At 48.8% G+C, this 72,089-nt stretch overlaps 1 protein-coding gene across 1 annotated transcript; it reads right to left on the bottom strand.

The window, feature by feature from the left end:
- Nucleotides 1-363: 363 nt before the first annotated feature.
- LOC120914631 (proline-rich extensin-like protein EPR1) lies at nucleotides 364-15,131 on the bottom strand. The gene is made up of 2 exons (XM_040325316.1): nucleotides 15,041-15,131; nucleotides 364-1,214 (listed from the first exon to the last, which is right to left on the bottom strand). Exons 1-2 carry the CDS (start codon nucleotides 15,129-15,131, stop codon nucleotides 364-366), a joined length of 942 nt encoding a protein of 313 aa, XP_040181250.1.
- Between the last annotated feature and the right edge of the window lie 56,958 nt (nucleotides 15,132-72,089).

Genomic DNA, 72,089 nt, shown 5'->3' on the forward strand with positions numbered 1-72,089 from the left:
GATGGATTGTTAAGTGCTCAGGATTGTGAAATGATTGAAGGAACAGTTTTTTGGTTTTTGGTAAATAATCTGAAAGTGGAGATTTCGGTAAACAGGTGAAAAGATCGGGACGTTTCACCTTCAGACTCGGAACAAAGAGACCTCTTAACCTCTATTGTCTTGGGTGCCCATTAGTCTCTTTCTATTGAGATAACCCGGATAAATTAGGATGGAGAGGCATGACCCAGCAAGGAATGCCCCGGCTGGATGGAATGTCACCTCTTGGCCGGAATGGTCACCTTCTGTGACATCACAGTTCAGTCATTGCCTCCTCAATACTTATAAGTGAAATTTAATCACAGAACAGAAGTGATCTATTATATTTCATCTGAAGTAGTTGATAAGTGGTGGTCGTATGTTTGGTGGTTGTCGTATGTTCGGTGGTGGTCGTATGTTGGGTGACAGTTGTACGCTGGGGGATGGTCGTACGTTGGGTGGTGGTCGTATGTTGGGTGATGGTTGTACGTTGGGTGGTGGTCGTATGTTGGGTGGTGTTCTTATGTTGGGGGGTGGTCCTACGTTGGGTGATGGTTGTACGCTGGGGAATGGTCGTACGTTGGGTGGTGGTCGTACGTTGAGTGATGGTTGTACGTTGGGTGGTGGTCGTACGTTGGGTGGTGGTCGTATGTTGAGTGATGGTGGTACGTTGGGTGGTGGTGGTATGTTGGGTGGGGGTCGTACGTTGAGTGATGGTTGTACGTTGGGTGGTGGTCGTACGTTGGGTGGTGGTCGTATGTTGAGTGATGGTGGTACGTTGGGTGATGGTTGTACGTTGGGTGGTGGTCGTACGTTGAGTGATGGTCGTATGTTGAGTGGTGGTCCTACGTTGGGTGGTGGTCCTACGTTGGATGATGGTTGTACGTTGGGTGATGGTTGTACGTTGGGTGGTGGTCGTATGTTGGGTGGTGGTCGTACGTTGGGTGGTGGTCGTATGTTGGGTGATGGTCGTATGTTGGGTGGTGGTCGTATGTTGGGTGGTGGTCGTACGTTGGGTGGTGGTCGTACATTGGGTGATGGTCGTACGTTGGGTGACGGTTGTACGTTGGGTGACGGTTGTACGTTGGGTGATGTTTCTACGTTGGGTGGTGGTCGTACGTTGGGTGGTGGTCGTATGTTGGGTGGTGGTCCTACGTTGGGTGATGGTTGTACGTTGAGTGTCTCTCTTTTGATGGCTCCTGGGAAGGAATTACCACATTATAGAGCTGTTAAAGTGGCCACATAGTCTGAACTCTACCCGGATCGAGTTGCAGCCCAATTTCATGCTAATAAAGAGAACATGGAAAACTCTGGGAAAATAAAACCTCTCTTAGATAAATCAGAGCGTCCAATCCAACGCAGCCTGCACCACACAATGACAGATCATCAGTATCTTTAACATTATTACACAACAGTTTGGAAAATGTATGTACACCCCCAAAAGCCGACCCTTAAACCAAATCGTATTCAGTTAATAGTAGTAGTCTAGAAATAATTGAAATACAATGTAGAAATATATATTTGATTTAACATTTTGTCAACATTTTTCCTTTTTTTTTGCAATGTAAAATTTTTAAAATAACATTTTTACATTTTACATTTTGTCAAAAAGTTAAATCAAATATTCATTTCCACATCATTTTTCAATTATTTGTAGCCTACCTACATCTATTAATCTGAATGACCTTGAATGTTTGTAAAGATTCGCACACATTTACTACCTCAAAATCTGTGTCACGTAATTCACAATGGTCTGTGAGCAGCCAACCGCCACGTCGCACATTTCACCGAGCCTGCCTTCTGCACTGCAGGATGATGAAGGATGGAGTATGAGAAGGCGGAGTCAGGAATCGCTGCTTGCAGGCAGCAAGGTACCATGGGACATGTAGTCTTTGGAAATTGAGAAGAAGCTGCAAAGCCTCTAGGGAATCTGGGGAGCTGTGGAAAGAGACGGCCGGCAGACAGGCAGCGACCACAACATAAAGGGGGGTTTTCAAGTAAGCTTATATTTGATTGTGAATATATAACTATTGTTTGCATTGCTATTACAAATGCATAGATTTGATTTAAGATCCATAAAAAGTCCTTACTTTAAAATTGTGATACAAAACAATTTTGTTACAGAGTCAGGAGGAAGTAGAGAGAAGACGTTGCTGTAAGTGGCAGCAGAGGAGCCAGTATGGAGCCATATTGCACATTGATTGGTGGGATACATCGAGGCAGTATCAGCACGGGTGCACGGGGGCGCTGCCCCCCAAAGCTAGTCACAAAAAGAAAAAAAAGGTCCTTTAAAAAAAAAGTCCTTTAAATGCACTGTGTAGGGGCACCAGACACAGTGCTCTATGGGCAGCGTGACATCTAAGCAATCACGTGATTGCAGTTGAGACGCTTAATTTGTCTGGTTTTCTGAGGGCTTGTGGCGCAAAGCAATGCGCCGCAACACTCCCTTATTGGTCATTCCCTGTTGTGTGGTTTTCCTATTGACACCGCCGTAGGTCATGGGCGGTGCTTTCCTCTGAGCTGCAGCGTCACTTCCGTTTTCTCTGTGCCAGTGGGAAACCAGAAGTGACGCGGCGGCTCAGTGGATGGAAACGCACGGCCCAAGCGGCGCTTTCTTTCATCCCTTGGCCGATTGGTAGGTTCTGAGAGCGTTGCCTGGCCTGAGGAGTCTGGATTTCAGCTGAAAAAATCAGATGGTGGGGTCAGAATTTGGCTCATGGATCCATCCTGCCTTGTATCACTGATTCAGGCTGGTGGTGGTCTGAAGGTGTGGGGGATATTTTCTTGACACACTTTGGGCCCCCCCATGGATTAAATGCGAAGGCCTACCTGAGTATTGTTTGTGACCATGTCCATCCCTTTATGACCACAGTGTCCCCATCTTCTGATGGCTCCTTCCAGCAGGATAATAAACCACTGGACAATAAGGTCACTGTTCTCCAATGGCCTTCACACTCACCACATCTCATCCAAAAGAGACCCTTTGGGATGTGGTGGAAACGGGAGATTGGCATCATTGGTGTGCAGCCAACAAATCTGCAGCAACTGTGTGATGTTATCAGGTCACTATGAAGCAAAATCTCTGAGGAACATTTCCAACACCTTGTTGTATCTATTCCACCAAGAATGAAGGCCAAAGGGGGTCCAACCTGCTACTATCAAGGGGGACCTAATAAAGGGGGTCCATTCAGCTACTAGCAAGGTGGACCTAATAAAGGGGGTCCAACCCACTACTAGCAAGGAGGACATAATAAAGGGGGTCCAACCCGCTACCAGCAAGGAGGACCTAATAAAGGGGGTCCAACCCGCTACTAGCAAGGGGGTCCAACCTGCTACTAGCAAGGGGGACCTAATAAAGGGGGTCCAACCCGCTACTAGCAAGTTGGACCTAATAAAGGGGGTCCAACCCGCTACTGGCAAGGGGGGCCTAATAAAGGGGGTCCAACCTGCTACTAGCAAGGTGGACCTAATAAGGGGGGTCCAACACACTATTAGCAAGGAGGACCTAATAAAGGGGTTCAACCCGCTACTAGCAAGGAGGACCTAATAAAGGGGGTTCAACCCACTACTAGCAAGGGGTACCTAATAAAAGGGGTCCAACCCGCTATTATCAAGGAGGACCTAATAAGGGGGGCCCAACCCGCTACTAGCAAGGAGGACCTAATAAAGGGGGTCCAACCCGCTACTAGCAAGGTGGACCTAATAAAGGTGGTCCAACCCACTACTAGCAAGGAGGACCTAATAAGGGGGGCCCAACCCGCTACTAGCAAGGAGGACCTAATAAAGGGGAACCAACCCAGTACTAGCAAGGGGGACCTAATAAAGGGGGTCTAACCCGCTACTATCAAGGTGGATCTAATAAAAGGGGTCCAACCCACTACTAGCAAGGTGGACCTAATAAAGGGGGTCCAACCCGCTACTAGCAAGGAGGACCTAATAAAGGGGGTCCAACCGGCTACTAGCAAGGTGGACCCAATAAAGGGGGTCCAACCCGCTACTAGCAAGGGGGATTTAATAAAGGGGGTCAAACCTGCTACTAGCAAGGTGGACCTAATAAAGGGGGTCCAACCCGCTACTAGCAAGGGGGACCTAATAAAGGGGGTCCAACCTGCTACTAGCAAGGTGGACCTAACAAAGGGGGTCCAACCTGCTACTAGCAAGGTGGACCTAATAAAGGGGGTCCAACCCGCTTCTAGCAAGGTGGAACTAATAAAGTGGCCGGTGAGAGCATGTTGCATATTTGAATATAGCGTTCTATGTGATCTTTATATGCGCTGCACTATATATTTTTCCAAATAATGCATACAATGTATCAAGATATTGTGCCGGTTGCTTTCAAACATGACATCTTTACTTTGGGCTCTTGGTGTGGTTTCCTTTTTTGGTTTAAATAAATAAATTGTTGGTGGACCAAGGTCCTCCTGGGACAACCAGAGGTTCATGAGATTGGGTGGACCCCCTCGTGTCACATTTAGTTACCTCCTTTAATTCCACTTTTAATATCCAATGGAAAGCTAGCCAAAGTTCATTTCACTTTTTCCTCAAGGAAAATTCACACCATTTCCAGCCGAAGGAGGACAGCTTGCCCCATTTTTTTTGGACTGGCAAGTTGTAAACTTTTAAGAAGAAAAAAAAGACAATTAACTTTAAAAGAGTCGCTGACCCTCAACGCCTGAGATGTCACAACTAACAACAACGTTCCCAAATTCCTAGCGGGGTAACAGAGCATTTCATTTCAAGGAATGTCTGACCCTCTGGCGATAACAGAATCCGAGACCCTCCAAAAGTCTAGGCCGGGACAATGGGACTGTTCCCAGGCCGATAAAACCCAAGTCACCGGAAGGGACAGATGTGGGACGGGAGGGGGGCACCGCAAAACATCTTTATGTCACCCAAGTTCTCAGCCAAAGACAAGACACAATATCAGAGGTGTAACTAAAACCATTGTCACGTCTCAACCAAAACCCCTTCAGACACCCAAGTAAGCGCCTAAGGTTCAAATTTGTATTAGGATTGGATACGTCACAGATTATTCTCCCATAAGGGAGAAAAACAGATCAAAAAGAACAGAGAAGACACAGGAAACAAACAGAAATGCCTTTGTTTTGGTCTCTCCAAACTTTCTAAACAAAGGGTCAGTTTACTGACGTACAGATAGTGTCCCATCATTGGTGTCAGTGGAAGGAATAGTGTCCCATCATTGGTGTCAGTGGGAGGAATAGTGTCCCATCATTGGTGTCAGTGGGAGGAATAGTGCCCCATCATTGGTGTCAGTGAGAGGAATAGTGTCCCATCATTGGTATCAGAGGGAGGAATAGTGTCCCATCATTGGTGTCAGTGGGAGGAATAGTGTCCCATCATTGGTGTCAGTGGGAGGAATAGTGTCCCATCATTGGTGTCAGTGGGAGGAATAGTGTCCCATCATTGGTGTCAGTGGGAGGAATAGTGTCCCATCATTGGTGTCAGTGGGAGGAATAGTGTCCCATCATAGGTGTCAGTGGGAGGAAAGGTGTCCCATCATTGGTATCAGTGGGAGGAATAGTGTCCCATCATTGGTGTCAGTGGGAGAAATAGTGTCCCATCGTTGGTGTCAGTGGGAGGAATAGTGTCCCATCATAGGTGTCAGTGGGAGGAAAGGTGTCCCATCATTGGTATCAGTGGGAGGAATAGTGTCCCATCATTGGTGTCAGTGGGAGAAATAGTGTCCCATCGTTGGTATCAGTGGGAGGAATAGTGTCCCATCATTGGTGTCAGTGGGAGAAATAGTGTCCCATCGTTGATATCAGTGGGAGGAATAGTGTTTCTTTGCTGAATATATGGGGCTGTCTCTTTGCTGGATTGGGCTGTCTCTTTTTGCTCAGGTTGGATCAGGTTTCTTTTTGTATATTAAGCTGTTAGGTTGTTAAAATAAAAGTGGGTGCCCCGAAGGACTCAGTGGGATGGCCAGTGGGTGGATTTGGTGGAACGGCCATGTTGGTGGTCAGGCCAGGAGAGGGGGAGGGGGTTCCCAGGCTTAAAGCTGTGTGAGGGGGGCCCCTAAAATGTATGATGGCAGCCCAGTATACAGTATATAAGGTCACCATAACATTTAATCGATGCTGAAATGTTTATTATAGGAGTGTAAATCATTATTGTTATTTCTGATGCAGGGGGGGAGGGGGGAGTTGAGTTTTTATAAGACTGAAGCCAGGGCTGACTTTAGATGGTCACCTCAGATTTGGAAGTTCTTCGGAGCTCTTAGCTTACACCAAAGAAGAAACCGATCCAGCTACAAAACCCGATCACTGGCACCGGCTTTTGCCAGACTCGGGGAGAATGTCACATCTAATTCACCGAAATATAAATATTCGACTTTTTCCCGTTTTCCCAGAAGCCGGGTTCTCCCACCTGGGGAGTAGAGGAATGGAGCGTTGCCACAACCAATTGCCTGCTGCAACCTGTATTCGCTCACAGACTTTGTCAGCTCCTCGCTGTCAAAACACAAAGGTCAAAGAAGCACAACCTACGCCGCGACCTCGCCCTACAAACACAACGTTCGGCACTTGTGTGTCAATTACCACATCTCCAGAATTCTCCTGATCGTGCCGGAGATCATTTTAGTCCTGGAGTAGAGTAGAGGGGAGGGCGGGGGGGGTCAACATTGGGCACACAGAGGCCGTGGTGTAGCTGCCATCGCCTGGAGCAGGGCAAGTATTGTGCCCCCGGGCCTATATTAAGGTAGGGGCCTATATTAAGGTAGGGGCCTATATTAAGGTAGGGGGCCTATATTAAGGTAGGGGCCTATATTAAGGTAGGGTCCTATATTAAGGTAGGGACCTATATTAAGGTAGGGACCTATATTAAGGTAGGGGCCTATATTAAGGTAGGGGCCTATATTAAGGTAGGGTCCTATATTAAGGTAGGGACCTATATTAAGGCAGGGGCCTATATTAAGGTAGGGGGCTATATTAAGGAAGGGGTCTATATTAAGGTAGGGAGCCTATATTATAGAGCTCCAGGAGGCCCCTACTATTCTGGTCTTCCACGGGTTACTGAAGACTTGGATTTTCACCCAAGCTTTTCCTGGGTAGACTCTCTCTCTTTCACCCTTTCTGCCGCTCTGTGCTGCTATCTCTCAACTCAACTCAATTAATATTAAGGTAGGGGCTTATATTAAGGTAGGGACCTATATTAAGGTAGGGGGCCTATATTAAGGCAGGGTCCTAAATTAAGGTAGGGACTTATATTAAGGTAGGGACCTATATTAAGGTAGGGGCCTATATTAAGGTAGGGACCTATATTAAGGTAGGGGCCTATATAAAGGTAGGGAGCCTATATTAAGGTAGGGGCCTATATTAAGGAAGGGGCCTATATTAAGGTAGGGGGCTTATATTAAGGTAGGGACCTATATTAAGGTAGGGTCCTATATTAAGGTAGGGACCTATATTAAGGAAGGGGGCCTATATTAAGGTAGGGGGCCTATATTAAGGTAGGGGCCTATATTAAGGTAGGGTCCTATATTAAGGAAGGGTCCTATATTAAAGTAGGGTCCTATATTAAGGTAGGGACCTATATTAAGGTAGGGGCTTATATTAAGGTAGGGGGCCTATATTAAGGTAGGGGCCTATATTAAGGTAGGGGGGCTTATATTAAGGTAGGGGCCTATATTAAGGTAGGGACCTATATTAAGGAAGGGGGCTTATTTTAAAGTAGGGGCCTATATTAAGGTAGGGGGCTAATATTAAGGTAGGGGGCTTATATTAAGGTAGGGGGCCTATATTAAGGTAAGGACCTATATTAAGGTAGGGGGCTTATATTAAAGTAGGGGCTTATATTAAGGTAGGGGCCTATATTAAGGTAGGGGCTTATATTAAGGTAGGGGCCTATATTAAGGTAGGGGCTTATATTAAGGTATGGGCCTATATTAAGGTAGGGGCCTATATTATGGTAGGGGCCTATATTAAGGTAGGGGGCTTATATTAAGGTAGGGGGCTTATATTAAGGTAGGGGGCTATATTATGGTAGGGGCCTGGAGCTACAGCTACACCTACCTTAATCTGGCCCCGGTGGGCACACAAGTACAGAATCGTACAGCCAGTCACTTCTAAGGCCAACCTGCAGCTCCCCAGGCACGTCATATTTTAAACCTAAAAATTTTAAGAAATAGTAGCTGGCCGGTATTTTCAACTTCACATATCTAATTACATTCTCTTTTAAAAATTCTTAAATTGGCTTTCACAAGTTGAAAAGCAGCAAAAATAAATAAATGGAGACTTTGAATCACTTTTCAACCTTTTTATCAGCAGGCCCTTCAATCTATTTAATCTGGTTTAAAAAAAATAAAAATAAAAGGTTCAATGTTTTTTAATTTCCTTTCAATTTTACTTGCGGCCTCGTTATCTCTGGAAAGGATGATGGGAGATTGTGCGCAGGAAGTATGAGATTTCTGATAGTTTTAGGTAAACACATCTTATTGTGGAAGGAGAGATACGGCTCGTACCGGGCCAAGGTTATATCCAATATACCAAACAGAGGCCGACCTCTCCGAAACGCTCGGCCCAGAATATCTATTCCTCGGGACACGGCTGAGAAAATTATTGTTACAGATATTATCAGTATTAAATTTCCGGCCTTAGCCGACCTTTCTATATTAAAGGGAATTAAAGCGTTCAATCATTGCAGATCGGCGCTTCTTGCTTATATTGCCATTTATTTTAGTAGAACACCACCGGGCCCAGCTCCATGGTTCCAGTACTGTGGCATTATGGGAAAGATCCCGGAATTAGCAGTCATGCCATCTCAGTAGCTTTATTGTCCTGCGTGATAGTTCGTGTGACTACAACAAGGTACTAAGAAAGGCAGCATTGAACTCTATTAGAGTCTTGAGGCACCCCAGTTTACAACAACGAAAATGGTCCATCAATCACATCAAAGGTCTCCTCGTCACATCAGTGGTCCCCGAACATATCAAAACCCCCCTCCTCATCAGAGGCCCCCCCTCATAACTTTAGAACCCTCATTACATCTGAGGTCTCTCCATCACATCAAGGGTCCCCCCAACTCATCATAGCCCCTCTATAACTTTAGAGGCCACCCCATTACATTAGAGGTCCCCGCAGCCCATAAGATCCTCCTCTTCACATCAGATCCCCCTTCATGTCAAAGGCCGTCCCATTATGTTTGAGGTCCATGGATCACGTTAAAGGTCTCCTCATCACATTAGAGGTCCCCCAAACATGTCTGTGGTCCCTCCATCACATCAAAGGTCCCCCATCTCATCAGAGCCCTCCTCATGTCAGAGCTCTCCCCCCCTTCACTTTAGATGTCCCCCCATAACTTTAGAGGCCTCCCCGTTACATTAGAGGTCCCCGTAGCCCATCAGATCCCCCTTCATGTCAAAGGCCGTCCCATTATGTTAGAGGACCATGGGTCACGTTAAAGGTCTCCTCATCACATTAGAGGTCCCCCAAACATATCAAAACCCCCCTTCACATAAAAAGCCCCCCCCCATAGATTTAGGACCCTCATCACGTCTGAGGTCCCTCCATCACATCAAAGGTCCCCCATCTCATCGGATCCCCCTCTTCACATCACATCCCCCTTCATGTCAAAGGCCATTCGATTATGTTAGAGGACCAAGGATCACGTTAAAGGTCGCCTCATTACATCAGAGGTCCCCCAAATATATGTAAACCCCTCTTCACGTCAGAGACTCCCCCATAACTTTAGAACCCTCATCACGTCTGAGGTCTCTTCATCACATCAAGGGTCCCCCTATCTCATCACAGCCCTCTTCTTGTCAGACCCCCCCCTTCATGTCAGAGGCTCTATCACTTTAGAGGCCTCCACACCACATTAGAGGTCCCCCCAGCTCATAAGGTCCTCCTCTTCACATCAGATCCCCCTTTATGTCAAAGGCAATCCCATTATGTTAGAGGACCATCGATCACGTTAAAGGTCCCCCCATCTCATCAGAGCCCTCCTCATGTCAGAGCTCTCCAACCCTTCACGTCAGATATCCCCCTATAACTTTAGAGGCCTCCCCATTACATTAGAGGTCCCCGTAGCCTATCAGATCCCCCTCTTCACATCAGATCCCCCTTCATGTCAAAGGCCATCCCATTCTGTTAGAGGACCATCGATCACGTTAAAGGTCTCCTCATCACATCAGAGGTCCCCAAACCCATAAAACCCCCCTTCACGTCACATCAAATCATGTCTGTGGTCCCTCCATCACATCAAAGGTTCCCCATCTCATCAAAGCCCCCATTCGTGTCAGAGGCCCCCCCCCATTATATTATATGTCCCCCCCGGCATATCAGATTCCTGTCTTCACATCAGATTCCCCCTCTGTTCCCCACGTCTGTTCCCATAGTTTGTAGACTCTATAACATGAAGCAAAATACATATTGGCCTACATTTATAAAAACAATTTTTTTTTTTTTTAAACTTTGATATCTTTTATAGCAGAAAGTAAAACATATTGTTTTCTAATTCTGAATTCTGAAAACAATAATTTCTAAAGGATTAGCCACAGTAATCCAATCTTACAAAATTCCAGTTTTAATATAGTCTTGAAAGAATAAAAATAAAACAAACAACAGATATCAGAAAAAGTATTTTTTGATTTAAAAAAAAAAATTTCAGTATGATTATTTTTTAAATCTAACACCTGTTAATTATTATCCTATGAATTGTGTTGAGTTTAAACACTCTGAAAATAATAATTTCGTAAGGATTAACCACAATAATCCAATCTTAAAAAATCCAGTTTTAATATAGTCTTGGAAGACAAGAAAAACAACAAAAAAAAAGATATTAGGAAAATTATTTTTTTGATTTAAAAAATATTGTTTGTATGATTATTGTTTTAAATCTAACACGTGTTAATTTCATCTTATTTTTAGTGACTTTGAATTGTGTTTAATTTAAACATTCTAAAAAATATTTATTTCTAAAGCATTAACCACAGTAATCCAGTATTTATAATTCCAGATTTAATATAGTCCTGGAAGACAAAAAAAAAAGAAAAAGAAAAGAAAAACAACAGATATCTTAAAAAAAGTTTTTTTATGATTTAAAAAATAATCTTGGTATGATTATATTTGATATCTAACGTGTTAATTATTATCCTATTTTTTAGTAACTTTGAATTGTGTGGAGTTTAAAGAATTCTGAAAATAATAATTTCTAAAGGTTTAACCACAGTAATTCAATCTTAAAAATTCCAGTTTTAATATAGTCTTGAAAGAATAAAAAATAAAATAAACAACAGATATCAGAAAAAGTATTTTTTGATTAAAAAAAAAAAAAAATCTCAGTATGATTATTTTTTTAAATCTAACACCTGTTAATTATTATCCTATGAATTGTGTTGAGTTTAAACACTCTGAAAATACTAATTTCGTAAGGATTAACCACAATAATCCAATCTTAAAAAATCCAGTTTTAATATAGTCTTGGAAGACAAGAAAAAAAACAAAAAACAACAGATATCAGAAAAAGTATTTTTTATTTAATAATTGCATTATGATTTTTTTTTTTTTTTAAATCTAACACGTGTTAATTATTATCCTATTTTTAGTAGCTTTGAATTGTGTTGAGTTTTAACATTCTGAAAATAATAATATCTAAAGGATTAACCATAGTAATCCGATATTTAAAATATATATTAATATTTAAGAGTTTTAATATAGTCTTGGAAGACAAGAAAAACTATTTTTTATTTAATACTTTAATTAAAATTTTATTTTTAAATCCAACACCTGTTAATTATTATCCTATGAATTGTGTTGAGTTTAAACATTCTGAAAATAATAATATCTAAAGGATTAACCAAAGTAATACGATATTTAAAATATATATTAATATTTAAGGCCCAGATTCTGAAAGGGCTTACGACGGCGCAACGCCATGTGCGCCGTCGTAAGTCCAAATCTGGGCCGTCGTATCTATGCGACTGATTCTTAGAATCAGTTACGCATAGATAACCATTAGATCCGACAGGCGTAAGGCTCTTACGCTGTCGGATCTTAAATGCAATTTTTTTTTCGCGGCTAGGTGTCGCCTCCATCGTTTTCCCGGTCGAGTATGCAAAATACACGAATTCCCGAATGTACGCGCGGTTGACGCAGTGAAGTTACGACGTTTACGTTAGATTTGCGACGCGTAAAGTTGCTCCTGGGTATATGAGGCGCAGTCAATGTTAAGTATGGCCGTCGTTCCCGCATCGAAATTAAAAAATTTACGTTGTTTGCGTAAGTCGTCCGTGAATAGGGCTGGACGCCATTTACGTTCAAGTCGAAACCAATGACGTCCTTGCGACGTCATTTAGCGCAATGCACGTCAGGAAATTTTAGGGACGGCGCATGCGCAGTACGTTCGGCGCGGGAACGCGCCTAATTTAAATGATCAACGCCCCCTACCCGGATCATTTGAATTAGGCGGGCTTGCGCCGGGGAATCTACGATACGCCGCCGCAACTTTACAGGCAAGTGCTTTGTGAATCAAGCACCTGCCCGTAAAACTTGCGGCGGCGTAACGTAAATGAGATACGTTACGCCGCCGCAGAGATGCGGCGATCTACGAGAATCTGCCCCTAAGTGTTTTAATATAGTCTTGGAAGACAAGAAAAGAAAAAGGGGGGGGAAACAAAAACAACAGAAAAAGTATTTTATGAGATCAGAATTGGGGGAAAAGAGGCCATTCGATCCGATAGGAGGGCGTCCTCCATGTGTGTGGCGGACAATGAGATAAAAATATATTGGGGAAGGGGGATTCCACGTCTGAGATGATAATTGAGCAATGATAAGGTGAGTAGCGGGGAATTAGACCATAGAGATGGCAATTAGAGCGAAAGTTACACCCAATAAATGTTTCAGTTATTTACAGCGTCAGACCTTGTGACCCCAATAATCGGATCCTTGTTTATCCAGTCTGAAGCCATTTTCGATGTTTTTCTAAGTCTGAGCTCTCGGTCCTCCTTGACTTGTCTCTCTCTCTCTCTCTCTCTCGGCGGTTGGAAGAAAGGGAAGGCCACATTGGGTTTGTTGCCTGTCAAGACGCCTTGAGGTTTTGCAGGGTCAATCTCCTTAACCCGGCCGTGCCACTTCAAATGGAACGAGACGTTTCATGGCAGTCACTCTACATGTTATAAGTCCAAACAAGACCCCCCCCCTCCAAGGGGCAATCAAAGGGGGGGCCTGGCTGTAGACAGATCTGCGTCTTGTCTTCTTCGGGGGGTGAAGTGATCGGTGTGTGAAATTCGGGAATAGAATTCCTGGTTTATGTTCTGTGAGAAACTTTCCCGGAAAAAAAAAAGAAACATTTTGAAACTTTAGAATCCATGAAACATTTCGGGTGTTTTGTGTCGAAAAACTCCTGGGGTTGGGAAAGGACTTTTCGGGAGGAGAATTAAAGCCGAACTCCGGGAGTTATTTGTGTCGCATACGTATATGCTCAAGCTCGGGGCTGCTGTTAGAAATCATGGGGTCCTGTACAGCCTGCCTGACTGGGCCCCCCAACCCCGCCTAAACCCCACCGACCCCCCCTGGGGTGCAGTGAAACAGTGACACTGACTTTACCCCCCCTACACCCCAAAAATTAAATAAAAAGTCCCACTTGCTTGATCTGATAGGGCCCAAGGAAATGTAGTTGAAGGTACAAACAAACGGCAACTGCCCCAACCTATATCCTGGCCTTAACAGCAAGGAGCACATGGAAAGGCGACTCATGTCAAATCAAAACAAATAAAAATTCCCTGCTCAACTTACCAGCAGGCATGTACTGGCCATTGGGACTAACGGGAGTTTCCCGGTAGGCCGATTGCTCAGTGGGCCGGTTTCAGTGACAGCCAGTGGCATCACTTGGGGGTGGCTTTAGGGGCTATAACCCCAAATCTGGGGCTCATATCCCAGAGTCCCAGGGGTTCCCAACCACAGGGCCACCACCCACTACAGGGCTGTGGCCCCTCTGCAGACATGCGACAGGCAGCGCGGGAGAGCCGAAGATCGGAGAGGCAGCATGGAAGAGACGGGAGAGCAGAGAGATGACATCATCTCTCACCACCTGTCCTGCATCACCGCTGTTCCACCCTCACTGTGCAGTCGTGGACAGCAGAGAGATTACATCATATCTCATTGCCCGCCCTCTCTCTGGTGACTCTGATGTAAGGAGCGGCTCTCTGGGGACTCTGAGGTAAGGAGGGTCTCTCTGAGGGCCCTGATGTAAGTGGGGGGCTCTCTGGGGACCCTGATGTAAGTGGGGGGGGCTCTCTAGGGATCGTGATGTAAGTGGGGGGCTCTCTGAGGGCCCTGATGTAAGGGGGAGGCTCTCTGGGGACCCTGATGTAAAAGGGGGCTCTTTGGGGACCCTGATGTAAAAGGGGGCTCTCTGGGGACCCTGATGTAAAAGGGGGCTCTCTGATGTAAGTGGGGAGCTCTCTGGGGACCCTGATGTAAAAGGGGGGCTCTCTGGGGACCCTGATGTAAAAGGGGGGCTCTCTGGGGGCCCTGATGTAATGGGGGGGTCTTTGGGGACCCTGATGTAAGGGGTAAGCTCCAAATGTGGTCCAAATCATTTGGAAGAATGGTCAAACATTCCCATAGACACCCTCCTAAACCTTGTGGACGGACTTCCCAGAAGAGGTGAAGCTGTTATAGCTGCAAAGGGGCGGGGCCAACTCAATATTGAACCCCATTTACGCTACGCCGCCATAACTTAGGAGGCAAAAGCTTTGTGAATACAGCACTTGCCTCTCTGACTTACGGCGGCGTAGCGTAAATACGATACGCTACGCCGCCTGAAAGATGCGCCGCCCTACCTGAAAACAGCTATAAGACTGGGAAGCCATTAAAGTTCATGTAAAGGCCGGTGTCCCAATACTTTTGACAATATAGTGTAAGTGTCATGGAGTTCATATACCTAACGCCCTTTTCATGTCTTTATTTTGCAATGTTCCTCACTTAGCCCCCTGCCCCCCCCCCCCTTCAATAGATGTGTTGTTGGGTATTTCCGATCTCAGGAAATTAGAACGTTCGTCTATTACCGAGACATCTGCCGCTGTAGAAAGTCACCACAGGTATTGGACGAGAGGAGAGACGGGGTAATCCATCGACCACGGAGTCCCGCTCAGTCATCGCCTGGGACGGCGTTCATCTTGCGTCATGGAGGTGACGCAACTCTGCTAATTCCGGAGAATTCCGTAATTTCTACACACAGCCACGCCGGGAACGTGAGTGCGTGGGGGGGGGGGGCGTTCTGCGTCTTCACATCTGTCAGGAGATCTCTATTGCTGTGTAGAATAAAATAGTGTATAAAAAAATACCTAAAACCTCTCTAACCCCTTCAATACCGGGCACTCCCCTCCCCCTTCCTGCCCAGGACAAGTTCAGCTTTCAGCGCTTTTTTGGAAGCGCCTGATTAGAGCCGTAGTGTCAGCAATTGATGGGCACAGTAGGTCAGCGCCATCTGTATAGCATCATGGGCCCCTGGGCAAAGTAATGCTCTGGGGGCCCCCACAATGGAGACAATTTTGGGGCATTGTGGGCTCAAGGACCAGCTTGCTTTGAGGAAAGTGCAGGGTGCCCCCATGCAGCTGGGGCCCCTGGGCAGTGCCCAGGTGTGCCCTCTCATTAAGACAGCCCTGCAGTTGGTGCGTTTGATGGCACAGTGGCTGCGTTTGATGGCACAGTCAGTGGCTGCGTTTGATGGGCACAGTGGCTGCGTTTGATGGGCACAGTGGCTGCATTTGATGGGCACAGTGGCTGTGTTTGATGAGCACAGTGGCTGTGTTTGATGGCATAGTGGCGGCAATTGATGGGCACACTGGCTGTGTTTGATGGGCACAGTGGCTGCGTTTGATGGCCACAGTGGCTGCAAATGATAGGCACAGTGGCTGTGTTTGATGGGAACAGTGGCTGTGTTTGATGGGCACAGTGGCTGCGTTTGATGGGCACAGCAGCTGCCACTGCTGAGGACGGAGATTCCCCGACCCCTTTCTATGCAGCCAAGCAGCGGGGGGAATCTGCGCATGCATATGTATCTACATATATAAATCATAAAGGTCTAATTAAAAGATAAAATATTATCATGTGTAGGAGGGGCCAGAGACAGCAAATAACAATCACATTAAAGTTCAGTGTTACCATCCAGCATTTATAAATCATATATATATATTTTTCTCTGAATATTTTATTTATTTAGCACCTCCCCCCCCCCCCCCCCAGATCTCCTCAGTTTATGGGACTCTCAGGACCTGGACGGAGCCGGGAGGACATAAGGAAGCCGTGGATGAGATTTAATATTTATACAGCTTGTCCGATCTCCCGCTGTGTGACGGAATGGTGGGATCGGAGGGGGGTCAGCGGCTTCTGAATGTACAACCCCCCCTTCCCCCCCCAACTGATAGATTCTCACTTCCTTATAAATGGTCAGATACAGATACAATTAATCGTCGGTATCTATCACAACAAGAAATCGATCTGAAGAAAATTAGACCGCAAATGAGGGAAATTTTCAACATTTTGTCCATTGTCACTAGGAACAGAAAGTAATGTGCCACCAAATATTTTCCTGTTGTCACCAGAACTAAAAACAGAGGAGGAATCTTCCAATGGGGACACCTGTTCCAGTAACAACCGTCTCAGACTAGATCTAGATATGTGCAGTTCATCTCGTTCCCAATTGAGGTGTGTGACCTACCTGACACACATACACTGACCTACATACACTGACCTACCTGACATACATACACTGACCTACCTGACCTACATACACTGACCTACCTGACATACACTGACCTACCTGACCTACATACACTGACCTACCTGACATACACTGACCTACATACACTGACCTACCTGACCTACATACACTGACCTACATACACTGACCTACCTGACATACACTGACCTACATACACTGACCTACCTGACCTACATACACTGACCTACCTGACATACACTGACCTACATACACTGACCTACCTGACATACACTGACCTACATACACTGACCTACCTGACCTACATACACTGACCTACATACACTGACCTACCTGACATACACTGACCTACCTGACCTACATACACTGACCTACCTGACCTACATACACTGACCTACCTGACCTACATACACTGACCTACATACACTGACCTACCTTACCTACATACACTGACCTACATACACTGACCTACCTGACACACACTGACCTACATACACTGACCTACCTGACATACACCGACCTACCTGACATACACTGACCTACCTGACATACACTGACCTACCTGACATACATACACTGATCTACCTGACCAGGAGACAGACTTCATGTGTCCTGCAGCTCAGCCGCATTGGACCACTGGGATGTCCAGAAGGCGGGACCTGCTATGTCACTCGGCCGCGGTCGGCGGCGCTCGGGATCAGATCGGCCCCCACTTAGTGGCGGCGCTCGAGGCTAACGATGCAACGGTTGTTGCCTGAGACCCGGGGCTTTTCGGGGGACCCATTCGGGGCTCAAGCCCCTCAGCCCCCCCCCCCTCCCGACGCCACTGGTTCTTGGTCAACATGCTTTCAATATACATTCCAGGTAACCAAAGGGGTGCAAATAAGAGACGTTCATTGCTATGTTGCACATAACACTTTAAACTGGAAATCTTCCAGACCAGCATCATCTTTAGGATATTTCGGATCATACGGCGCAATGGAGACGCATTAAAAGGATCACTCTGCTCCCAAACATCAGACAAGTCTGCAACTGAAGAGGAATTGAAACCAGAGACAGCCAAGCGATTAGCATTATTAGTAGGAGCTCCTCAACAGTGGTGTCACTAGGGTTGGTGTCACCCGGTGCGGTAAAACATGGTGTCACCCCCCCCTCTGTCTAGGTTGCCCAGCACCAAGCAGGCAGCGCACGGGCACAGGGCGCACCCCAAACCAGCCCCTGTTAATGATAGTATAGGGCAGTATAGTGGCAGGTTAGGGTAGTATAGAGTGGTATAGTGGCAAGTTGGTGTAGTGGGGTGGTATAGGACAGGTTAAGGTGGTATAGGGCATGTTGGGGTGATATAGGGTAGTTTGGGGTGGTATAGGGCAAGTTAGGGTGGCATTGGGCAGGTTGGGGTAATATAGGGCAAGTTAGGGTGGTACAGGGCAGGTTGGGGTGGAATAGTGCAAGTTAGGGTGGCATAGGGCAAGTTAGGATGGCATGAGAAAGGTTGGCGTGGTACAGGGCAATTTAGGGTGGCATTGGGCAGGTTGGGGTGGTATAGGGCAAGTTATGGTGGCATAGGGCAGATTGGGGTGGTACAGGGCAAGTTGGGATGGCATGGGAAAGTTTGGGGTGGTACAGGGCAGGCTGGGGTGGTACAGGGCAGGCTGTGGTGGCACAGGGCAGGCTGGGTGGTACAGGGCAGGCTGGGGTGGTACAGGGCTGTTTGGGGGGGGTACAGGGCAGGCTGGGGTGGTACAGGGCAGGCTGGGGTGGTACAGGGCAAGCTGGGGTGGTACAGGGCAGGCTGGGTGATACAGGTCAGGCTGGGGTGGTACAGGGCAGGCTGGGGTGGCACAGAGCAGGCTGGGGTGGTACAGTGCAGGCTGGGGTGGTACAGGGCAAGCTGGGTGATACAGGTCAGGCTGGGGTGGTACAGGGCAGGCTGGGGTGGCACAGAGCAGGCTGGGGTGGTACAGGGCAGGCTGGGTGATACAGGTCAGGCTGGGGTGGTACAGGGCAGGCTGGGGTGGCACAGAGCAGGCTGGGGTGGTACAGGGCAGGCTGGGGTGGTACAGGGCAAGTTGGGGTGGTACAGGGCAGGCTGGGTGATACAGGTCAGGCTGGGGTGGTACAGGGCAGGCTGGGGTGGCACAGAGCAGGCTGGGCATGTCAGCAAAAAAAAACGGGATGTGTCACCCCTCTAGCGGGTGTCACCCGGTGCGGACCGCACCCCCCTAGCAATGCCTCTGCTCCTCAATGGCTGCCTACAAATGTCTCTCAGTACAAACGGCCTTCAATGAGATGAACCGTCGGATTCGAGATCCAGATGTGTTGAGGAATCTAAAAGCCTCGCTGAAGAAGAACTTCATCCATCGATCATCTCACCTCGAGTGCCAATCGATGATATGGACAGGCAGCGTGTCCAGGTGGGTTTTATGGGCCACATTGGTGATCAGGAAGTGGACAAGACAAGGTCAACTAGATACAAGGTGGCCAGAGCCCCGATCGTAATCAATCACCCCCGGGTCACATCCCCCCCCCTCCCCCGACGTTCTGTATCATCCAAAGATTCACAACTAAATCACGTTATTGTGTCTTGTGTCCAATCCATTGACACCGAGGTCACCCAACCCCCGAAGAATCAAACTTTACAAAGCAAAGGAAGTGATCAATTCCTACAAAACATCGGTTGCATTTTTAAGACGTTTGGAAATGTAAGATTTTAAAATATGTTACATGATTTTAACCGCTTCAGCCCCAGACCATTATGCAGCGAAAGGACCTGGCCACTTTTTTGCGATTTGGCGCTGCGTCGCTTTAACTGACAACTGCGCGGTCGTGCGACGTGGCTCCCAAACAAAAGTGACGTCCTTTCTCCCCCCCACAACTAGAGCTTTCTTTTGGTGGTATTTAATCACCTCTGCAGTTTTTATTTTTTGCGCTATAAACAAAAATACGACAAAGCGACAATTTTGAAAAAAATATATACCGTATTTATCGGCGTATAACGCGCACTTTTTTCCCCTTAAGATCAGGGGAAAATCGTGGGTGCGCGTTATATCCCCGCTGTCTCTGAGCGCCGCCGACAAAGACCGAGCCGAGTGTACTGTGCACTCGGATAGGCCCGCAGCCACGCAAGAGAAGCCGAGAGGAGCCGAACACACCGGAAATCCGGCTCTGCACAGCTCGACCGAGGCGCCAAACTCAAACACCCCGGCAGATGGACGCGACGGACACTGACAAGGCTGGACGGACCGGCAGACGCACGCAACGGACACCGACAAGGCTGGACGGACCCCGCGCAAGGCCGCAGACGGACGCCGGACAAGACAGCAGACGGACACCGACAAGGCTGGACGGACCCCGCGCAAGGCCGCAGACGGACGCCGGACAAGACAGCAGACGGACACCGACAAAGCTGGACGGACCCCGCGCAAAGGCTGTAGACGGACGCCGGACAAGGCCGTCGATGGACGCCGGACAAGGCCGTCGATGGACGCCGACAGCACACGGACACCGACAAGGCTGAGCATCCAAAATGTTCTTCCCTTCTAAGCTTGGGGTGCGCGTTATACGCCGGCGCGCGGTATACCCCGATAAATACAGTAAATATTTTGTACTTTTTGCTACAATAAATATCCCCATTTTTTTTAAAAAAGCTAATTTTTTCCTCAGTTTAGGCCGATACGTATTCTTCCACATATTTTTGGTAAAAAAAAAAATCGCATAAGCGTTTATTGATTGGATTGCGCAAAAGTTATAGCGTCTACAAAATAGGTGATCGTTTTATGGCATTTTTATTCATATTTATTAATAATATAAATATTTTTATTTTTACTAGTAATAACGGCAATCAGCTGTTTTTTTCATGACTGCGACAATACGGCGGACACATCGGACACTTTTGACGCCATTTTGGGACCCTTGTCATTTACACAGCGATCAGTGCTATAAAAATGCACTGATTGCTGTAAAAATTACACTGGCAGTGAAGGGGTTAACCTGTAGGGGGGCGCTGAATGGATTAAGTGTGTCCTAGGGATGTGTTCTAACTGTAGGGGGGATGGGCTACGTGTGACACGACACCGATCACTGCTCCCAATCACAGGGAGCTGTGATCAGTGTCCCGTCACTAGGCAGAATGGGGAAATGCCTTGTTAAGCATTTCCCCGTTCTTCCTCTCCGTGAGACGATCGCGGGACACCCGGCGGACATCGAGTCTGCGGGGATGCGCACTCTAGGAGCTTACGACGCGCCCACAATGCCGCGCCTTAAAGAGGAAGTAAACCCTCTCTAAAAAAATTTAAATAAAAAAAAAACACCCTGCAAGACAAAGGCATAATGAGCTAGTATGAGATTGAGATTGAAGACTGAAGCCCCCGCAGCGGTCCTCGGTCACCTACTCTGTCGCCGCCATGATATGAGGAGTGACTTCCGGGTATTGCGGCTCTGGCGCTGTTACAGGCCGGAGCAGCGATGGCGTCACTCCCGCGCATGCACGCGGGTGCCGCCACTAACGGCATGATCGCCATTAGAAGCGGTGTGCTCGGTGAGCCTGCGCCCGACATCTACGGCGCATGCGCCGTAGACACCGGTGCCGCTGTTTCTGCAAATATCTCCTAAACCTTTTCGGTTTGGGAGATATTTGTTGCACCTACAGGTAAGCTTTAATCAGGGGAGGGCTGGGCCAGGGGGCAGGGTGGCAATTACCTCCAGCTGCCCGCTGCAATTTTTTTTATTCTGGTCTAGGAAGTTGGGCCGGGGGCATGGCCATGGCGGCCGACCACTAGCTGATGCATTCCGGGAGTTTTAGTACACGCTCAAGCTCCCGGCGGCTGGAAAACAGAGCAGCGCAGAGGAAACTACAACTCCCGGAGACCGGATTCTTGGAAGCAGGGTATGCCAGGGAGTCGGGACGCAGGGCTGGGTGCTGGCTGCAACTTGACCCCAGAACCAGGAGCATTACCCCCCCCCAGGAGGCCGTGGCGTGCAGGGACCTGCTGAGATCACTGTGGTGAGAGACCGTGACACCCATAGCTGACCCCCCAATGTAACCTGCCCCAGTGATCAGGCTGCATTAATGGCACTGGAGTTGGCTGCACTGGTGAGGCTGCATTGAAAAACCAGATGGGCCATGGATGGTGAGCTGATTCGGTGGTTCAATGGGCCAATTGACTGAACCTTCTCCCCAGGCCTAAGGCGGACAACCCTCCCCTGGCCGTAATCTAGGTTTACCTGTAGGTTAAAGTGGTCTATAAGGGTTTACAAGCACTTTAAAGGGTACGGTACAGGCACGTTAATATGCCCAGCCGTGCCATTCCGCCGACGTCTATCGGCGTGAGTGAGCCGGTCAGCAAGTGGTTAAGCCACCATTGTCCCCTGCAAAAAGTCCGTTCCGCTAGCCAATAGTGCTCCTCTCTTGGGTTGATAATTGTCCAGAGTCGTTGAACCCCCTTTTTATTGGCCTCAGCTGTCACTGGACACAGCTCCTGGGCGGGGGGGAGCCCCATTACGTTGACCTTGACCTCACAAACACGACTTTTATGAAAGGCCATCCAACGCCGACGCTAAAGAAGAGAAGCGAGGATCTGAGACGTAAATGAATTGACCTGAAGACCATTGGGAAGGAAAAAAAGATATGGGTTGCCTCCGGGAGGGGTGTATGGGAAATAAAGGGCGTGGGGGGGGGGGAGGGGAGCCCCATTGCGTTGACCTTGACCTCACAAACACGACTTTTATGAAAGGCCATCCAACGCCGACGCTAAAGAAGAGAAGCGAGGATCTGAGACGTAAATGAATTGACCTGAAGACCATTGGGAAGGAAAAAAAGATATGGGTTGCCTCCGGGAGGGGTGCATGGGAAATAAAGGGCGTGGGGGGGGGGAGCCCCATTGCGTTGACCTTGACCTCACAAACACGACTTTTATGAAAGGCCATCCAACGCCGACACTAAAGAAGAGAAGCGAGGATCTGAGGCGTAAATGAATTTACCTGAAGACCACTGGGAAGGAAAAAAAGATATGGGTCGCCTCCGTGAGGGGTGTATGGGTAGGAAACGGCGTGGGGGGGGTGTGTACCCCTAAATTCTGAGATCTGCCTTACAGTTCTATTTATTTTAGATAATGAACCAACCATCTCCGGTTGTGACTGCGTTGGCTTGAACCGTGTAATCAATTAGGTTTCAGTTGTCCAAGTTAAGGGCCGATTGTCTTTGGCTGATGAGAATACATTGTGATACATTGTTGTGAAGTTTCCATGCAAATGAGTTGATGATGTCAGAATACATTGACTAACGACTATGAATGATCCTTCCCGGCTCATTCCGGCTCTCCCCATCCACTCCCGACAAATCATTTCCTTCATTAGTCTCTGATTGACTTCCATTGTGCAATTCTTCATCCTCATAATAATCTCCCCCTTGTAATGACCCGAGGAGGAAACAAAGGGCCAATCGTAAACCCCCGGGCACCGTATTGTGCCGGGTGGAGGGAGGCGTTCTATGTCCTCATCCGATACATCACACATTTCCTCCTCAATCCTCCTGTGTCTGAGGATTCAACCGAATCAATGCTAAAAGGATCTGAAAACGCTTTGTTCCAAAAAACGGATCCGATCCGTAGATTGGAACCAAAAATTGCCAAATATTACTAAATATCTACTATGGATATAACCGGTGAAATTTTTTCGAGAAATTTTTGCCAATTTAGAAAAAGGTTTTCAGTTTTTTTTTCCGTCAACAATTTTGCCGATATCTTGCGACCAGGGCAGTCATCAGACATTTTGGGGCCCCTTACACAGCTTCTGGCCTGGCCACCCCCCCCCAGGCCTGACTGCCGACATTCCCCAGGGCCTTGTCCCCTTCACAGCCCCCTTCCTTGCAATCCGGTCCTCTTTACTTCCCACCCTTCTTTACACCTCCAACCCTTTCACAGCCCCCCTTCTTTGCACCTCAGTCCCCTTCACAGCCCCCCCTTATTTCCACCTCTGTCCCCTTCACACCCCACCCCCCTCTTTGCACCTCGGTCTCTTTCACAGCCCCCCTTTTTTGCACCTCAGTCCCCTTCCTTGCACCTCCATCCCTTTCACAGCCCCCCCTTCTTTGCACATCCATCCCCTACTCAGCCCCCCTTCTTTGCACCTCCATCCCCTTCACATCCCCCTTTCTTTGCACCTTCATAGCCCCTTCTTTGCACATCTGTCCCCTTCTCAGCCCCCCCTTCTTTGCACCTCCATCCCCTTCACATCCCCCCTTTCTTTGCACCTTCATAGCCCCCCTTCTTTGCACATCTGTCCCCTTCTCTGCACCTCCATCTCCTTCACAGCCCCCCTTCTTTGCACATCCACCTTCTTCTCAGCACCCCTTTTTTGCACATCCGCCCCCTTCTTTGCACCTTCATCCCTTTCACAGCCCCCCTTCTTTGCACATAGATCCCCTTCACAGCCCCCCCTTCTTTGCACCTCAGTCCACTTCAGCCCCCCACCTCTTCGATCTCCGGCCCCCTTTCAACCCCCCCTCTTTGCACCTCCATCCCCTACACAGCCCCCCTTCTTTGCACATCCATCCCCTTCTCAGCCCCCCTTCTTTGCACCTCCATCCCCTTCACAGCCCCCCTTCTTTGCACATCCATCCCCTTCTCAGCCCCCCTTCTTTGCACCTCAGTCCACTTCAAAGCCCTCCTCTTTGATCCCGGCCCCTTTTCAACCCCCCCTCTTTGCACCTCCATCCCCTACCGAGCCCCCCTTCTTTGCACATCCATCCCCTTCTCAGCCCCCCCTTCTTTGCACCTCCATCCCCTACACAGCCCCCTTTCTTTGCACATCCATCCCCTTCTCAGCCCCCCCTTCTTTGCACCTCTATCCCCTTCTCAGCCCCCTCTTCTTTGCACCTCAGTTCCCTTCAAATCCCCCTCTCTTTGCACCTCAGTCCCCTTCACAGACCCCCCTTCTTTGCACCTCCTTCATCCATCCACGCCGTCCACTGTAACAAAGCCCCGCCTCCTCATCACGGACGAGGGGGAGGCGGGTCTTTGTTACAGTGGGCGGCGCAGACTGATACAGCCCTGCTGAGAATCATCTAAAGGGGGCAATGTACAGCGTAATCAGGTGCAAATCCCTTCCCTCCTCATCAAGACTGACACCGCTGACGGTGACACAGCGGGAGAGGAGACCCTCACTCGAGTATAAGCCAAGGGGGGGGGGGGCTTTTTCAGCATAAAAAAATGTGCTGAAAAACTCGGCTTATACTCGAGTGTATACGGTAGGTGACTTCTGAAGGCAATTGGTTCCACTAGATTTTAGTTAGGGGTAAAGGGGGCTGAATACAAATGCCCCCCCCCCCAACAATTTTCACATATTTATTTGTATAATTTTCCTTCCACTTCCCAATTACGGGACACCTTGTGTTGTGTCTCTCACATAAAATCCCAAATAAATACATTTACGTTTTTTGGGTGTAACATGAGAAAATGTGGGAAATTTCAAGGGGTATGAATACTTTTTCAAGGCATGATATTTATGTCTTCCCTCAAACTTCTGTAATTATTTTTGTACCTTTTATGCCTTTATTTGATGGGTTATCTTCCCCTCTGCTCTGTATTACTGTCTGGATACTTGAAGAGCAATCCTGCTTGCTAAAATAAATATTCCATGCGGGGGCCCCCTGCGCCTCTTCTTGGCAGATGCCGGGCGTTGTCCCGGTGGCCTCGGTGTATTGTAGAGCCTGCCAGCTGCTGATACAGTAATCTGAAGAGGTACAAGCAGTTCAAAGGACCCTGGGCTGGCTGTCAGGAGCTGGCGGCGAGCTGTCATCGCGCTCTGTGGCATGCCATGGCTGTGTCAGGTCTCTGAGCCGTACAGAGAGAAGGTCATCTACAAGGTCCAAACCCCTCCGCGGCCTACATCTGCAATCCTATTTAGAGGTGAGATAGGCTTGATTGAGTGATCATCGTCACCTCCGACGTGACCCAGGAAATGCCTAACGCCCCTAAGTCACATGTGATAAATGCACGACAAGCGTGTATGCATTTACAGTGTATCTCTCCTTTAACCACTTCAGCCCCTGAAGGTTTACCCCCCCGTCATAACCGGGCCATGTTTTGCCAAACATCATTGCGTTGCTTTAAGACCCCTTTCACACTGAAGTGTTTTTTTCCAGCGTTTTAGCATTAAAAATAGCGCTATTAAAACTCTTATAAAACGCTCTCCATGCATCTTAATAGACCCTTTCACACTGAGTCCTGCAAGCAGCATCTTTGGAGCAGCTTTTGGGCGCTGAAAACAAAAACGCTCCAAAAAACGCTCTTCTCCATTGAAATGAATTGAAAGCGCTGTAAAAACGCCTTACCGTTTCACACTTAGGCGTTGCACTGGCGGGGCGTTGAGAAAAGTCCTGCAAGCAGCATCTTTGGAGAAGCTTTTGGGCGCTGAAAAAAAACGCTCCAAAAACGTTCCTCTCCATTGAAATGAATTGAAATAATGCTTAAAAAAGGCTGGAATAACGCTCAAATAATGCTTGAAAAACGCTCGAATAATGCCTGGAAAACGCTGTAATAACGCTCGAATAACGAGCAAATAACGATCGAATAACGCTCGAAAAACGCAGGAATAACCCTGGAATAAAGCTCGAAAAACCCTGGAATAACGCTCGAATAACGGTGGAATAAGGCTGGAATAACACTCAATTTTTTTTTAACGAATTTCGACAAATGGAAACATCCAAATTAACGAAAACCCGTTTAATCACATGTCCACCGCCCGCCGTCAAATGACGGCGGGAGGAAGACCTTCTTGTTTTGGGCGGACCTCATTTGACATTGCGCATTCACAAGCCACTAGGGGGCGCGCGAGCCGCCGCGTCACCGCCGTCGGGCACCCACAATTGCCCAGTAGCTGAGCAGGACCGTGGATCTGGGTGTGTAAACACCCAGATCCACGTCCTATCAGGGAGAGGTGACCGATGGTGTGTCACTTGTACATAGGGACACCCATCGGTCACCTCCCCCAGTCGGTCCCCTCCCCCCACAGTAAAATCACTCCCAAGGAGGAAAACAGAGATCAGTGTTTCTGCTTAACAGGTAGATGGAGGAGTCCCATGGCTGGTATCACAGGTGAGTGGATGGAGAAGTTCCAGGGCTGGAATCACAGGTGAGTGGATGGAGGAGTCCCAGGGCTAGTATCACAGGTGAGCGGATGGGGAGGTCCCAGGGCTGGTATTGGAGAAGTCCCAGGACTGGTGTTACAGGTGAGTGGCTAGATGAGTCCCAGGGCTGGTATCACAGGTGAGTGGTTGGAGGAGTCCCAGGGCTGGTATCACAGGTGAGTGGATGGAGGAGTCCCAGGGCTGGTATCACAGGTGAGTGGATGGAGGAGTCACAGGGCTTGTACCACATGTAAGTGGATGGAGAAGTCCCAGGGCTGGTATCACAGGTGAGTGGATGGGGGAGTCCTAGGGCTGGTATCACAGGTGAGTGGATGGATGAGTCCCAGGGCTGCTATCACAGGTGAGTGAATGGATGAGTCCCAGGGCTGGTATCACAGGTGAGTGGCTGGAGGAGTCCCAGGGCTGGTATCACAGGTGAGTGGCTGGAGGAGTCCCAGGGCTGGTATCACAGGTGAGTGGATGGAGGAGTCCCAGGGCTGGTTTCACAGGTGAGTGGATGGAGGAGTCCTAGGGCTGGTATCACAGGTGAGTGGATGGAGGAGTCCCAGGGCTGGTTTCACAGGTGAGTGGATGGAGGAGTCCTAGGGCTGGTATCACAGGTGAGTGGATGGGGGAGTCCTAGGGCTGGTATCACAGGTGAGTGGATGGATGAGTCCCAGGGCTACTATCACAGGTGAGTGAATAGATGAGTCCCAGGGCTGGTACCGCAGGTGAGTGGATGGAGGAGTTCCAGGGCTGGTATCACAGGTGAGTGGATGGATGAGTCCCAGGGCTGGTAGCGCAGGTGAGTGGCTGGAGGAGTCCCAGGGCTGGTTTCACAGGTGAGTGGCTGGTAGATAGGAATTTTATGTAGTAAATACATTTTTATTTTGTGTTTTCTTTTATATTTTCATGAAATAAAGAAACCCCTGAATGTCGGGTATTGATGGTGGGGAATGTCATTAATCCGGGGATTCCATAGAACATTCCATAGAACACCTGCAGCTCGGGTCCGTATTCCTCGTATTATCCTCCATGGAGAAGCTCCCAGTTTCGGGATATTTTTAGCTCTTGGAATTTGTATTCCTTGGTTCCTCTTCCTTTTGTCAGGCTGAAGGTCTCCTGCGTCTTGTAGGCCCCTCGTGTTTCCTCTGACAGCTGCGTCTTGGTCACAGGTCCGAGCGTCTCCTGGTGTATAACGTACGGGATGTATCCTTCCTGGACATGTTGTTCATGGAGGCCCATCACTATTGTGCTTGATGGAAGCCTCCGCATTGATCTCTAGATCATATCTGTGCTGTGTACCTACAGTGCCTTGAAAAAGTATTCATACCCCTCTATATACAGTTCCTTGAAAAAGTATTCATACTTTTTCAGCACCTGACCGGCCCACCGGGAAAATCCTGGAAGTTCTGTTGGCCAGTACATGCCTCGCATTTACTCTGATACCCCAAACTAAAATCTAGTGGAACCAATTGCCTTCGGAAGTCACCAAATTTAGTAAATAGAGTCCCACCTGTGTGTCATTTCATCTCAGGATAAATACAGCTGTTCTGTGAAGCCCTCAGAGGTTTGCTGGACAACCTTAGTGAACAAAACAGCATCATGAAGGCCGAGGAACACACCAGACAGGTCAGGGATAAAGTTGTGGGGAAGTATAAAGCAGGATTAGGTTATAGAAAAAAAAATCTCCCAAGCTTTGAAGATCTCACGGAGCTTCTGTTCAATCCATCATCGGAAAATGGAAAGAGTACGGCACAACCGCAAACCTACCAAGACACGGCCGTCCACCTAAACTGACCGGGCTGGGCAAGGAGAGCCTTCATCAGAGAAGCAGCCGAGAGGCCCATGGTAACTCTGGAGGAGCTGCGCAGCTCAGGGGGGGGGGGAGAATCTGTCCACAGGACAACTATTAGTGGTCTCTCCACAAATCTGCCCTTTATGGAAGAGAAGAAAGACATCGGAGAAAGAAAGACATAAGAAGTCCTGTTTGCAGTTTGTGAGAAGCCATGTGGGGGAGGGGACACAGCAAACACGTGGAAGAAGGGGCTCTGGTCACATGACACCAAAATTCAACTTTTTGGCCTAAAAGGGGGAAAAAACTGGTCAGAGTTGATGGGAAGATGGATGGAGACAAATACAGGACAATCTTAGAAAAAAACCTGCAAAAGACTTGAGACCTGGGGGGGGGGGGAGGGGGGGTTCACCTTCCAGCAGGACAACGACCCTAAAGTACAGCCAGAGCTACAATGGAATGGATTAGATCAAAGCCTATTCATGTGTTAGAATGGCCCAGTCACAGTCCAGACCTAAATCCCATTGAGAATCTGTGGCAAGACATGAAAATTGCTGATCACAGACGCTCTCCATCCAATCTGACAGAGCTTGAGATATTTTACAAAGAAGAATGGGCAGAAATGTTCCTCTCTAGATTTGCAAAGCTGGTAGAGACCCCCCCAAAAAGACTTGTAGAGAAAGGGTGTTCTACAAAGTATTGACTCCGGGGGGCGCCATACAAATGCCCCTCCCCCACACACTTTTCACAGATTTATTTGTATAGTTTTCCTTCCACTTCACAATTATGTGACACTTTGTGTCTCTCACATAAAATCCCAATAAAATACATTTACGTTTTTTGGGGTGTAACATGAGAAAATGTGGGGAATTTCAAGGGGTATGAATACTTTTTCAAGGACTGCAGGAAACGGTTAAAAAGGGTTTAAAAAAACAATGTTTTTTTTTCTGTATAAATGGACACACTATTTTGGGAAATAGGAACGGTAGCACAGGTACTTTTCCCATGGTAATATTTAAATAATTTAAATATTTTAAATTCATTTTTAATTAAATTTTTCAATGAATAATTTCTTTAATTAACTTTTTTTAATTAATATTTTTTTTTAATAAATGTTTTTTAATTAATGTTTTTTAATTAACCTTTTTTTAAATGAATAATTTCTTTAATTAACTTTTTTTAATTGACTTTTTTAATTAATATTTAAAAATAAATATTTTTAATTCACTGTAAATAATTTCCTTCAATCCAATGTCTGAAATGAGCAAATGAGTTACGGAGGCGAAGTAGATGGCGGCTAAAAATACGCAAAGTGTAACAATGTATCGTATTTATGTACAGCGAGGATCTCGCTAAGTGCAGGATGTTCACATCAACAGTCCTTTCTGATAGCCGAGGAGCCGAGCCAAATCACAATGTCAACAGAGTGCCCGGCAAAACACCACCTTGTAGAACGCCGATGGACAATCGGTATCACGTCAGCGCAGATCTGAGTTCTCACGAGACACTCGCCCTGAGAACTCCGCTAGGAGTCAAGTCCCATCATTGGTGTCAGTGGGAGGAATATTGTCCCATCATTGGTATCAGTGGGAGAAATAGTGTCCCATCATTGGTGTCAGTGGAAGGAATAGTGTCCCATCATTGGTGTCAGTGGGAGGAATAGTGTCCCATCACTGGTGTCAGTGGGAGGAATAGTGTCCCATCATTGGTGTCAGTGGGAGGAATAGTTTCCCATCATTGGTGTCAGTGGGAGGAACAGTGTCCCATCATTGGTGTCAGTGGGAGGAATAGTGTCCCATCATTGGTGTCAGTGGGAGGAATAGTGTCCCATCATTGGTGTCAGTGGGAGGAATAGTGTCCCATCATTGGTGTCAGTGGGAGGAATAGTGTCCCATCACTGGTGTCAGTGGGAGGAATAGTGTCCCATCATTGGTGTCAGTGGGAGGAATAGTTTCCCATCATTGGTATCAGTGGGAGGAATAGTGTCCCATCATTGGTGTCAGTGGGAGGAATAGTGTCCCATCATTGGTGTCAGTGGGAGGAATAGTGTCCCATCATTGGTATCAGTGGGAGGAATAGTGTCCCATCATTGGTGTCAGTGGGAGGAATAGTGTCCCATCATTGGTGTCAGTGGGAGGAATAATGTCCCATCATTGGTGTCAGTGGAAGGAATAGTGTCCCATCATCGGTGTCAGTGGCAGGAATAGTGTCCCATCATTGGTGTCAGTGGGAGGAACAGTGTCCCACCATTGGTGTCAGTGGGAGGAATAGTTTCCCATCATTGGTGTCGGTGGGAGGAATAGCGCCCCATTATTGGTGTCGGTGGGAGGAATAGTGTCCCATCATTGGTGTCAGTGGGAGGAATAGTGTCCCATCATTGGTGTCAGTGGAAGGAATAGTGTCCCATCATTGGTGTCAGTGGGAGGAATAGTGTCCCATCACTGGTGTCAGTGGGAGGAATAGTGTCCCATCATTGGTGTCAGTGGGGCTAAAGTACGACAATCCATGAATACTTCATCTCATCGGTGAACGACGACCGGCCTTCGCGGTGCAGATAAACACAGAGCGAGTAAACAGCGTCACGGAGGAAGTCGCCCGTCCTCATTGTGACCGCTCCCGGCCATTAATAGAATTGTATTTTCCTGTTGACCGTCATTACAATTTAAATGGAAAAAAACAACAAACAAAATATTTGTGACGGTCCGTCATGCTTCTCGTCAACAAGCGCAGGAAGCGGCGAAACGCAACGTCTCCGAGGAACGAAGATATGCGGCTTTTTCTTTTTTATTGCCGGGTCCCCCGATACGTTTATAATACGTCATGCAGGAACGAGACGCACCGCACCGCGTATGGAGGAAATCCTCGCGTGATCGCAGCGCTGAGGAATTCATCAAAATACATTCAGATCAGGTGATTGCGCTAAAAAAAAACAAGAAAAGCGCACCGGACGGTTTATTTTGTGTTTATTGAGTTCTGTTGTTTATTTAAACTCCGAGCAACAGGAAAAAAAATGAATCGGTGTCCCGGAAATTCTGCAGCTGTGCGAAGAACAAAAAAGATGAAGTCCAGACGGAGAAAATATAAAAAAGACACAAATTATTGAAGGTATTATTAAATATGTTTCATAGGCTGCTTCATTTTTATTTTATTTTATTGGAAATCAGTGCCGGTACCTGAAGCAGTACTTAGTATCAGCCACCTGCATTCCCTGTACAGCAGGCCTGGAATGTGGGAGGTAAAATCAGTACACGTACTGACAAGGAGCATGCTGATAGGAGGAGAGAGCGGAGTGACGAAGAGATCATCACAGTGGTGTGTCTATGATTGTCTGGGCTCATAGGAGGTGGGTTAAATCATTCAACCTGGAGAAGAGCCAATGACTGATGGTGCAGAAAGATTTGGAGGCCAGCCCTGGCATCTGGAGCAGTGGCGGATCTAGGGGGGGCAACGGGGAAATTGCCCCCCCTCAAGAAATAAGTTGCTGGTGAGTGAGTGGGCAGGTGAGAGAGCGGGTGGCCAAGAGAGAGGGCGGCTCCGCAGGCGGCTGGATGGGTGAGAGAGAGGGGGGCTCCGCAGGCAGGCAGCTGGGCGGGTGAGCGAGCAGGCGGCTCCTCGGGTGGGTGAGAGCAGGCGTGATGGGCGGGTGAGAGAGCAGGCGTTCCGGGCAGCTGGGTGGGTGAGAGAGCAGGCGGTTCTGCAGGCGGGTGAGGGAGCAGGCGTGCCAGGCAGCTGGGTGGGTGAGAGAGCAGGCGGTTCCGCAGGCGGGTGAGGGAGCAGGCGTGCCAGGCCGGTGGGTGGCTCTGTGGGCAGGCGGCTAGGCGGGTGAGAGAGAGGGGGGCTCCGCAGGCAGGCAGCTGGGTGGGTGAGCGAGCAGGCGGCTCCTCGGGTGGGTGAGAGCAGGCGTGATGGGCAGCTGAGAGAGCAGGCGACTCCACGGGCGGGTGGGAGAGCAGGCGTGCCGGCAGCTGGGAGCGGGTGAGAGAAAGGGCGGCTCCGCGGGCAGGCAGCTGGGCAGGTGAGAGAGCGGGTGGCTCCACGGGCGGGTGAGCGGCTCGGCAAGAGGGTGAGAGAACAGGGGCGGCTCTGCAGGTGGTTTCGCGGGCGAGTGGCAGGGCGGGTGAGAGAGCAGGCGTGCCGGGAAGCTGGGTAGCTCGGCGAGCGGGCGGCTCTGCGGGTGGGTGGCTAGGTGGGTGAAGGAGCAGGCGTGCCGGACAGCTGGGCGGGTGAGAGAGCAGGCAACACCACAGGAGAGATCAGGCGTGCCAGGCAACTGGGTAGGTGAGAGAGCAGGCGACTCCGTGGGCGGGTGAGAGACTGGGCAGGCCGGGCAGCTGAGTGGCTCGGCAAGCGGGTGAGAGAGCAGGTGGCTCCGTGGGCGGGCGGCTAGGCGGGTGAGAGAGTAGGTGTGCCGGGCAGCTGAGCAGCTCAGTGGGTGAGAGGGCGGCTGGCCAATCAGCGAGTAGGCAGCCGCAGGCAGCAGAGAGACTACATCATCTCTCTGATGCCTGACTCTGGGACACAACAAGAGACAATTGGCAACGAGTGGCAGGTGACGTGGCGGGTGACATGGCAGGTGACGTGGCGGGTGACGTGGCGGGTGACACACTCGGGGGCCTCCCACTGATTCGGCATTATGGTGAGTTGAACCATTTCATTATATATTACAATGTAATAATAGAAATAATGCGCTTCAATCATCCTGACACCATGACAACCATTTTCCCCGATAAATTGCCCACAAAAAAACGTATTTTCTGGCAGTGCCCCTCCCCCGAGACAAGAATGAGTAAAGAATGTATTTCTTAAATCTTCCAGTAGAGGGGTTTTCAAAAACAACAACCAGACACGACACCAACTAATCATTTGTGGGGCTTCAGCTCCATTCTTTTCTGTCTGTGAGAAGGTGACAGGTTCAGTATGAGGACACGTCGCCCCCCATCCCCCCCCCCCCCCTGTGCTCCAAGCAACCTGAAGATTAAAAGGGAGTATTCCATCTGCTGGGGTCACACCGAATCACCGAGCGTCACAAATCAAATCCCCCGACACCCTCCATAGATCTCTCCTACAAATGTGCTTTCCTATTCCAAGACAGGATTTCTGCATGTCAAAGGGAAATTATCACTAAATATTTATTTTACTTTTTGTTGTTTTTGTTTACAATATTTGTTTCAGTTTTCTTTAAACATCTTTTCTTTTCTTCTTAATTTTTTCTTTCTTTCTTTTCCTGACCTTCTTCTTTCATGCTTTCTGTCTACCTTTCTTTCTTTCCTTCTCTCTCTCACCCCTCTCTTCTCGCTCTCTCCCCCTCTTCTCTCTCTCTCTCCCTTTCTCCCCCTTCTCCCTCTCTCTCCCCCCTCTTCTCTCTCTCACCTCTCTCTCCCCCCTCTCTCTCTCCCACTCTCTCACCTCTCTCTCCTCTCTCTCACCCTTTCTCCCCCTCTCTCTCTCCCCCCTCTCTCTCTTTTTTTCTCTGATTTTTTTTCATTGTTTCTGCTTGTCCTTTATTTTCTTTCTTTCTCTTAGTCAGTGCGGCTGGTGCTCACATTTTTTTGGGGGTGCAAACTAAAAAAAACTGTGCCATCAAACTCAGCTACTGTGCCATCAAATGCCACCACTGTGCCCATCAAGCACAGCCACTGTGCTTATCAAATTCTGCCACTGTGCCTATCAAACACAGCAACTGTACCCATCAATTGTTGCCAGTGTGCCCATCAATTGCTGCTACTGTGCCCATCAATTACTGCCAGTGTTCCCATCAATTGGCGCTACTGTGCCCATCAATTGCGGCCAGCGTGCCTATCAATTGCTGCCAGTGTGCTCATTGATCGCCGCTACTGTGCCCCATCAAATGTTGCCAGGGTGCCCATCAATTGCTGCCAGTGTGCTCAGTGATCGCCGCTACTGTGCCCCATCAAATTTTGCCCGTGTGCTCATCAATTGCCGCTATTGAGCCCCATCAAATGCTGGCCGGAACTTACCTGTCTCGCAGCGGGGTCCTGCACGTCCTCCATGTCTTCTTCCGTCCTCTCTCAGGCGTCCAATCACAGCGCCTGACGTTTCAGTCAATCAGGTGACAGGTAACAGACCCGGGAACCTGATTGGCTGGGAGGCGGTTCAGTGTTAGCAAAGCGAATTCCTTCGCTTTGCTAACACAATGCTGAAGGAATAGCGAATGCCCAGCATGGCGCCGGCTGTTCACCTTTTTCAGGCGCCCGAAAAGGGTCCGGAAACCTAAATAGGGGGCGGCAGCGGCGACCATAGAGAGATGCATGCAGTGCATGAATCTCTCTATGGGGATAGAGCGGTGCCAGGAGAGAGGGGGCGGTGCCCATGCGCCCCTTATGGATGCACCTCCACTGCTCTTAGTTACATAGTTAGGTTGAAAAAAGACCTTCCAGTCCAACCATAAAAAATAAAATAAAAATAAAAAAATCCTAAAAATATATATATTTATATATATATATAAAAAGCGATCTCCTATTCTTTCTTTCTTTATCTTTCTCTATTTCTCTTTCTTTTTCTCTTTCTTTAACTCATTCTTTTTTCCCTTTCTCTCTCTTCTTCCTTTCTTTATTTTTCTCCCTCTCTTTCTTTTTCTCTCTTCTTCCTTTCTTTATCTTTCTCCCTCTCTTTTTCTCTCTTTTTTTCTCTTTCTTCCAATTTTTTCTTTCTTTATCTTTCTTTTTGTCACTCTATTTCTCTTTCTTTCTTTCATTCTTTCTCTCATCTTTTTTTCCTTTCCCTCTCTTCTTCCTATCTTTCGTTCTTTCTTTTTCTCCCTCTATCTCTCTTTCTTTAACGAATTCTTTCTCTCTTCTTTTTTCCCTTTCTCTCTCTCTTCTTCCTTTCTTTATCTTTATTTTCTCCCTCTACCTCTCTTTCTCTCGTCCTCTTTCTTTCTCTCTTTATCTCATTCTTTCTCTCTTTTTTTCTCTTACTCTCTCGTCTTTCTTTCTTTATCTCCCTCTATCTCTCTTTCTTTTTATCTTTATCTCCCTTTCTTTCCTTCGCTCTTTCTTTATCTCATTCTTTATCTCTTCTTTTTTTCTCTCTTCTTCGTTTCTTTCGTTCTTTCTTTCTTACTTTCTTTTGTTCTGTCTTTCTTTATCTTTCTTTTTCTCCCATTATCTCTCTTTCTTCTTTAGTTCTTTCTCTCTCTTTCTTTATCTCAATCTGTCTCTCTTTTTTTTCTCTTTCTCTCTCTTCTTTCTTTTGTGTTTGCTTTCTTTAACTTTCTTTTTCTCCCTCTATCTCTATTAGTTTCTTTCTTTTTCTCTTTCTTTATCTCATTCTTCCTCTCTTCTTTTTTCTCTTTCTCTCTCTTCTTTCTTTCGGTTTTTCTTTCTTTATCTTTCTTTTTGTCCCTCTATTTCTCTTTCTTTCTCTCATCTTTTTTCCCTTTCCCTCTCTTCTTCCTATCTTTCGTTCTTTCTTTCTCTCCCTCTATCTCTCTTTCTTTATTTTTCTCTCTTTCTTTAACTCATTCTTTCTCTCTTCTTTTTTCCCTTTCTCTCTCTTCTTCCTTTCTTTCTTTAGTTTTTTCTTTCTTTATCTTTACTTTCTCCCTCTACCTCTCTTTCTTTCTCTCTTTCTTTCTCTCATTCTTTCTCTCTTTTTTTCTCTTACTCTCTCTTCTTTCTTTCTTTATCTTTCTCCCTCTATCTCTCTATCTTTTTCTCTCTTTCTTTCTCTCTTTCTTTATCTCATTCTTTCTCTTCTTTTTTTCTCTCTTCTTCCTTTCTTTTGTTCTGTCTGTCTTTCTTTATCTTTCTTTTTCTCCCATTATCTCTCTTTCTCTCTTTCTTTATCTCATTCTTTCTCTCTTTTTTTCTCTTTCTCTCTCTTCTTTCTTTTGTTTTTACTTTCTTTATCTTTCTTTTTCTCCCTCTATCTCTCTTAGTTTCTTTCTTTTTCTCCCTTTCTTTCTTTATCTCATTCTTTCTCTCTTCTTTTTTCCCTTTCTCTCTCTTCTTTCTTTCGTTCCTTCTTTCTCCTTTTCTCCCTCTACCTCTCTTTCTTTTTTTCCTCTTTCTCTCTCTACTTTCTTTCGTTTTTTCTTTCTTTCTTTCTCTTTCTTTATCTCATTATTTCTCTCCTTCTCTTTCTTTCTTTATCTCATTCTTTCTCTCCTTTTTTTCTCTTTCTCTCTCTCCTTTCTTTTGATTTTTCTTTGTTTTTTTCTTTCTTTCTCAGTGGAAAAAAAAAAGACTCAATTCCTGCTGTTTGTTCATTATATTATATCCTGAAATAACCAAAGTCTGTAAAAATATGACGTTCCATTTAATATGTTTTGTAACAATATAAGATGACATTTAGAAACAAGGGTTGTCTGTGTTGTTGCAGAGAGACCTCGCAGGGTGAGATGAGGAGTTCCTATAATATGTGACACAGGATTAGTCTAATAGAACTTGACAGCTACAAGGAACTCCGGAGTGATGAACCCGCCGGGCCGCCCAGTTCCCTGCCGAGCCGACAACCCGTTCCAGGCTGTAATGTCTTCCTCGCTCAGCGCTCCTTCTTCCTGCTGTCTCTATGTACTTGGACCTTCGGCGCTGGAATTTCCTCCAAACTATTACTTTCTGAGAGCGTCGTCCGGACACCTGGGCTGATTTCTAGAAATCGAACGGCGAGGCGTCGCAGGAATGTTAAGTGTGTCATAAGAAGGCAATTTAATAGCGTGACGCGGCGAAACGCAAACATTCTCCGTGTAATATTTCCCAGATTTACACCAAACCCTCCCAATGTCTTTAACCACTTGCTTACTGGGCACATATACCCAGAGGCGTTGCTAGGGGGGTGCGGTCCACACCGGGTGACACCCGCTAGAGGGGTGACACCATCCCGTTTTTTTTTTTAGCTGACATGCCCAGCCTGCCCTGAGCAATCCCAGCCTGCCCTGTACCACCCCAGCCTGCTCTGTGCCACCCCAGTCTGCCCTGTATCACCCAGCCTGCCCTGTACCACCCCAGCCTGCCCTGTACCCCCCCCAAACAGCCCTTTACCACCCCAGCCTGCCCTGTACCACCCCAGCCTGCCCTGTATCACCAAGCCTGCCCTGTGCCACCACAGCCTGCCCTGTACCACCCCAAACTTTCCCATGCCACCCCAACTTGCCCTGTGCCACCCTAACTTGCCCTGTACCACCCCAATCTGCCCTATCCCACCATAACTTGCCCTATACCACCCCAACCTGCCCCCATGCCATCCCAACTTGCACTATACCACCCCAACCTGCCCTGTACCACCCTAACTTGCCCTATACCACCCAACCTGCCATATGCAACCCTAACTTGCCCTATACCACCCCAAACTACCCTATATCACCCCAACATGCCCTATACCACCTTAACCTGTCCTATACCACCCCACTACACCAACCTGCCACTATACCACTCTATACTACCCTAACCTGCCACTATACTGCCCTATACTATCATTTACAGGGGCTGGTTTGGGGTGCGCCCCGTGCCCGTGCGCTGCCTGCTTGGTGCTGGGCAGCCTAGACAGAGGGGGGGTGACACCATGTTTTAACGCACCGGGTGACACCAACCCTAGTGACGCCACTGCATATACCCCCTTCCTGCCCAGGCGAAATTTCAGCTTCGAGCACTGCGTCGCTTTAACTGACAATTGTATAAACTTTTTGTATTACTTTTTAAGCTTTTTGTATTTGGGGTTGTGAGCCGAGAGTAAAGCCGACTTTACAGTTTCATTAAAAAGTTCCACTTCATGCCCCTGATGACATTTTTAACTACCACTCTAAAATAGAAAAAAAAGGGGGGATTTTTTCCTAAAAATTCTGGTTCTATCTGGTAAAATACCAAGAATCTCCTAAGCTGTCCTGGAGCCTCGCGGTCGCCGGAATGAGGGACCCGATCGGTTTGGAATCCCGTAGACCCCCAATTGTTGCGCTTATTTTTAGCAGAGAAAACAAAAATCCGGCAAGTTTTTTTATAGAAACGCCTCGCCACAAACATAAAATAAACACCTTGCGCTCGTGTTATTCGCCCCCGGCGACTCGTAAAGTGCTGCTATGGGATTAACCACATCGCCAGGTTTACACGGGTTCGCTGCTGCTATTTTACACGCCGCCCACACTGGCACCTCTCCGGGGTTAAATGTACTTAATCTGGCGGATTCCCATTCCAAACAAACTCTTCCAGGCTGGCTGAGCGCCCAGAGCCGCCCGGGCTACTGCAACCCCTAAATTATGATAACAAATTCAGTCTGGACAGCGAAACACGCTCCCCCCACCTACAATATACATTCTATTCTGTACAATGGAGAGACCAAAGTCTCTCGTCTGCTTTACACCAGATAGTAGAGACTTTTTATAATTGCAGAAAATACAAGGCTAAATTTACCGCTAGTTAGGCAAAGGGACGGTGTATATCGGCCATTATCAACCTTTTTACCCCCCCCCCCCAGTGTCCGGGTGCTGAATCCTGTGGCAGAGGATTCCGGACCAAATATTTTACTTAGAGTCCAATGATTTGGAAGGGTGTCCCGACACTTTTGGCAATATAGGCCTTGTACACACGACCAGACATGTCCGATGAAAACGGTCCGCGGACCGTTTTCATCGGACATGTCTGCTGGGAGGTTTTGGTCTGATGTGTGTACACACCATCATAACCAAAATCCCAGCGGACAGAGAACACGGTGACGTAGACGACACCGACGTTCTCTGACACGGAAGGTCAATGCTTCCACGCATGCGTCAAATCAATTCGACGCATGCGCGGGATTTCGGGCCGCTGGTTATACGTCATAACCAGCGGACATGTCCGATGAGTCGTTCTGACCATCGGACATGTCCGACGGACATGGTTCCAGCGGACAAGTTTCTTAGCATGCTAAGAAACTTTTGTCCGCTGGAAACCTGTCCGCTAGTCCAGGAATCCGGTCCGCTAGGCCGTACACACGGTCAGACATTTCCGCGGAAACTGGTCCGCGGACCAGTTTCAGCAGACATGTTCGGTCGTGTGTACTAGGCCTAACATTGGTTGCCAGCGGGAACAATGTCACCCTTACATTGGTGGCCAGTAGGAACAATGTCACCCTTACATTGGTGGCCAGTAGGAACAATGTCACCCTTACATTGGTGATCAGTGGGAACAATGTCACCCTTACATTGGTGGCCAGTAGGAACAATGTCACCCTTACATTGGTGGCCAGTAGGAACAATGTCACCCTTACATTGGTGGCCACTAGGAACAATGTCACCCTTACATTGGTGGCCAGTAGGAACAATGTCACCCTTACATTGGTGGCCAGTAGGAACAATGTCACCCTTACATTGGTGGCCAGTGGGAAGAATTTCCCCCCCCCTAATTGGTGGCCAGTGGGAACAATGTCACCATTACATTGGTGGCCAGTGGGAACAATGTCACCCTTACATTGGTGGCCGGTGGGAACAATGTCACCTTTACATTGGTGGCCAGTGGGAACAATGTCACCCTTACATTGGTGGCCAGTAGGAACAATGTCACCCTTACATTGGTGGCCAGTAGGAACAATGTCACCCTTACATTGGTGGCCAGTAGGAACAATGTCACCCTTACATTGGTGGCCAGTAGGAACAATGTCACCCTTACATTGGTGGCCAGTAGGAACAATGTCACCCTTACATTGGTGGCCAGTGGGAAGAATTTTCCCCCCCTAATTGGTGGCCAGTGGGAACAATGTCACCATTACATTGGTGGCCAGTGGGAACAATGTCACCATTACATTGGTGGCCAGTGGGAACAATGTCACCCTTACATTGGTGGCCAGTAGGAACAATGTCACCTTACATTGGTGACCAGTAGGAACAATGATTACCGATACCTTTTTAATGTCATGTGACAGGGGCACATGTGTCAGTTATTTTATAGAATTCATTTTTTATATTATTTTTTAGAATTTATTTTTTTGTTATTTTTTTAGTTTCTTTTTACTATGCTTTCCTTTTAGGGGGGGGCATGTTAGTGTGTTTTTTATTTACATTTTTATTATTTTTTCCAATTAATTTTTTTATTATTTATTGCAATTTTTTTTTTTTTTTTTTGTACTCAGTCTTTTTTAAGACCGTGTACAAGTACTGATACTTTATTTCAAGTACTTGCCGATACCAATACCGTTTTAATGTCATGTGACAGTGGCACATGTGTCAGTTACTTTTTTACAATTTATTTTTTTAATTATTTTTTATCGGCCCTGTTGGGGGCCTTTGGTGAGATATCAGGGGTCACTGACTTCTCCCCCTTGAGACAGAGAAAGGGACTGAGGATAGAGATTCCCCAGTCCCTTTCTCAGCAGCACTGGAAATGAATGGAGAGGAGACAGCGAGATATCGGAATCACAGGTTACGATGTTTCAGTTATCACCGACTCTTTAAATTCGCAAAAGGAAGGAGCTCCGCTCTCCATCCTGACAGATCGAGGACAGAGGGGGCGGAGGAGGACACGGAGCAGAACATTGGGGGACACGGAGCACAGAGCATGGAGGGGGACACGGAGCATGGAGGGGGACATGGAGCATGGAGCACAGAGGGGGACACGGAGCATGGAGGGGGACACGGAGCACGGAGGGGGACATGGAGCATGGATGGGGACACGGAGCACTGAGGGGGACACGGAGCATGGAGGGGGACACGGAGCATGGAGGGGGACATGGAGCACTGAGGGGGACATGGAGCATGGAGGGGGACACGGAGCACAGAGGGGGACATGGAGCACTGAGGGGGACATCTTTCCAGATATGAGCTGTGGGGGGGGGTCAGCAGGAAGAAGAGGAACAGCAGTACACTGATATTCCCAGAGATGAGCTGTGGGGGGGGGGCGTGTCAGCAGGAAGCAGAGGAACAGCAGTACACTGATCTTCCCAGAGATGAGCTGTGGGGGGGCGTGTCAGCAGGAAACAGAGGAACAGCAGTACACTGATCTTCCCAGAGATGAACTGTGGGGGGGGGCGTGTCAGCAAGAAGCAGAGGAACAGCAGTACACTGATCTTCCCAGAGATGAGCTGTAGGGGGGCATGTCAGCAGGAAGCAGAGGAACAGCAGTACACTGATATTCCCAGAGATGAGCTGTGGGGGGGTGTGTCAGCAGGAAGCAGAGGAACAGCAGTACACTGATCTTCCCATAGATGAGCTGTGGGGGGGGGGGGGGCAGAGGAGGCAGGCTGTGGTCCAAAATAGAATGCAAAGAAGCAAACTGACCACGCCGGGGATGGATGTGCTTCCATGCCCTGGCATGGGCAGACTGAAACAGCGGGACTGGCAGGATCACCGTTTATGTACCCAGGTGAGGTTTGTCTGGAAGTCATGCCATGTACCCAGGTGATGTTTGTCTGGAAGTCATGCCATGTACCCAGGTGAGGTTTGTCTGGAAGTCATGCCATGTACCCAGGTGAGGTTTGTCTGGAAGTCATGCCATGTACCCAGGTGAGGTTTGTCTGGAAGTACGGAGAAGTAGACGGTATTTCCAGGAATTGTCCATCGGTGGAGAGGTGAGCCCAGAACACGTCTTTGTCCTCCGGGGTTCTCTCAATCACTGCCCATGTCTTCCCCTCCGTCCGTCCCATACGTGTGAAGTGCTTGTAGATGGAGGGCAGAGGAAGAGGGATTAGGGGGCACAATGATCACATTGTAACAAAGACTGGCCCATTCTTTCATCTCCAATGGACACTTAATGGGTCATTTGTTTCGAGTTTACTGACAAGCCCGGCTATGTAACTTGTCTCTCCAGCTGTGATACGACCATCAATATCCTTCTGCCTTTCTCTCTGTTGGGCTTTGTGATGGAAAGTACTTTTTATTTCAAACATTGCAGCACACTGGCCAATGAATGCCCATGCAGCACCGGGGCCCTCGGTTCAGCTCCCCCCCTGGGTTCTAATTCTATTGTATTTGTGGGTTTAATAAAAAAACAATCAAGAAACATATTGTGTAATTGGTTCCTGCCTAAACTGAGTACAGCCCCCCCTTGCCCCCAAACAGGGGCTACTATGTCAATGTCGTCTTTGGCTGGGCTGTAGTCGGATCGGACCAATTGTGTCGTTTTTTGCCTGGTTTTTCCCTAAGCTTAAGGTGCTTGGCTAAGATTGCAGAGTGAGATAAACACTGGCTGCAGCTGCCCTCTGTAGCTGCTGCCTTGCGGCGCTGAACTAGTTACCTGCTACATCAGCCAAAGGAGGGAGCTGCTGAGCAGGAAGAGTTCAGCGTCCAGATTTGGTCAGCACTGCACTGTGGGAACTGTAGTCCAGGGGAGAAAGACATTACTGCGGGGGTCTCAAACTGGAGGCCCTCCTCCAGCTGTTGCGAAAATACAAGTCCCATGAGGCATTGCAAGGCTGACAGTTACAAGCATGACTCCCACAGGCAAAGGCATGATGGGAAGCTGGCTCTGATAGACACTTCCAAAAACCAACCAACTGCTGTTATTCAGATGGCCGGCGCTCACCAGGGGGCCGACTATCTCAATAGAGGGCGACAGCGGTGCCAATACATAGATTCATGAAATGCATGAATCTATGTATTGTTGACTTTCAGTGGCGGTGCAGGAGAGAGAGGGGGCGGCACTCCTGCACCCACTATGGACACACCACCACTGCATGATGGGACTTGAAGTTTTCGCAACAGCTGGTGGGCTGCCAGTTTGAGACCCCTGCAGTAACGTCTCTCTCCCCTGGACTACAGTTCCCACAGTGCAGTGCTGCCTGACTCTGAACTCTTCCTGCTCAGCAGCTCCCTCCTCTGGCTGATATAGCTGGTAACCAGTTCAGCGCCTCAGGCCAGCAGCTACAGAGTGCAGCTACAGCCAGTGTTTCTCTCACTCTACCAGTGGCGGCTGGTGCTCAAATTTTTTTGTGGGGGGCAAACAAACGAAAAAAAAAAACCATCAATTGCAGCCTCACTGTGCCTATCAAACGCAGCTACTGTGCCCATCAATTGCCACCACTGTGCCCATCAATTGTCGCCACTGTGCCATGCCATCAAACGCAGACACTGTGCCATCAATTGCCACCACTGTGCCCATCAAACGCAGCCACTGTGCCCATCAATTGCCACCACTGTGCCCATCAAAGCAGCCACTGTGCCCATCAATTGTCGCCACTGTGCTCATCAATTGTCGCCACTGTGCCATGCCATCAAAAGCAGCCACTGTGCCCATCAATTGTCGCCGCTGTGCCCATCAATTGTCGCCACTGTGCCATGCCATCAAACGCAGCCACTGTGCCTATCAATTGTCACCACTGTGCCCATCAATTGTCGCCACTGTGCCATTCCATCAAACGCAGCCACTGTGCCCATCAATTGTCGCCACTGTGCCATGCCATCAAACGCAGCCACTGTGCCATCAAGTGTGGCCACTGTGCCCATCAATTGTCAATTGTCGCCACTGTGCCCATCAGTTGTTGTTTTTTCCATCATGGGGACGTGAGTGGGAGGCCCCATGTCAAGGGTGAGGGTGAGAGTTATGGTTAGGGTGAGGGTTAGGGTCAGGGTTTCCCATTGAAGAATACGGCTAGGACCCCCCCACAACCACCGGCCAGGGTTGTGGGGAAGAGGCTCTTGCCCTTGAATTATTTTTCCCATCATGGGGGCATGAGTGGGGGGCCCCATGTCATGTCAGGCCTCACAAAGCCTAGAGCCGCCTCTGAAAACAAGAGAAGATACATTTTCTTTTCTTTTCAGGAGTTCATCTTATAAAGAAGTTCAGTATAAAGCGTAGATAATATGTGGAGGACGCCAGGAGATCGTCCATTAATCCTCCTCTGTCCGGGATGTTGGATAAAAGGAAATTTAGTGCGGAGTTGAGGGTCGTCCGGTGTAGACCAGCGCGGTAATAAACGGGCCGTGCTCTCGGCATTCGCTGACACATGAAATCGCCGCTGTCCAGGAACTGAACAGTCGGGATGCGGACCGGTATCTAACTCCATGTAAATGAGATATTTGGGGAATCCTCTAACGAGATAACTCTGATTTATTCCCTTCTTAGGGCCTTCGTCTTACAAGGTTCTTCTACCAAGAAAGACAATAACTCCAACAAAAAGGAAAAATCCTGACCCGGAATATATCACTAAATGTATAAAATTGCACATTTCATGAGAATCGGAAGGTCGGCCCAAACAAAAGTGATATATTAGTTATTGGTGGAGAATGCGGGCAGACTCAGTCTAGTTATATAGTGCGGATTCTCTAATAGTGAAATCTCCTGACTCTGCGCCTGTCCACCTGAGAGTCTGGGGGTGTGACTGTCCACTTTTGTGCGCTCTCAGCTTTTCCTGTTACATCCTCAATAACATAAAATACGGTGGAACCTCGGATTGCGAGTAACGCGGGTTAACGAGCGTTTCGCAATACAAGCAATTTTTTTTTTCTTTAAATCCTGACTCATTCTGTGAGTGTTGTCCCCCAAAACGAGCAGGAGTCAAGCCTCTGCGGTGCGGGGGCGCCCGTAGCCATTCAGAAATACGCGTAAATACTCGGAAATACTCAGTCCCCGAGTCTTTTCCGTGGGTTTCCGAATGCAGCAGAATGGTCTCCAAGTATTTCTGAGTCTCTCCAGCGCTCCCCCCTCCACCACCCACCTTCGGTATTGCATGCCATAGAAGTCAATGTGTAAACAAATTACGTTAATTTCCATTGACTTCTATGGGGAAACTCGCTTTGATATGCGAGTGCTTTGGATTACAAGCGTTTTCCTGGAACGCATTATGCTCGTAATCCAAGTTTCTACTGTATATAAAAAAAAGTGCAGCAGGGATGGTAGGAACCCCTCATAACGGGCACAGCGGGTGTACAGACCCGGGAACTCAGCACAGGGATGGTGGGAACCCCTCATAATGGGCACAGCGGGTGTACAGACCCGGGAACTCAGCACAGGGATAGTGGGAACCCCTCATAATGGGCACAGCGGGTGTACAGACCCGGGAACTCAGCACAGGGATGGTGGGAACCCCTCTTAATGGGCACAGCGGGTGTATATATAGACCCGGGAACTCAGTACAGGGATGGTGGGAACCCCTCATAAAGGGCACAGTTTGGGGTGGAATGACCCTTTTAGATAGTTAAGGGTACACTGACACGTTTAGACAGTTTTGAGTGGACTGTGCCTTATACACAGTTTAGGACTGATTGACCCTTTTGACATTTTCAGTTGGACTGTCCCTTTTAGACAGTTTTAGGTGGACTGACCCGTTTAGACAGTTTAGGAGGTGGACTGACTCTTTTAGACAGTTTTGGGTGGACTGACCCCTTTAGACAGTTTAGGGGGTGGACTGGCCCGTTTAGACAGTTTTGGGTGGACTGACCCTTTTAGACAGTTTTGGGTGGACTGACCCGTTTAGACAGTTTTGGGTGGACTGACCCTTTTAGACAGTTTTGGGTGGACTGACCCGTTTAGACAGTTTTGGGTGGACTGACCCGTTTAGACAGTTTTGGGTGGACTGACCCTTTTAGACAGCTTCATTTAGACTGGCCATTTTAGACAGTTTGGGGTGGACTGTCCCGTTTAGACAGTTTTGGGTGGACTGACCAGTTTAGACAGTTTTGGGTGGACTGACCCGTTTAGACAGTTTTGGGTGGACTGACCTGTTTAGACAGTTTTGGGTGGACTGACCCTTTTAGACAGTTTTGGGTGGACTGACCCGTTTAGACAGTTTTGGGTGGACTGACCCTTTTAGACAGTTTTGGGTGGACTGACCCTTTTAGACAGTTTTGGGTGGACTGTCCCTTTTAGACAGTTTAGGAGGTGGACTGACTCTTTTAGACAGTTTTGGGTGGACTGACCCCTTTAGACAGTTTAGGGGGTGGACTGGCCCGTTTAGACAGTTTCGTTAGGACTGACCCTTTTAGACAGTTTAGTTAGGACTGACCCCTTTAGAGAGTTTTGGGTGGACTGACCCTTTTAGAGAGTTTTGGGTGGACTGTCCCTTTAAGACAGTTTAGGGTGGACTGACCCGTTTAGACAGTTTAGGGTGGACTGTCCCGTTTAGACAGTTTTGGGTGGACTGACCCGTTTAGACAGTTTTGGGTGGACTGTCCCGTTTAGACAGTTTTGGGTGAACTGTCCCGTTTAGACAGTTTTGGGTGGACTGTCCCGTTTAGACAGCTTCATTTAGACTGGCCATTTTAGACAGTTTGGGGTGGACTGTCCCGTTTAGACAGTTTTGGGTGGACTGACCCATTTAGACAGTTTTGGGTGGACTGACCCTTTTAGACAGTTTTGGATGGACTGACCCGTTTAGACAGTTTTGGGTGGACTGACCCTTTTAGACAGTTTTGGGTGGACTGACCCGTTTAGACAGTTTTGGGTGGACTGACCCTTTTAGACAGTTTTGGGTGGACTGACCCGTTTAGACAGTTTTGGGTGGACTGACCCGTTTAGACAGTTTTGGGTGGACTGACCCTTTTAGACAGCTTCATTTAGACTGGCCATTTTAGACAGTTTGGGGTGGACTGTCCCGTTTAGACAGTTTTGGGTGGACTGACCAGTTTAGACAGTTTTGGGTGGACTGACCCGTTTAGACAGTTTTGGGTGGACTGACCCTTTTAGACAGTTTTGGGTGGACTGACCCGTTTAGACAGTTTTGGGTGGACTGACCCTTTTAGACAGTTTTGGGTGGACTGACCCTTTTAGACAGTTTTGGGTGGACTGACCCGTTTAGACAGTTTTGGGTGGACTGACCCTTTTAGACAGTTTTGGGTGGACTGACCCGTTTAGACAGTTTTGGGTGGACTGACCCTTTTAGACAGTTTTGGGTGGACTGACCCTTTTAGACAGTTTTGGGTGGACTGACCCGTTTAGACAGTTTTGGGTGGACTGACCCGTTTAGACAGTTTTGGGTGGACTGACCCTTTTAGACAGCTTCATTTAGACTGGCCATTTTAGACAGTTTGGGGTGGACTGTCCCGTTTAGACAGTTTTGGGTGGACTGACCAGTTTAGACAGTTTTGGGTGGACTGACCTGTTTAGACAGTTTTGGATGGACTGACCCTTTTAGACAGTTTTGGGTGGACTGACCCGTTTAGACAGTTTTGGGTGGACTGACCCTTTTAGACAGTTTTGGGTTTCACAATCTACCCAGAACTATCTAAAAAGGTCAGTCTGCCCAAAACGATCGAAATGGGTCAGTCCCCCCCCCCCCTAAAACGTCTAAAAGGGACAGTCTCTTTTAGAAAAGCTTGGGTTGGACTTTCTCTTTTAGAAAAGCTTGGGTTGGACTGTCTCTTTTAGACAGCTTCATTTAGACTGGCCATTTTAGACAGTTTGGGGTGGACTGTCCCGTTTAGACAGTTTTGGGTGGACTGACCAGTTTAGACAGTTTTGGGTGGACTGACCCGTTTAGACAGTTTTGGGTGGACTGACCTGTTTAGACAGTTTTGGGTGGACTGACCCTTTTAGACAGTTTTGGGTGGACTGACCCGTTTAGACAGTTTTGGGTGGACTGACCCTTTTAGACAGTTTTGGGTGGACTGACCCTTTTAGACAGTTTTGGGTGGACTGTCCCTTTTAGACAGTTTAGGAGGTGGACTGACTCTTTTAGACAGTTTTGGGTGGACTGACCCCTTTAGACAGTTTAGGGGGTGGACTGGCCCGTTTAGACAGTTTCGTTAGGACTGACCCTTTTAGACAGTTTAGTTAGGACTGACCCCTTTAGAGAGTTTTGGGTGGACTGACCCTTTTAGAGAGTTTTGGGTGGACTGTCCCTTTAAGACAGTTTAGGGTGGACTGACCCGTTTAGACAGTTTAGGGTGGACTGTCCCGTTTAGACAGTTTTGGGTGGACTGACCCGTTTAGACAGTTTTGGGTGGACTGTCCCGTTTAGACAGTTTTGGGTGAACTGTCCCGTTTAGACAGTTTTGGGTGGACTGTCCCGTTTAGACAGCTTCATTTAGACTGGCCATTTTAGACAGTTTGGGGTGGACTGTCCCGTTTAGACAGTTTTGGGTGGACTGACCCATTTAGACAGTTTTGGGTGGACTGACCCTTTTAGACAGTTTTGGATGGACTGACCCGTTTAGACAGTTTTGGGTGGACTGACCCTTTTAGACAGTTTTGGGTGGACTGACCCGTTTAGACAGTTTTGGGTGGACTGACCCTTTTAGACAGTTTTGGGTGGACTGACCCGTTTAGACAGTTTTGGGTGGACTGACCCTTTTAGACAGCTTCATTTAGACTGGCCATTTTAGACAGTTTGGGGTGGACTGTCCCGTTTAGACAGTTTTGGGTGGACTGACCAGTTTAGACAGTTTTGGGTGGACTGACCCGTTTAGACAGTTTTGGGTGGACTGACCCTTTTAGACAGCTTCATTTAGACTGGCCATTTTAGACAGTTTGGGGTGGACTGTCCCGTTTAGACAGTTTTGGGTGGACTGACCAGTTTAGACAGTTTTGGGTGGACTGACCCGTTTAGACAGTTTTGGGTGGACTGACCCGTTTAGACAGTTTTGGGTGGACTGACCCGTTTAGACAGTTTTGGGTGGACTGACCCTTTTAGACAGTTTTGGGTGGACTGACCCGTTTAGACAGTTTTGGGTGGACTGACCCTTTTAGACAGTTTTGGGTGGACTGACCCGTTTAGACAGTTTTGGGTGGACTGACCCTTTTAGACAGTTTTGGGTGGACTGACCCTTTTAGACAGTTTTGGGTGGACTGACCCGTTTAGACAGTTTTGGGTGGACTGACCCGTTTAGACAGTTTTGGGTGGACTGACCCTTTTAGACAGCTTCATTTAGACTGGCCATTTTAGACAGTTTGGGGTGGACTGTCCCGTTTAGACAGTTTTGGGTGGACTGACCAGTTTAGACAGTTTTGGGTGGACTGACCTGTTTAGACAGTTTTGGGTGGACTGACCCTTTTAGACAGTTTTGGGTGGACTGACCCGTTTAGACAGTTTTGGGTGGACTGACCCTTTTAGACAGTTTTGGGTTTCACAATCTACCCAGAACTATCTAAAAAGGTCAGTCTGCCCAAAACGATCGAAATGGGTCAGTCCCCCCCCCCCCCTAAAACGTCTAAAAGGGACAGTCTCTTTTAGAAAAGCTTGGGTTGGACTTTCTCTTTTAGAAAAGCTTGGGTTGGACTGTCTCTTTTAGAAAAGCTTGGGTTGGACTGTCTCTTTTAGAAAAGCTTGGGTTGGACTGTCTCTTTTAGAAAAGCTTGGGTTGGACTGTCTCTTTTAGAAAAGCTTGGGTTGGACTGTCTCTTTTAGAAAAGCTTGGGTTGGACTGTCTCTTTTAGAAAAGTTTGGGTTGGACTGTCTCTTTTAGACTGGATCCATGAAAGTCAAATGATAATAAGAAGTATATAAGTGAGATCTTTGGTTTGGCTCCTCCCCCGGGGGCGTTGGTCTCACACTCGGCTCTCTCTCTCCTTTGTTGGGGATTTTAGAAGAATTCGGGATTTCCGGATCTCTGGGAAAACTTAGGATTGTCCTCCCGGATAATTCTCACATCGAGTTGATGGAATTAAATAAATGTCTTAATCCCTCTCTGGCCTTTTGGGGAACTCGGTGAGATTTCTCAGACGCTGGCGTCCAATCACGGGGGACTGCGGCGTTTTCGGTGCGAGGAATTCACACTGATTGTTAATTAAAGTCGATTTTGATCGTTATCACTGAACCCAAACCTCTTCTCCAGACGGAACGCCTTCAGTAGTATATGGAACGTTATTCTTTTCTGCCACTAGATGTCCTCATTGCCAGCATCATTCATCCCATTTCCTCTGAGCCCAGGTCACCCTGGATCCGCCCCCAAGCTTGTGACTGGACAGTGGAAGGAGAGGCAGCATCATCATCACTCTGCTTTCTCCTCCTATGAGCATATGAACTGACTCCCTCCTTGTATTGCCAGCCAGCTGTACACGGTCCACCCAAAAAGGTCTAAAAGGGACAGTCCACCCAAAACTGTCTAAAAGGGACAGTCCACCCAAAACTGTCTAAAAGGGACACTCCACCCAAAACTGTCTAAAAGGGACACTCCACCCAATACTGTCTAAAAGGGACACTCCACCCAATACTGTCTAAAAGGGACACTCCACCCAATACTGTCTAAAAGGGACACTCCACCCAATACTGTCTAAAAGGGACACTCCACCCAATACTGTCTAAAAGACACAGTCCAGCCAAAACTGTCTAAAAGACACAGTCCACCCAAAACTGTCTAAAAGACACAGTCCACCCAATACTGTCTAAAAGACACAGTCCACCCAAAACTGTCTAAAAGGGTCAGTCCACCCAAAACTGTCTAAAAGGGACACTCCACCCAATACTGTCTAAAAGGGACACTCCACCCAAAACTGTCTAAAAGAGACACTCCACCCAAAACTGTCTAAAAGGGACACTCCACCCAAAACTGTATAAAAGAGACACTCCACCCAAAACTGTCTAAAATACACAGTCCACCCAAAACTGTCTAAACAGGTCAGTCCACCCAAAACTGTCTAAAATGGCCAGTTCAAATGAAGCTGTCTAAAAGGGACAGTCCACCCGAAAATGTCTAAAAGGAACAGTCCACCAAAAACTGTCTAAAAGGGACAGTCCACCCAAAACCATCTAAATGAGACAGTCCATCCAAAACTACAAAAAAGGTTCAATCCACCCAAAACTGTCTAAAAGGGACAGTCTACTCTTAACTGTCTAAAATGGTGATTCCACCCAAAACTGTCTAAAAGGGACAGTCCATCCAAAACTGTCTAAAAGGGTCTGTCCACCCGAAACTGTCTAAAGGGGACAGTCCACCCAAAACCATCCAAAAGGGAGAGTCTACCCAAAACTGTCTAAATGGCACAGTCCACCCAAAACTGTCTATAAGGGTCTGTCCACCCGAAACTGTCTAAAAGAGACAGTCCATCCAAAACTGTCTAAAAGGGTCTGTCCACCCGAAACTGTCTAAAAGAGACAGTCCATCGAAAACTGTCTAAAATGGATGGTCCAACCAATACTGTTGAAAAGGGACAGTCCACCCAAACCATCTAAAAGAGTCAGTCCACCCACAACAGTCTAAATGGGACAGTCCACCAAAAACTGTACAAAAGTGACAGTCCACCCAGAACTGTCTAAAAGTTACAGTCCACCAAAAACTGTCTAAAAGGGTCAGTCCACCCAGAACTGTCTAAAAGGGTCAGTCTAAATCTGCTAGTACATTTAACACCCCCCCCCCCCAGACTGACAATGCTGCTGTCTGCTGTGCCTCCTGTTTTCCTTCATCCAGAGTGGGAGCAGCGCTCTAATACAGAAGGTGTGTTACTGGCGAAAACAGAGGGGAAAGAAGCCAAAGAAAAAGAAAACGAAGACAGCCGCCACATCCAATGATTGGTAAGGTGCGATATAATCACATTTCTGGTTTTATAAAAGACACTCGCGCTCTATGAACACAGTGGGGGTGGGGGGGGGGAATTAGTAGAGAAGGTCTTTTCCTGTGGAATATTTTGGCACTACATTCGATCTTTTCCCGGCAGGCGGCTACAAAGTATCCAGATAATCGTCATCAATATCGATGGAGGAAATCCCGTATCCTCCCGCCATAGACGCAGCGTTCCTCCGCCTACAGACCTCTATTTTCCTTGTTAATGAGAGTTCAGACCTCTGAGCGCCCCCCCCTCCCCCTCCCGGGGTAATGTGTCCCCACAGATGGGCCCTATTAGAGCCCCCTATTATCAAAGACCTCCGATGGTGTGAATTGGTTGAGAAAACATCATGGATCACTTACAGTGACTCGGAACAGACAGTAAAGAGCGTCTCCCTCGCCCCCATTTAGCGCAGGAATTAACTTACACATGTTCCGGGGTTAATAGACCGATGTTTGACCTAATATGAACCAGCCATCTGCTTAATATGAAACATCCGTCATGTATGTACGGCGCGGCCACACTCAACACCATGTGAAATTACCAAATAAAATACGAAATGTCTCATTTCCTGTGGAGGGCAGGCCTGGACTGGCCATAGGGCATACCGGGCATATGCCCGGTGGGCTGCGGGTTAGTCATGTGTCTGTAATGTAGGGGGGTCTGTATGGGCTGTATTGTAGAGGGGGGCTGTAATGTAGGGGGGGGTCTGTAGTGTAGAGGGGGTCTGTAATGTAGGGGGTTGTACTGTAGGGGGTGACACCGCCAGGAGGGGCTTTACTAACACCACCCGCTGCCCTGACGATCTGTGCCTCGCGCCGCAGCTGCATTCCTCGGTGGAGCGGACCGAGGCTGCCTCCCCCTTCTCTGTTTACATCCACAGAGGAGGAGCCCACGCTTGAAGCACACACGCCGATGTGTGTATCTGACCGTGCTGTTCTGAGGTCTATAAGAGGGGGCATATGTACTGATGAAGGTCTGCACTGCTGGAGGGGTGTCTGCACTGAGGGGGGTGTCTATACTGCTGGGGGGGTCTACACTGAGGGGGGGTGTATGTACTGATGGGGGTCTGCACTGCTGGGGGGTGTATATACTGCTGGGGGGTGTATGTACTGATGGGGGTCTGCACTGCTGGAGGGGTGTCTGTACTGAGGTGGGGTGTCTGTACTGATGGGGGAGTCTGCACTGCTGGGGGGTGTCTGTACTGCTGGGGGGTCTGCACTGATGTGGGGGTGTCTGTACTAATGGGGGTCTGCACTGCTGAGGGGGGTCTGCACTGAGGGGGTGTCTGTACTGATGGGAGTCTGCACTGCTGGGGGGTGTCTGAACTGAGGGGGGTGTCTGTACTGATGGGGGTCTCTTCTGAGGGGGTGTCTGTACTGATGGGGGTCTACACTGCTGGGGGGGTGTCTGTACTGCTGGGGGGGTCTGAACTGAGGGGGTTGTCTGTACTGATTTGGGTCTGAACTGAGGGGTGTGTCTGTACTGATGGGGGTGTCTGTACTGATGGGGGTCTACACTGCTGGGGGGCTGTCTGAACTGCTGGGGGGTCTGAACTGAGGGGGGGTGTCTGTACTGATGGGGGTCTGCACTTCTGGGGGGTGTCTGTACTGCTGGGGGGGGGGGGGGTCTGCACTAGAGGGGGGTGTACTGATGGGGGGCAAGTTCAGCCAATTGGCCCATTGAACCGCCGAATCAGCTCACCATCCATGGCCCATCTGTTTTTTTCAATATGCAGCCTCACCAATGCAGCCAACTCCAGTGCCCATCAATGCAGCCTGATCACTGGGGCAGGTTACATGGGGTGTATGGGGGGGAGGGGGGTCAGCTATGGGTGTCAGGGTCTCTCACTACAGTGATCTCAGTAGGTCCTTGCATGCCACATGGGGAGTAATGCTCCTGGTTCTGGGGTCAAGTTGCAGCCAGCACCCAGCCCTGTGTCCCGACTCCCTGGCACACCCTGCTTCCAAGAATCCGGACTCCGGGAGTTGTAGTTTCCTCAGCGCTGCTCTGTTTTCCACCCACCAGGAGTTTGAGCGCGGACTACAACTCCCAGAATGCAACAACTAGTGGTCGGCCACCGTGGCCATGCCCCCCGGCCCAACTTCCTAGACCAGAATAAAAAAGAAAATGGTAGCGGGCAGCGGCTGCCGGCCATAAGCCATGACGGCCTGGGAGGCAATTGCCACCCTGCCCCCCGGCCCAGCCCGCCCGCCCCTGGCGCCAGCGATTATTGTCAACGTACTTTCTACTTCTCAGCTGTGAACGGCACTCAGCGGAAAACACACACAAGGATTACACTGCAGCAGACATGTCCGATAAAAAAAGGAGAAATTCAAGACAGCGGAACCTCGGATAATCCGTTCCAGGAGAATGCTTGCAATCCAAAGCACTCGCATATCAAAGCGAGTTTCCCCATAGAAGTCAATGGAAACGAAGATAATTCGTTCTGCATTGACTTCTATGGCATGCAATACCGCATGTGGCCAGAGGTGGGGAAGGGGCGACAGAGAGCCTTGGAAATACTTGGAAAGGCTCGGGGACAACTCTGCCGAACTCGGAAAACCTCTATGTTTTTTCGAGTATTTCCCAACGGCTCCGCTCGGCTCCCTCACCTCTGGCCAAATGCAGTACTGCACGCCCCATCAGCTTGAATTCTGCTCATTTTGCGAGACAACACTCGAGTCAGAATTGTTTTTTAACCCCTTCCATACCGGGGGGCACTTATACACCTTCCTGCCCAAGCCAATTTTCAGCTTTCAGCGCTGTCGCAATTTGAATGACAATTGCGCGGTCGTGCTACACTGCACCCAAATGAAATTGTTATCATTTTGTTCCCACAAATAGAGATTTCTTTTGGTGGTATTTAATCACCTCTGCGATTTTTATTTTTTGCGCAACAACTAAAAAAAGACAGACATTTTTGAAAAAAAATGTAGTTTTTATTTTTTTTCTGTTCATTTATTTTGTAAATAAGTACGTTTTCTTCTTCAATTATGGGCACTGATATGGCGGCAATGATGGGCACCGATGAGGTGGCACTGATGGGCACTCATAGGTGGCACTGGGCACTCTTCAGCGGCACTGATGGGCACTCATGGGTGGCACTGATGGGTACTTATGGGTGGCACAGATGGGCACTGATAGGTGGGCACTGGGCATAGATGGGCACTAAGAGGTGGCACTGATGGACACTGGGTGACACTGATGTTTCAGTCAGTGCCCATGTTGCCAGTCAGTGCCCATTTGTGGGCACTGATTGGCATCGATTGTGTAAAAAAAATGTTTTATTGTTTTTTTGTGACATTTGTGTGCTATATTGAGCACCGGGGGGCACTCCCTGGTGGTCCAGTGTTGGCATCCGAGGGGGGGCTGCGCTGATAAACAATCAGCGCGAACCCCCCCCTGTCGGGAGAGCCGCCGTTGGGCTCTCTTCGCGTCTGTCAGACGCGAGTGAGGAAAAGCCGATCAACAGCTCTTCCTGTTTACATCGTGATCAGCCATGATTGGACACGGCTGATCATGTGGTAAAGAGGCTCCGCCGGAGGCTCTTTACCGAGATCAGAGATGAAGGGTGTCAGAGTGACACCCCGCATCACCGATCGCCGCGCAGGCGCTCGCCGGTAAGTAATCCTGCAGGACGTCAATAGACGTCCAGTCAGGATTTCACAACCACTTCCCGGACGTCAATTGACTATTGACCGGGCGGGAAGTGGTTAAAAAGTTGCTCGTTAACCGCGTTACTCGTAAACCGAGGTTCCACTGTACACTCGATTTATGACTTTTAGGAAACGCAGTTTACGTTTTTTATTTATTTTTGTTTAATAAATCTCTCTCTGCGGAGACGCGGCGTATTTTTTTCTACTCCTCGCCGCCCGCGTTTATCACATGGTAGCAGAATAACATTTCCATCTCCTTATCGGAGGTCCGGCAGGAAATCCATTGTACTCCATAACAATTTTATTTGCGGTATTTTCTGCACTACAGGTGAGTGTTTGTTATGAACAGATATGGGAATAGAATGGACGCGGTTCAGGAATGCGGAAAATAATGGACGTGGTTTAGGAATGTGGAGGACGCGGTTTTCTGGATCGTCTTCCTGCGACACATTTTTGACGTCCCGGAGGGATATCTCTGCGCGGCCTGATAACACGTTGTCTGAGAATCATTCACCCCGAAGTGTGACTGTGAATAATTTCCACACGCAGTTCCTCCAGACGTATCCCGGCTTCTATATATAGGAACGGAATCGGCGCAGGTGTTGGCGTGGAATGCGAGATTATTAAATTATTGGGAAACTTTCTGAGACTGAAAACTTGTTCGTTGTAAATGGAAAAAGAAAATATGGACAGCAGCGCTTCAAAAAACCTTGATGGTTGTCTTTATTAAAAAAAGGAAAAATGCACTACAAGTCACAGCACACAACACGGGAGTAAAACAGCTGACGCATTTCGCACTATAAATTAGTGCCTAATCATACCTATTTATTGAAGATTGGTATTGCCTTTGTTAAACCATGATGCTGACTGCACTGTTTGATATATACACTGATCAGCCTTAGCATTATGACCAGGGGCGTCAGGGGGGGCTAGAGCCCCGAATGGGTCCCCCCAAAGCCCCGAGTTTCAGGCATGCTGTATTTAGTTGTTAGCCCCGACTGCCGCCGAGTAGGGACCATTCTGATCCCAAGAGCTGTGAGCGCCGTCGAGTGACATAGCAGGTCCTTCCATCTGGAGCTTTCAGAAGGAGGGACGTCCCATTGGTCCAATGCCGGGACCGCAGGACGTCCATCATAGGTGCTGCAAGCTCCAGAAGGCGGGAATTACAATGCCGCCCGCCGCCGTGCCACACCACATCCCCGCTGTGGCGTGGATGTGCTCAGCACTCGGTTCGGCGGCTCTCCTCCTCTGGCTGCCTCTCTATGATGATCATGATGGGCATTGATGCTACTTTGAAATCACGCTACTTTACTTGAAGTAGCTTGATTTCAAAGTAGCAAGGTCAACGCGATTTCAGCTGCTACTTGATAGATATCTGTGTGGCTTCAGGCACAGAGGTCTATTGAAGTCGCAACCCCACCACTTTGACAGAGGTGGGAAGACTCATTGATGGCGGTGGGGAGGGAAGGCTCATTGATGGAGGTGGGGAGGGAAGGCTCATTGATGGAGGTGGGGAGGGAAGGCTCATTGATGGAGGTGGGGAGGGAAGGCTCATTGATGGATGTGGGGAGGGAGGGCTCATTGATGGAGGTGGGGAGGGAAGGCTCATTGATGGAGGTGGGGAGGGAAGGCTCATTGATGGAGGTGGGGAGGGAAGGCTCATTGATGGAGGTGGGGAGGGAATGCTCATTGATGGATGTGGGAAGGGAAGGCTCATTAATGGAGGTGGGGAGGAAAGGCTCATTGATGGAGATGGGGGAGGGAAGGCTCATTGATGGAGATGGGGGAGGGAAGGCTCATTGATGGAGGTGGGGAGGGAATGCTCATTGATGGAGGTGGGGAGGGAAGGCTCATTGAGGGAGGTGGGGAGGGAAGGCTCGTTGATGGAGATGGGGGAGGGAAGGCTCATTGATGGAGGTGGGGAGGGAAGACTCATTGATGGAGGTGGGGAGGGAAGACTCATTGATGGAGGTGGGGAGGGAAGGCTCATTGATGGAGGGGGGGGGGGAAGGCTCATTGATGGAGGTGGGGGAGGGAAGGCTCATTGATGGAGGTGGGGAGGGAAGGCTCATTGAGGGAGGTGGGGAGGGAAGGCTCGTTGATGGAGGTGGGGAGGGAAGGCTCGTTGATGGAGGTGGGGGAGGGAAGGCTCATTGATGGAGGTGGGGAGGGAAGGCTCATTGATGGAGGTGGGGAGGGAAGGATCATTGATGGAGGTGGGGGGGAAGGCTCATTGATGGAGGTGGGCAGGGAATGCTCATTGAAGGAGGTGGGGAGGGAAGGCTCATTGATGGATGTGGGGGAGAGAAGATGGGGGAGTCTGCACTGCTGGGGGGTCTGCTCTGATGTGGGGGTGTCTGTACTGATGGGGGAGTCTGCACTGCTGGGGGGTCTGCTCTGATGTGGGGGTGTCTGTACTAATGGGGGTCTGCACTGCTGGGGGGTGTTTGCACTGAGGGTGGTGTATGCGCTGATGGGGGGTCTGCACTGCTGGGGGGTCTGCTCTGATGTGGGGGTGTCTGTACTAATGGGGGTCTGCACTGCTGGGGGGTGTTTGCACTGAGGGTGGTGTATGCGCTGATGGGGGGTCTGCACTGCTGGGGGGGTGTCTGTTCTGCTGGGGGGTCTGCACTGAGGGGGTGTCTGTACTGATGGGAGTCTGCACTTCTGGGGGTTGTCTGTACTGCTGGGGGGGACTGAACTGAGGGGGGAGGGGTGTCTGTACTGATGGGGGTCTCCACTGAGGGGGTGTCTGTACTGATGGGGGTCTGCACTGCTGGGGGGGTGTCTGTACTGCTGGGGGGGGTCTGAACTGAGGGGGTTGTCTATACTGATGGGGGTCTGAACTGAGGGGGGTGTCTGTACTGATGGGGGTCTGCACTGAGGGGGTGTCTGTACTGATGGGGGTCTGTACTGATGGGGGTCTACACTGCTGGGGGGCTGTCTGTACTGCTGGGGGGGTCTGAACTGAGGGGGGGTGTCTGTACTGATGGGGGGGGGGGGTCTGCCTGTACTGATGGGGGGCAAGTTCAGCCAATTGGCCCATTGAACCGCCGAATCAGCTAACCATCCATGGCCCATCTGTTTTTGCAATGCAGCCTCACCAGTGCAGCCAACTCCAGTGCCCATCAATGCAGCCTGATCACTGGGGCAGGTTACATGGGGTGTATGGGGGGGGTTAGCTATGGGTGTCAGGGTCTCTCACCACAGTGATCTCAGCAGGTCCTTGCATGCCACGGCCTCCTGGGGGGGTAATGCTCCTGGTTCAAGTTGCAGCCAGCACCCAGCCCTGCGTCCCGACTCCCTGCCACACCCTGCTTCCAAGAATCCGGTCTCCGGGAGTTGTAGTTTCCTCTGCGCTGCTCTGTTTTCCACCCACCGGGAGTTTGAACGTGGACTACAACTCCCAGAATGCAACAGCTAGTGGTCGGCCGCCGTGGCCATGCCCCCGGCCCAACTTCCTAGACCAGAATAAAAAAGAAAATGGTAGCGGGCAGCGGCCATAAGTCAGGACGGCCTTTGAGGCAATTGCCACCTTGCCCAGCCCTCCCCTGGCGCCAGCGATTCTTGTCAACGTACTTTCTGCTTCTCAGCTGTGAACGGCACTCAGCGGAAAACACACACAAGGATAAGACTGCAGCAGACATGTCCGATAAAAAAAGGAGAAATTCAAGACAGCGGAACCTCGGATAATCCGTTCCAGGAGAATGCTTGCAATCCAAAGCACTCGCATATCAAAGCGAGTTTCCCCATAGAAGTCAATGGAAACGAAGATAATTCGTTCTGCATTGACTTCTATGGCATGCAATACCGCATGTGGCCAGAGGTGGGGAAGGGGTGCCAGAGAGTCTCTGAAATACTTGGAAAGGCTCGGGGACAACTCTGCCGAACTCGGAAAACCTCTATGTTTTTTCGAGTATTTCCCAACGGCTCCCTCACCTCTGGCCAAATGCACGCCCCATCAGCTTGAATTCTGCTCATTTTGCAAGACAACACTCGAGTCAGAATTGTTTTTTAACCCCATCCATACCAGGCACTTATACACCTTCCTGCCCAAGCCAATTTTCAGCTTTCAGCGCTGTCGCAATTTGAATGACAATTGCGCGGTCGTGCTACACTGCACCCAAATGAAATTGTTATCATTTTGTTCCCACAAATAGAGATTTCTTTTGGTGGTATTTAATCACCTCTGCGATTTTTATTTTTTGCGCAACAACTAAAAAAAGACAGACATTTTTGAAAAAAAATGTAGTTTTTATTTTTTTTCTGTTCATTTATTTTGTAAATAAGTACGTTTTCTTCTTCAATTATGGGCACTGATTTTTTTTTTTGAAAAGCCTATGGCGTGTGAACACACCCAAAAAACTCCACCCGGTGCAGAAAAAATGTGCACACACATAAAGAGTGTTCACAAAAACGTGCAGACGGGTGCAACGTCAAGTGGTCCTCCTGTGAAGAGGGACCCATAACCCTGATCCCCCGGGGCGTTAGGCTCCAGACGGGGACTGAGGTACTGTGGTCCGAGCAACCGAAGCCGACACGGACCCAACTTCCTCGGAGGGACTGCCGAAACAGAACCCTCCCAGTACTAGGTGGGGCTCCACCGAAGGGAGACCCCATGAGAGCAGGCGAACTAAGCCAGAAGGCCATGTCCACCCACTCCCAAGACGTTCAGGGCTGGCCCGAGGACCCGCACCCTACTAATCACACAGTGAGACAAAACGTGCACAACAAAAAAAGACAAAAAAGTGACAAACACAGGCTTAAATAAAATAAAGTGGGGGAAGGGATAGTGGAGAGGAGAGTGAAAGAAGTGGCCATTGTGGTGAAACAATGACCAGGCCCTCCGGCCAGGAATAAAAAATTCCTCCGGTCCTAGCCAAAAGGCCCGGCCCAGGAGGCAGGTGCTAAAAAAAGCGTGTATCTGGTGCAGTGACCGTGGTATCCTTCAATCAATGTGTCCCTCACACACAGTGATCTTCAGATACCCCTGGACTGCCACTCCAGGGGCACATGCACCATAGGCTTTTCGTTCCATATCCGACCCCCCGACTGGCCAGTGCAGCCCTCCACCCCCGTCAGCTAGAGAGCCCTTCAAGGTTTTCTTGGGGAGAACTGCCGCTCCAGTTAGCAGCCTCCACCAATACTAGCCCCTCCAGACCCTCCGTCAACCCAGCGGATTTGCATGGCTCTGCCCTGTCCCACCACAGGGCATTACCAGCTCCTCCAACCGGATCGCCGACAGAGATAGCACTTACACCAGCCAGCCAGAAGGCCAGACTAGAACTCGGCAAAAAGACCAAGACCAAGCACAGCACCCATCCTCACCAGGAGCACCCTTCCAGATGGCTCAGACTCAACCATGGGCCGGCCCCCAGTATTCTGTCGGGCAGCACGGCGTAGTCCCTGCTGAAACCATCCTTCCAGGTGCAATGACATCATTGGATTGCATCCACCCTCCCCATGTAGGAGGTGCTTCAGCGCTCCGCTGACAACTGATAAGGACAGATACCACACCCAGTCCCAGCCAAAAGGCCGAGAAGCGGCAGGGAAGACAACCACGATCAGCACGGCCTAGAGTGTGCAATAGCCGTGCCTCGCCCTGGGAGAACCACCTTCATGATCATGGTGTCTCCCCTGTCAGGCACAGAGGTCTATTGAAGTCGCAACCCCACCACTTTGACAGAGGTGGGAAGACTCATTGATGGCGGTGGGGAGGGAAGGCTCATTGATGGAGGTGGGGAGGGAAGGCTCATTGATGGAGGTGGGGAGGGAAGGCTCATTGATGGAGGTGGGGAGGGAAGGCTCATTGATGGATGTGGGGAGGGAGGGCTCATTGATGGAGGTGGGGAGGGAAGGCTCATTGATGGAGGTGGGGAGGGAAGGCTCATTGATGGAGGTGGGGAGGGAAGGCTCATTGATGGAGGTGGGGAGGGAATGCTCATTGATGGATGTGGGAAGGGAAGGCTCATTAATGGAGGTGGGGAGGAAAGGCTCATTGATGGAGATGGGGGAGGGAAGGCTCATTGATGGAGATGGGGGAGGGAAGGCTCATTGATGGAGGTGGGGAGGGAAGGCTCATTGATGGAGGTGGGGAGGGAAGGCTCATTGAGGGAGGTGGGGAGGGAAGGCTCGTTGATGGAGATGGGGGAGGGAAGGCTCATTGATGGAGGTGGGGAGGGAAGACTCATTGATGGAGGTGGGGAGGGAAGACTCATTGATGGAGGTGGGGAGGGAAGGCTCATTGATGGAGGGGGGAGGGGAAGGCTCATTGATGGAGGTGGGGGAGGGAAGGCTCATTGATGGAGGTGGGGAGGGAAGGCTCATTGAGGGAGGTGGGGAGGGAAGGCTCGTTGATGGAGGTGGGGAGGGAAGGCTCGTTGATGGAGGTGGGGGAGGGAAGGCTCATTGATGGAGGTGGGGAGGGAAGGCTCATTGATGGAGGTGGGGAGGGAAGGATCATTGATGGAGGTGGGGGGGAAGGCTCATTGATGGAGGTGGGCAGGGAATGCTCATTGAAGGAGGTGGGGAGGGAAGGCTCATTGATGGATGTGGGGGAGAGAAGACTCATTGATGGAGGTGCGGAGGGAAGGCTCATTGAGGGAGGTGGGGGGAAGGCTGGAGCACAAATCCCCCCCAAACCCTTCTAGTACAAATCTTCTCCGCCAAAAATGTCCCCTCTCCCAGCAAAAAAAATCTCAAGGGAAATACACTGCATATATAATTTGGGGAAAATATGCTTATAAAATAGTTTACCATTTGCCAATAAAAAAAAAAAAAAAATATGTCCACGGATTTTTATTTAAAAAATCTGGTCACTTTACTACAAAAAATAGGAAAACTCCCCCCCCCCCCCCCAAATCCTCCTTCCTAACAGAAATCCACCCTCCTAGTAAAAATCCCCCCTCCAAATCACCCCTTTCTAGCACAACCCCCCCAATTCTCACCATGCTCAGGGCAGCCGCCCCTTCATGCCCACCCCTTGTCCCGGCCCTGTATTGTTACTGAAATCGGCTCATCACCACATTGTGTGCCGCTAATGACATCTTACCGTCTCGGTAATTTAGCCCATCCAGATAATGTTTCTATTACTCGTTAAGTGTTGTCACTTGTCACAAATGGTGCCGGGGGGGGTCACAGGTGACAGCGATCAGGCCGGGAGGTGATTGCTGGTCTAGGATGACACCTGAAGATATGGGGGAGGGGGGGCGTATAGGATAGAAGTGCCTTCACTTTCCCATCAGACATAATATAGGTGACATAAGAGGACCCCGGAGGTGTAGAAACTACAAAACACAGAGAAAGTAACAAAGTAACAATGATCCCCGGATCCCATTACACAAAGGATTTCTAATGCAGGTTTACTAAACAGAGGGGGGGGGGGGGTGTAGAGAACGGCGCAAGAACATTTTCTGTCTGATCACGGCTCGCTTTCTTATTCCAGTGTTCATCAGAAAACACTTTTTGATTTGACTTTAAAAATGTATATTGCTGTTCCATATTTCTATAGCTGTAATTTCTGTACAGTTATAGAGTCTGCCCCTAGTGGCTGTTGGTGTATTAGCTAATAATGAATCAACCTATCCGTTAAATGACAGAGCAGCGGTCAACAACATTTTTGGCACCAGGGACCGCTTTTGGTTTAGCCAATTTTTCCAGGGACCAGGGGGAGGCAGCTAGCCCCCCCCCCCAACAAAGTGCCCCTTGCAGTCATGCCCCCCCCATCACAGTGCCCCTTGCAGTCACTGTCCCCCCTCCAATCACAGTGCCCCCTGCAGTCATGGTCCCTCTCCCATCACAGTGCCTTTTGCAGGCATCCCCTCCCCTTTCATTACAGTGCCCCTTGTGGTCATGGTCCCCCCTCCCAACAAAGTGCCCATTGCAGTCATTGCCCCCCCCATCACAGTCCTCCTTGAATTAATTTGCCCCCATCACAGTGCCTCTTGCAGTCATGATCCCCCTTCATCACAGTTCCCCTTTGTAGTCATGGCCCCCCTCCCATCACAGTGCCCCTTGCAGTCATGGCCCCCCTCCCATCACAGTGCCCCTTGCAGTCATGGTCCCCCCCCCATCACAGTGCCCTTTGCAGTCATGGCCCCCCTCCCATCACAGTGCCCCTTGCAGTCATGGTCCCCCCCCCCCATCACAGTCCTTCTTGAATTCATGTCCCCCATCACAGTTCCCCCTCGCAGTCATGGTCCCCCTCCCATCACAGTGCCTCTTGCAGTCATGTCCCCCCCATCACAGTCCTCCTTGAATTAATTTCCCCCCATCACAGTGCCTCTTGCAGTCATGATCCCCCCCCCTTCATCACAGTTTCCCTTTGCAGTCATGGCCCCCCTCCCATCACAGTTCCCCCTTGCAGTCATGGCCCCCCTCCCATCACAGTGCCCCTTGCAGTCATGGTTCCCCCCATCACAGTCCTCCTTCAATTCATTTCCCCCCATCACAGTTCTCCCTTGCATGGAAGGAGGAACATTTTCAAAGCGTCGCCTATGGAGATTTTTAAGTACCGAAGTTTGGCGCCATTCCATGAGTGTGCGCAATTATGAAGCGTGACATGTTAGGTATCTATTTACTCAGTAAAACGTCACCTTTCATATTTTATAAAAAAATGGGGCTAACTTTACAGTTTTGTTATTTTTTAATTCACTAAACCATTTTTTTTCCAAAACAAAAGGCGTTTGAAAAATGATTGCGCAAATACCGTGCGAGATAATTCCATTTTATTCCCTAGGGTGTCTGCTAAGAAAAAAAAACATTTATAACGTTTGGGGGTTCTGAGTAATTTTCTAGCAAAAGAATGATGATTTGTAAATGTAGGAGAGAAGTGCCAGCATAGGCCCCCGGTATGGAGGTGGGTATAAAAGCCCGGTATTGAGGTGGGTATAAAAGCCCGGTATTGAGGTGGGTATAAAAGCCCGGCATTGAAGGGGTTAAAATAAAAAAAGTTCAAACTGTTAAACCCCGTAGAATGATAGAATGCCAAACGAAGAACGTTGATTAGGATAATAATTAACTCTTGAAGAATCCAGGAATAGTGAAGGCCGGGAGAGTTACAGTAAAGGAGATATTCCGAGTCATTCGGCTCTAATCGGGTTATGGGTCGGAGTCATTATGGCCGTTGTTTGAAGATCACACGGTGGGCCTCTCCTCTCGGCGGGGGGGGGGGGTCCCGGGGACTTCAGATAAAAGGAGTTTGTGGAAGAGACAATGATGTCACCTGGAAATACTACGCTGGGCTTCCTGTTGACTTTTCTCTTAAAAAATTAGGGCCTTCAGAGGATCTCATTCAACCGGAGATTGGAGGAATTAGTGGGCAGCAGGTAACACAATCTTATCTGGGGGGCATCAAAGTATTATTGTCCAAAGGAACCAATATAACAAGACTGTAAAAAAAAAAAGAAAAGTTGACCACATCCCACCGATGATGAACTCCAAAAGAAATCTAAAGGCTTTGATTTTTGGTGGAGGTGAGGGCCATTTGCACGAATAACCGCAGGTTTGCGTTCTAAAAACCTAATTTCTGCGGCTTAGAATTGCATTTCCTTATTTAAAATCCATGCTGTATTTCCTGATTAGTAGGGCTACACAGCAGGGTGATTGTCCCTGGGCCGTCTTAATAGCATTATGGGCTCCTGGGCAAAGTAATGCACTGGGGGCCCCACCAGCTTGCCCCAATTTACACACCTAATCTCAAGAAATAAAGTATAAATAGTTGATAGAATTAAACACATTAATACTTTCAATAAAATTGATTTCTCAAAAGGAAAACATTCCATAAATCATAGACTATGGTCAACACAAAGGGCACGGTACAGGGGGGGGGATGCAGAAGGGCACAGTACAGGGGGGATGCAGAAGGGCACAGTACAGGGGGGAATGCAGAAGGGCACAGCACAGGGTGGGGGATGCAGAAGAGCACAGTACAGGGGGGGTCAGGAGGGTACAGTACAGGGGGGAATGCAGAAGGGCACAGTACAGGGAGGAATGTAGAAGAGCACAGTACAGGGGGAATGCAGAAGGGCACAGTACAGGGAAGAATGCAGAAGGGCACAGCACAGGGGGAATGCAGAAGGGCACAGCACAGGGGGAATGCAGAAGGGCACAGCACAGGGGGAATGCAGAAGAGCACAGTACATGGGGGGGTCAGGAGGGCACAGTACAGGGGGGGGTCAGGAGGGCACTGTACAGGGGGGGTCAGGAGGGCACAGTACAGGGGGAACGCAGAAGGGCACAGTACAGGGGGGAATGCAGAAGGGCACAGTACAGGGGGGAATGCAGAAGGGCACAGTACAGGGGGGATGCAGAAGGCCACAGTACAGGGGGGGGATGCAGGAGGGCACAGTACAGGGGGGAATGCAGAAGGGCACAGTACGGGGGGAATGCAGATGGGGGCACAGTACAGGGGAATGCAGAAGGGCACAGTACAGGGGGGAATGCAGAAGGGCACAGTACAGGTAGGGTCAGGAGGGCACAGTACAGGGGGAATGCAGAAGGGCACAGTACAGGGGGGATGCAGAAGGGCACAGTACAGGGGGGAATGCAGAAGGGCACAGTACAGGGGGTAATGCAGAAGGGCACAGTACAGGGGGGAATGCAGAAGGGCACAGTACAGGTAGGGTCAGGAGGGCACAGTACAGGGGGATGCAGAAGGGCACAGTACAGGGGGGGGGTCAGGAGGGCACAGTACAGGGGGGTCAGGAGGGCACAGTACAGGGGGGAAAATGCAGAAGGGCACAGTACAGGAGGGAATGCAGAAGGGCACACAACAGGGGGGGGGAGGAGGGCACAGTACAGGGGGGAATGCAGAAGGGCACAGTACAAGGGGGGGTCAGGAGGGCACAGTACAGGGGGAATGCAGAGGGGCACAGTACAAGGGGGGGTCAGGAGGGAACAGTACAGGGGGGGTGAGGAGCCCATTAAGGCTTTGTTTTTTTGTTAAATTGCTGATCACAGACGCTCTCCATCCAATATGACAGAGCTTGAGATATTGTACAAAGAAGAAAGGGCAGAAATGTCTCTCTCTAGATTTGCAAAGCTGGTAGAGACACCCCCAAAAAGACTTGTAGAGAAAGGGGGTTCTACAAAGTATTGACTCCGGGGGGTGCCATACAAATGCCCCTCCCCCCACACTTTTCACATATTTACTTGTATCATTTTTCATTTTCCTTCCACTTCACAATTATGTGACACTTTGTGTTGGTCGATCACATGTGACTGTAATGATCAGATATAGCTCTTGGTGCCCCCCATGTACTTCTATCCTTATAAACTATACATACAATGTAGGGTTTCAAAACATTTCCACGCACGGATAAAGGTTATTCGCATCTGACTGCTCCTGGCCATATAAAAGTCGGCACCATATCTGTAGTGTTTACCTTTGTTTGTACAGGGCCATTGTATATGGGGGGCGCTACATAAACATTTATCATAGGAACACTGTAAACGGTGCCTTGTACATCCCACATAAAGACGACACACATCATATACAATTCTGGAAGAGCACATTGTAAACCTTTGAGAAGACACCAAGGGCAGTGAGCGGCCTTTCATCTTATCGATGTCACCAAACAGAAGACGTCCGGCATGGAGATGTTAAAAAGGCGAATGGACAGAGCTGGCAAAAAAGGCGGAACTCAATGTTTACTTAGCGGACCTGGAAGGAGTGTGTGACTCCATTATCTTTGCAGTCCTCAACTCTTCATAAACCGTCCTAATATATCTAGTCTGCTGCTGTCTGTCCTTATGGGACTTGCAACAAGGTAAGGCCAGTCAAGTTCCTCCACCCCAAACTCACTCATTCATGTCTTTATGGACCTTTCTTTTGTGCACTGGTCCAAACCACTTGGTGGAGGGGGGATTGTGGTGTGAGGTTGTTTTTCAGGGGTTGGGTTTGGCCCCTTAATTCCAGTGAAGGGAACTGTCGCGGGGACCACATACCTGAGGTGAGACCGAAGTAGTGGGGAGGCCTCCCTTGCACCTCGGGTCCTTGAAGCCTCTGGAGATGGAGACAGAGACTTGATGGACACCGAGTGGCACTGGTGCAAGCCTTAATCCGAGATCCAAGCCAAAGTCAAGTTCACTGGCAACGAAGTACAAAAGAGGCAAAGAAGTAGAATGGTTAAAATACAAATCCGAGGTCAACGGCAAGCAGCAATCAAGAGTTGTTAAATAGGTTTCCAGGTCACAGCAAGTTCACACAGATCACACACTAGCACAGGAACAAGGTGGGACTGAAGAAAATCCAGCAATTTGGCAGTGTCTGGGCTGGGCTTATATAGGAAAGGTGAGGTGACTTCCTGTGCGCTTCCTGGGCATTTTCCCGCCTTTTTTCCATCGGGTTGAGGTCACTTCCTTTGTGCATCCTGGGCATTTTCCTGCCTTTTCCCTTTGGGTTGAGGTCACTTCCTGTGCGCCTCTTGGATATTTTCCTGCCTTTTTTTCCATCAGGTTGAGGTCACTTCCTGTGCGCCTCTTGGATATTTTCCTGCCTTTTTTCCATCAGGTTGAGGTCACTTCCTGTGTGCCTCCTGGACATTTTCTCGCCTTTTTTCCATCGGGTTGAGGTCACTTCCTGTGCACCTCTTGGATATTTTCCTGCCTTTTTTCCATCAAGTTGAGGTCACTTCCTGTGTGCCTCCTGGGCATTTTCCCACCTTTTTTCCATCAGGTTGAGGTCACTTCTGGTGCGCCTCCTGGGCATTTTCCCGTCTTTTTTGCATCAGGTTGAGGTCACTTCCTGTGCGCCTCCTGGGCATTTTCATGCCTTTTTTCCATCGGGTTGAGGTCACTTCCTGTGTGCCTCCTGGGCATTTTCCCACCTTTTTTCCATCAGGTTGAGGTCACTTCCGGTGCGCCTCCTGGGCATTTTCCCGCCTTTTTTCCATCGGGTTGAGGTCACTTCCTGCGCGCCTCCTGGGCATTTTCCCACCTTTTTTCCATCAGGTTGAGGTCACTTTCTGTGCGCCTCCTGGGCATTTTCCCGCCTTTTTTCCATCAGGTTGAGGTCACTTCCTGTGCGCCTCCTGGGCATTTTCCTGTCTTTTTCCATCAGGTTTTCTGCGAAGGTGTGGGCTGGCGCCTTTTCAGTTGGCACGGATTTCCTCGTGCGACAACGCACCATCGGTGTATGCGTAGTAAGCCTTGGACTCTTACAAGAACTCTTAAGGCATCAGCATACGAAGACATTGTGGACAATTTCATGCCCTCAACTTTGTGGGAACAGTTTGGGGACGGCCCCTTCCTGTTCCAACATGACTGCCCACCTGTGCACAAAGCAAAGTCCATAAAGACATGGATGAGCGAGTTTAAGGTGGAGGAACTGAGGCCTGCGCAGTTCCCACAAAGTTGGGAGCATGAAATTGTCCAAAATGTCTGGAGGCCTTGAGAGGAACTGGAACCAAGGGGCCAAGACCAACCCCTGAGAAACAGCCCCACACCATAATCCCCACACCATACCCCACCAGCAAATGGTTTGGACCAGTGCACAAAGCAAGGTCCATAAAGACATGGATGGGCAGCTTGGGGTGGAGGAACTTGACTGGTCTCAACCCGATAGAACACCTTTGGGATGAATTGGAGCGGAGACTGTGAGCCAGGCCTTCTAGTCCAACATCACAAATGCTCTTCTGGAAGAATGGTCAAACATCCCCATAGACACACTCCTAAACCTTGTGGACGGCCTTCCCAGAAGAGTTAAAGCTCAACATTGAACCCTACGGACCAAGACTGGGATGCCATTAAAGTTCATGTGCGTGTAAAGGCGGGCGTCCCAATACTTTTGGTAATATAGCGTATGTACAATGCCGTTTTTATAGACGTACTGTGGTAGACAAGTGTTTAAAAATTGAATTTCCCTTAATCTAGAACATAACACAGATGTGAAGAGGGGGTGATTACAATGGGGGGGGGGGGGGAATAAAACTACGACCCACAAATTGTGATAAATGATTTCTTGTGTATTGTTTGAAATGTGTGTTGAATGTGTAGGTTACAGGGAGTCATTGAACCGTCACCAGAGGCACCAAATCTACATTCCGCCCCGCGTTGTATTCAGAAGATAATTGAAGGAATTTCGAGACGGCCGTCCTCTATTCTCTATCAGAGACATTCATCTGCAGAGACTCCACAGGAGGAGCGCTGACCTCGTTTTATTTTAACCGATAGAATCAATGTTTATCCCGCAAATTATCAACTTCTAGGACAATATTTACATCCGTCTAATACTGTAGCTCGAGGGAAGGGAATGATGTGAATGTATAACATACAGTGCCTTGCAAAAGTATTCACCCCCCCCCCCTTGGCATTTATCGTGTTTTGTTGCCTCACAGCCTGGAATCACCATGGATTGTTTGAGGATTTGCATCATTTAATTTACAGAACACGCCCACAACTTTTGAAGATTTATTTTTATTTTTATTCTGAAGCAAACAACAAAATAACAGGAAAAGTCAACGTGCATAAGTATTCACCCCCCCCTAAAGTCAATACTTTGTAGAGCCGCGCCTATCTCAGCTCTAAGTCTCTTTGGATAAGTCTCTATGATCTTGCCACTGGGGATTTTTGCCCATTTCCTCCTCCTTGCAAAACCGCTCCGGCTCCTTCAAGTTGGAGGGTTTGCGCTTGTGAACAGCAATCTTTAAGTCGGACCACAGATCTTCTATTGGATCGAGGTCTGGGCTTTGACTAGGTGTGAGAGAAGTCCGGCCAACAGACGTGCACCAGCGCTCAAGCATGGACACACCAGTGTGTGCACAAAGGACTTGTATTGGCGCATGTGCGCACGCGTGCACGTATGGGCGCCAAATAACCTTATTTAAACTGAACACTGACAAATGAACATTTCTGAGTGGTCTTTCAGCTAGTGTCTGTTTACCCGATCTGTTCCAAGTTTCCTGTGTCTGACCCGGCTTCACCCGAACCTACTCTTTGATCTCCGCCTGCCTACCTGATCTCGACTTGTGTCTGACTCCAGTTCTACCTGATGTTCCTGCCCGACTTTGTACCGAACCCGACCTGTGTCCCGTCTCTGCCTCGGTACCTGGTCTGTCCAGCTGCTGATGACCTCCTGGCTTACGTCCCGGCTATGCCTCTATCTGCTGACCCAGCGATACGGAGCTTCCGTTCTCAGAGTCTGCCCAGCGCTCGCCAGCCACCTGGTTCCTGCCAAGACTCAGCCAGCGCCATCCATTACATCAGCCCTCATGCCACTCTGTGTCTGTCACTCCCTGTCATCACTACCAGGGGGTGCAAGAGAAGCCCCCTCTCCAGCTTGATCTCCACCAGGTACGTGACACTAAGCAATTCCATCACATTTAGATGTTTCCCCTTAAACCACTCAAGTGTTGCTTTAGCAGTGTGTTTGGGGTCATTGTCCTGCTGGAAGGTGAACCTCCATCCTAGCCTCAAATCACACACGGAGGGGTACAGGTTTTGCTCAGGAATATCCCTGTATTTAGCACCATCCATCTTTCCCTCAACTCTGACCAGTTTCCCAGTCCCCAGGCTTTTCTGTCCTCCACTGCCTCCCGGAGCTTGCTGAACTTCATGGTCATTGTTTCGATGATGCTCTCTATCCATCTTGTTTTCTGTAGTCCTCTTCTTTTTTTCCTTCCATGTTTCCCAGCATCAGGGTCTTTCTCAATGAGTCCTCTCTTCGCATTAGGTGGCCAAAGTATTCGACTTTCAGCTTCAGGATCTGTCCTTCCAGTGAATATTTAGGGTTGGTTTCCTTCAAGATTGACTGGTTTGATCTTCTTGCCATCCACTGGACTTTACATGTCTCCCAGCATCAGGGTCTTTTCCAATGAGTCCTCTCTTTGCATTAGGTGGCCAAAGTAATCGAATTTCAGCTTCAGGATCTGTCCTTCCAGTGAATATTCAGGGTTGGTTTCCTTCAAGATTTACTGGTTTGATCTTCTTGCCATCCACAGGACTTTCCATGTCTCCCAGCATCAGGGTATTTCTCAATGAGTCCTCTCTTCGCATTAGGTGGCCAAAGTATTCAACTTTCAGCTTCAGGATCTGTCCTTCCAGTGAATATTCAGGGTTGGTTTCCTTCAAGATTGACTGGTTTGATCTTCTTGCCATCCACGGGACTTCCCATGTCTCCCAGCATCAGGGTCTTTCTCAATGAGTCCTCTCTTCGCATTAGGTGGCCAAAGTATTCAACTTTCAGCTTTAGGATCTGTCCTTCCAGTGAATAATCAGAATTGGTTTCCTTCAATTGACTGGTTTGATCTTCTTGCCGTCCAAGAGTTTTCTCCAACACCGTAGTTCAAAAGCATCAATTCTTCGGCGTTCAGCCTATCTGATGGTCCAACTTTCACAGCCATAGTTTACTATATACCGGGGTTAGGAAGGGCTTCAGAACGTGAGTTGATATCTTAAAATATCTCATCCGGCAATGACGGGGTTAAATTAAGCCTATATTGTGACTGATGAGGATCAGT

This window comes from Rana temporaria, chromosome 9 (genome assembly GCF_905171775.1).
Source record: "Rana temporaria chromosome 9, aRanTem1.1, whole genome shotgun sequence".
NCBI classification, from domain to species: domain Eukaryota; kingdom Metazoa; phylum Chordata; class Amphibia; order Anura; family Ranidae; genus Rana; species Rana temporaria.

Coding starts and splice junctions, on each gene's coding strand:
- LOC120914631 (XM_040325316.1), bottom strand. CDS start 15,131: ATGACTGAGCGGGACTCCGTGGTCGATGGATTACCCCGTCTCTCCTCT. Junction 1,215..15,040: donor CTACAGCGGCAGATGTCTCG/GTAATAGACGAA, acceptor ATTCCTTCCCAG/GAGCCATCAAAAGAGAGACA.